At 40.9% G+C, this 72,089-nt stretch overlaps 2 protein-coding genes and 1 long non-coding RNA gene across 3 annotated transcripts; all 3 read left to right on the top strand.

Annotated features, from left to right (window-relative positions):
- Window positions 1-45,098: 45,098 nt before the first annotated feature.
- LOC308411986 lies at window positions 45,099-46,034 on the top strand. The gene is made up of 2 exons (XR_013974511.1): window positions 45,099-45,193; window positions 45,786-46,034. It is a non-coding gene; the product is annotated as an uncharacterized lncRNA (long non-coding RNA).
- Window positions 46,035-52,980: 6,946 nt separating this feature from the next.
- On the top strand, window positions 52,981-58,692 carry LOC308411386 (adhesion G protein-coupled receptor E1-like; the record flags this gene model as incomplete). The annotated part of the gene is made up of 11 exons (XM_080905265.1): window positions 52,981-53,134; window positions 53,221-53,334; window positions 53,431-53,603; window positions 54,733-54,918; window positions 55,640-55,843; window positions 55,937-56,178; window positions 56,281-56,347; window positions 56,449-56,540; window positions 57,570-57,729; window positions 58,404-58,469; window positions 58,636-58,692. 11 exons carry the CDS (start codon window positions 52,981-52,983, stop codon window positions 58,690-58,692), a joined length of 1,515 nt encoding a protein of 504 aa, XP_080761391.1.
- Window positions 58,693-60,237: 1,545 nt separating this feature from the next.
- On the top strand, window positions 60,238-69,483 carry LOC308411845 (adhesion G protein-coupled receptor E3-like; the record flags this gene model as incomplete). Its single annotated transcript, XM_080905882.1, has 23 exons — window positions 60,238-60,265; window positions 60,591-60,629; window positions 60,736-61,095; window positions 63,221-63,352; window positions 63,603-63,749; window positions 63,829-63,954; window positions 64,156-64,299; window positions 64,928-65,089; window positions 65,231-65,380; window positions 65,475-65,512; window positions 65,691-65,771; window positions 65,928-65,957; window positions 66,052-66,214; window positions 66,300-66,413; window positions 66,512-66,684; window positions 66,765-66,941; window positions 67,435-67,638; window positions 67,732-67,973; window positions 68,082-68,148; window positions 68,475-68,566; window positions 68,817-68,976; window positions 69,255-69,311; window positions 69,406-69,483. 23 exons carry the CDS (start codon window positions 60,238-60,240, stop codon window positions 69,481-69,483), a joined length of 2,964 nt encoding a protein of 987 aa, XP_080762008.1.
- Between the last annotated feature and the right edge of the window lie 2,606 nt (window positions 69,484-72,089).

The following is a 72,089-nucleotide window of genomic DNA, read 5'->3' as shown; positions in this document are numbered from 1 at the left end:
TGATAAAGGGAAACAGATACACAGTGTATATATATGTATGCACGATACAGTGCATAAGATAAGCAGTGATTAAATAATGGGCTATTTTAATTGCAATCCTTGAACATGTCTGCTACAAATGGTGCACAGTGACTGTATTTGCATTATCTCTTTGCATGTTTAAGGCAGGATTAACTTTTTTGGGAAGCAATTCAAATTTCACAGTGTGTGCTACACAGCAAATTCAAAAGTGTTAAATTTTTTGGTGTTAATAGTCTCCTTGCAAAAGTAGAGTTAATTTTACTCTAAGCAGAGTCACATTCTTTTAATGTAACTCTGAGGTGTAAAATGATAGTAGTTAAAATCGAGTGTTAAAAATGAGTGTTTCTATTTCAAATCTGGAGGTGTTACAATGGAAACATTAAAGCTGCAAGCAGCGTTATGAGGGCCCTCGCACCCCCGGCACGTCGAGCCACTGCCAACACCTCAAACCGGCACGTCCGATGTGATGTCACATTGATGGATTTCATGCTTTTAATCACCAGCTAACATTTCATCTTATTCAACCAGGATTATAGTCATGCCACTAGGTGGCGCTCTAACCATTATTGACAAATAGCATAACAAACATTTCCAAGCTCGAGTCTCATCACACCTGCGACCTTTGGGAGAGATTGGACATTGTGTTTTTTAGTGACAGCAGATTACTGCTTTTTGCGAGTGATTGAAACTCTACGTGCCGCCATGACCACCCCGTTTCCCTGAACGGAAAAAGCTTCGCAATTTAACATCACAAAGGTCTTTAGATTCTACACACTGAAGAATGCTTCAATATGATGAAATCCCTTGGAGGAGTTCGTCAAAGTATGAGGCCTGAAAAGGGGGGAAAATGTCATCAAAATTACACATTAATTTTAAAATGGCTGACTTCCTGTTGGATTTGGGATATTGCTCCAAGAGACTTTTTTGTACATCTTGATATCTCCTATAAGCTTACCAGGTTTCAGAATCATACATAGAACACAGAGCAGGGGCTGTGGTTTTGAAATATTGTAGGGGGCGCTGTGGAGCCATTTTGCGCTATTCAAGGAAAATGGTTACATAACAACAATGCCTTCATCCATTTGGAGGTGTGTGCCAAATTTCAAGCCTCTATGAACTTTCCAAGCCCCTCAAAAGCCACTTCATCTTTCATGATGAACCGCGTTGCCACCAGGGTGCGCCGTTCAGTTTAAAGTCACAATTTTTGCACTGAAGCATCACGAGGGACTGATGGTGATATTCACCGCTTTTGAGGTGGCCACGATCAACCTGTGAAAATCAGTACAACAAAGTTAAAGCCATGACATTTCCTGTTGCCACTAGGTGGCGCTGTCCGTATTTCCGACAATGGGCACATCAATCTGTTCAGGGCGGGTCTGACATCATGCCTGTAAAGTCTGGTACTGATCAGACTGGATTTCATTGAGTTATACTAATTTGTTTCTTCATGGCGTGACATCAAAGTTCGCCATGCTGCTGGGGTCACACCCTTTTGCGAAAACTCATAGTTTTCACTGTAACCCAAGACCAACTCCTTAAGGCTTTCCTGGAGAAATTTGAGGCTGCAGATGTCACCCATCACTATACTGTACCCCAAAGTGTAAAACATGACATTTCCTGTTCCCACTAGGTGGCGCTGTCCTTGATGTCAAATATGGCAGTTGAAATATGTTCAGGGGTGGAGCCTTATCATATGTGTTCACTTTGGTCAAGGTCAGAAAATGTATGACAAAATGAGAGGCAATAAGATTTTGATGGCGAGTCATCGAAATTCGCCATGGCGCCACGGCCTCATAGTATTGTGAAAACTCAAAAGCTCCGCAATTTAACATGGCACAAGGGTGTAGTTGACACTGTCCAAATTTGAAGGTTATGAAATGAAACCCCAAGGAGGAGTTCGCAAAAGTTCGAGGCATGGAAATGGCAAAATTAGAGCCAAAATGTCACCTTCAATCCAAAATGGCGGACTTCCTGTTGGGTTTAGGACATTGCCATAATAGACTTTTTTGTTCGACTCTGAACGTTATATAAGTGTACCGACTTTCAAACATGTAGGTCATACCCATATCGGGGGCTCGCGTTTTTCATTTTTCTAGGTGGCGCTACTGAGCTAATTTTCCCTGGCCATGTCTGAGAACATTAAAATACGTAAATTTTCACCAGACCTGACGCGTGTGCAAAATTTCATGAGTTTTCGAGCATGTTTAGGCCCTCAAAAGGCCAATTCATTTGCCGGAATAATAATAATAATAATAATTAAAGCTGCAAGCAGCGTTATGAGGGCCCTCGCACCCCCGGCGTGTCGAGCCATGCCCAACACCTGAAACCGGCACATCCGATCTGATGTCACATTGATGGAATTCATGCATTTAACCACCAGTTAACATTTCATTTGGTTCAACCATGAGTATAGTCGTCCCACTAGGTGGCGCTCTAACCATTATAGACAAAGGGCATAACAAACATTTCCGAGCTCGAGTCTCATCACGCCTGCGACCTTTGGGAGAGATTGGACTTTGTGTCTTTGAGTGACAGCATATTACTGCTTTTTGGCGAGTGATTGAAACTCCACGTGCCGCCATGACCACCCCGTTTCCTTGAACGTAAAAAGCTTCGCAATTTAACATCACAAAGGTCTTTAGATTCCACACACTGGAGAATGGTTCAATATGATGAAATCCCTTGGAGGAGTTCGTCAAAGTATGAAGCCTGAAAAGAGGGGAAAATGTTGCCAAAATTACACATTAATTTTAAAATGGCTGACTTCCTGTTGGATTTGGGATATTGCTCCAAGAGACTTTTTTGTACATCTTGATATTTTCCATAAGCTTACCAGGTTTCAGATTAATAGATGAAACACAGAGCTGGGGCTGATGTTTTGAAATTTTGTAGGGGGCGCTGTGGAGCAATTTCGCGCTATTCAATGAAAATGATCACATGACAACAAAGCCTACATCCATTTGGAGGTGTGTGCCAAATTTCAAGCCTCTATAAACTTTCCAAGCCCCTCAAAAGCCACTTCATCTTTCATGGTGAACCGCGTTGCCACCAGGGTGCGGCGTTCAGTTTAAAGTCACAATTTTTGCACTGAAGCATCACAAGGGACTGATGGTGATATTCACCGCTTTTGAGGTGGCCACTATGAACCTGTGAAAATCAGTACAACAAAGTGTAAGACATGACATTTCCTCTTCCCACTAGGTGGCGCTCTTCATATTCCTGACATTGGGCACATCAATCTGTTCAGGGCGGGTGTGACATCATGCCTGTAAAGTCTGGTACTAATCAGACTGGATTTCATTGAGTTATACTAATTTGTTTCTTCATGGCGTGACATCAAAGTTCGCCATGCTGCTGGTGTCACACCCTTTGGCGAAAAGTCACAGTTTTCACTGTAACCCAAGACCAACTCCTTAAGGCTTTCCTGGAGAAATTTGAGGCTGCAGATGTCACCCATCACAATACTGTACCCCAAAGTGTAAAACATGACATTTCCTGTTCCCACTAGGTGGCGCTGTCCTTGATGTCAAATATGGCAGTTGAAATATGTTCAGGGGTGGAGCCTTATCATATGTGTTCACTTTGGTCAAGGTCAGAAAATGTATGACAAAATGAGAGGCAATAAGATTTTCATGGCGAGTCATCGAAATTCGCCATGGCGCCACGGCCTCATAGTATTGTGAAAACTCAAAAGCTCCGCAATTTAACATGGCACAAGGGTGTAGTTGACACTGTCCAAATTTGAAGCTTATAGGACCAAATCCCAAGGAGGAGTTCGTTAAAGTTCGAGGCATCGAAACGGTAAAATCAGACCCAAAATGTCACATTCAATCCAAAATGGCGGACTTCCTGTTGGGTTTAGGACATTGCCATAATAGACTTTTTTGTTCGACTCTGAACGTTATATAGGTGTACCGACTTTCAAACATGTAGGTGATACCCATACCGGGGGCTCGCGTTTTTCATTTTTCTAGGTGGCGCTACTGAGCTAATTTTCCCTGGCCATGTCTGAGAACATTAAAATACGTAAATTTTCACCAGACCTGACGCGTGTGCAAAATTTCATGAGTTTTCGAGCATGTTTAGGTCCTCAAAAGGCCGATTCATTTGCCGAAATAATAATAATAATAATAATAATAAACGGAGCAATTACAATAGGGCCTTCGCACTGTCAGTGCTCGGGCCCTAATAATTAAAGCTGCAAGCAGCGTTATGAGGGCCCTCGCACCCCCGGCACGTCGAGCCACGCCCAACACCTAAAACCAGCACCTCCGATCTGATGTCACATTGATGGAATTCATGCATTTAACCACCAGCTAACATTTCAACTCATTCATTCATGATTAGTTAGTCGTTCCACTAGGTGGCACTCTAACCATCATGTACAAATGGCATAACAAACATTTCCGAGCTCGAGTCTCATCACGCCTATGAGCTTTGGGAGAGATTGGACATTGTGTCTTTGAGTGACAGCAGATTACTGCTTTTTGGCGAGTGATTGAAACTCTACGTGCCGCCATGACCACCCCGTTTCCCTGAATGTAAAAAGCTTCGCAATTTAACATCACAAAGGTCTTTAGATTCCACACACAGGAGATCGCATCAATCTGATGAAATCCCTTGCAGGAGTACGTCAAAGCACGGTGCCTGAAAAGAGGGGAAAATGTTGCCAAAATTGCACATTAATTTTAAAATGGCTGACTTCCTGTTGGATTTGGGATATTGCTCCAAGAGACTTTTTTGTACATCTTGATATCTCCTATAAGCTTACCAGGTTTCAGAATCATACATAAAACACAGAGCAGGGGCTGATATTTTGAAATATTGTAGGGGGCGCTGTGGAGCCATTTCGCGCTATTCAATGAAAATGATCACAAAACAACAAAGCCTTCATCACATTGGAGGTGTGTGCCAAATTTCAAGCCTCTATAAACTTTCCAAGCCCCTCAAAAGCCATTTCATCTTTCATGGTGGACCGCGTTGCCACCAGGGTGCGCCGTTCAGTTTAAAGTCACAATTTTTGCACTGAAGCATCATGAGGGACTAATGGTGATATTCTCCGCTTTTGAGGTGGCCACGATGAACCTGTGAAAATCAGTACAACAAAATTAAAGCCATGACATTTCCTGTTGCCACTAGGTGGCGCTGTCCGTATTCCCGACAATGGGCACATCAATCTGTTCAGGGCGGGTCTGACATCATGCCTGTAAAGTCTGGTACTGATCAGACTGGATTTCATTGAGTTATACTAATTTGTTTCTTCATGGCGTGACATTAAAGTTCGCCATGCCGCTGGTGTCACACCCTTTTGCGAAAAGTCACAGTTTTCACTGTAACCCAAGACCAACTGCTTAAGGCTTTTCTGGAGAAATTTGAGGCTGCAGATGTCACCCATCACTATACTGTACCCCAAAGTGTAAAACATGACATTTCCTGTTCCCACTAGGTGGCGCTGTCCCTTATGTCAAATATGGCAGTTGAAATATGTTCAGGGGTGGAGCCTTACCATATGTGTGCTCTTTGGTCAAGGTCAGAAAATGTATGACAAAATGAGAGGCAATAAGATTTTCATGGCGAGTCATCGAAATTCGCCATGGCGCCACGGCCTCATAGTATTGTGAAAACTCAAAAGCTCCGCAATTTAACATGGCACAAGGGTGTAGTTGACACTGTCCAAATTTGAAGCTTATAGGACCAAATCCCAAGGAGGAGTTCGTTAAAGTTCGAGGCATGGAAACGGTAAAATCAGAGCCAAAATGTCACCTTCAATCCAAAATGGCGGACTTCCTGTTGGGTTTAGGACATTGCCATAATAGACTTTTTTGTTCGACTCTGAAAGTTATATAGGTGTACCGACTTTCAAACATGTAGGTCATACCCATACCGGGGGCTCGCGTTTTTCATTTTTCTAGGTGGCGCTACTGAGCTAATTTTCCCTGGCCATGTCTGAGAACATTAAAATACGTAAATTTTCACCAGACCTGACGCGTGTGCAAAATTTCATGAGTTTTCGAGCATGTTTAGGCCCTCAAACGGCCAATTCATTTGCCGAAATAATAATAATAATTAAAGCTGCAAGCAGCGTTATGAGGGCCCGAGCACCCCCGGCGCGTCGAGCCACGCCCAACACCTAAAACCAGCACCTCCGATCTGATGTCACATTGATGGAATTCATGCATTTAACCACCACCTAACATTTCAACTCATTCATTCATGATTAGTTAGTCGTTCCACTAGGTGGCACTCTAACCATTATGTACAAATGGAATAACAAACATTTCCGAGCTCGAGTCTCATCACGCCTATGAGCTTTGGGAGAGATTGGACATTGTGTCTTTGAGTGACAGCAGATTACTGCTTTTTGGCGAGTGATTGAAACTCTACGTGCCGCCATGACCACCCCGTTTCCCTGAACGTAAAAAGCTTCGCAATTTAACATCACAAAGGTCTTTAGATTCCACACACTGGAGATTGGTTCAATATGATGAAATCCCTTGGAGGAGTTCGTCAAAGAATCATGCCTGAAAAGCGGGGAAAATGTTGCCAAAATTGCACATTAATTTTAAAATGGCTGACTTCCTGTTGGATTTGGGATATTGCTCCAAGAGACTTTTTTGTACATCTTGATATCTCCTATAAGCTTAGCAGGTTTCAGACTCATACATAAAACACAGAGCAGGGGCTGATATTTTGAAATATTGTAGGGGGCGCTGTGGAGCCATTTCGCGCTATTCAATGAAAATGATCACATGACAGCAAAGCCTTCATCACATTGGAGGTGTGTGCCAAATTTAAAGCCTCTATAAACTTTCCAAGCCCCTCAAAAGCCACTTCATCTTTCATATTGAACCGTGTTGCCACCAGGGTGCGCCGTTCAGTTTAAAGTCACAATTTTTGCACTGAAGCATCACGAGGGACTGATGGTGATATTCACCGCTTTTGAGGTGGCCACGATGAACCTGTGAAAATCAGTACAACAAAATTAAAGCCATGACATTTCCTGTTGCCACTAGGTGGCGCTGTCCGTATTTCCGACAATGGGCACATCAATCTGTTCAGGGCGGGTCTGACATCATGCCTGTAAAGTCTGGTACTGATCAGACTGGATTTCATTGAGTTATACTAATTTGTTTCTTCATGGCGTGACATCAAAGTTCGCCATGCTGCTGGGGTCACACCCTTTCGCGAAAACTCACAGTTTTCACTGTAACCCAAGACCAACTCCTTAAGGCTTTTCTGGAGAAATTTGAGGCTGCAGATATCACCCATCACTATACTGTACCCCAAAGTGTAAAACATAACATTTCCTGTTCCCACTAGGTGGCGCTGTCCTTGAGGTCAAATATGGCAGTTGAAATATGTTCAGGGGTGGAGCCTTATCATATGTGTTCACTTTGGTCAAGGTCAGAAAATGTATGACAAAATGAGAGGCAATAAGATTTTCATGGCGAGTCATCGAAATTCGCCATGGCGCCACGGCCTCATAGTATTGTGAAAACTCAAAAGCTCCGCAATTTAACATGGCACAAGGGTGTAGTTGACACTGACCAAATATGAAGGTTATGAAATCAAACCCCAAGGAGGAGTTCGCAAAAGTTCGAGGCATGGAAATGGCAAAATTAGAGCCAAAATGTCACCTTCTCTTCCAAATGGCGGACTTCCTGTTGGGTTTGCGTCAATGGGCCCACAGACTTTTTTGTTCGTCTTGGCATGATACACATGTGTGCCAAATTTCATACATGTAGCTCAAACCATGTGGTCGTAGGGCTGCATTTAACAAGGCATAGGTGGCGCTCTAGAGCCATTTCCCAGTGCTCATATGTAAAACCATTAAAATACAAAATTTTTCACCAGACCTGGCATGTGTGCAAAATTTCATGAGTTTTTGAGCATGTTTAGGCCCTCAAAAAGGCCCTTGTTTCGCCTGAATAATAATAATAATAATAATAATAATAATAATAATAATAATAATAATAATAATAATAATAATAAGAAACGGAGCAGATACAATAGGGCCTTCGCACTCTCGGTGCTCGGGCCCTAATTAAAGCTGCAAGCAGCGTTATGAGGGCCCTCGCACCCCCGGCGTGTCGAGCCATGCCCAACACCTGAAACCAGCACGTCCGATCTGATGTCACATTGATGGAATTCATGCATTTAACCACCAGTTAACATTTCATTTGGTTCAACCATGAGTATAGTCGTCCCACTAGGTGGCGCTCTAACCATTATAGACAAAGGGCATAACAAACATTTCCGAGCTCGAGTCTCATCACGCCTGCGACCTTTGGGAGAGATTGGACTTTGTGTCTTTGAGTGACAGCATATTACTGCTTTTTGGCCAGTGATTGAAACTCCACGTGCCGCCATGACCACCCCGTTTCCTTGAACGTAAAAAGCTTCGCAATTTAACATCACAAAGGTCTTTAGATTCCACACACTGGAGAATGGTTCAATATGATGAAATCCCTTGGAGGAGTTCGTCAAAGTATGAAGCCTGAAAAGAGGGGAAAATGTCGCCAAAATTACACATTAATTTTAAAATGGCTGACTTCCTGTTGGATTTGGGATATTGCTCCAAGAGACTTTTTTGTACATCTTGATATTTTCCATAAGCTTACCAGGTTTCAGACTCATAGATGAAACACAGACCTGGGGCTGATGTTTTGAAATTTTGTAGGGGGCGCTGTGGAGCAATTTCGCGCTATTCAATGAAAATGATCACATGACAACAAAGCCTACATGCATTTGGAGGTGTGTGCCAAATTTCAAGCCTCTATAAACTTTCCAAGCCCCTCAAAAGCCACTTCATCTTTCATGGTGAACCGCGTTGCCACCAGGGTGCGCCGTTCAGTTTAAAGTCACAATTTTTGCACTGAAGCATCACGAGGGACTGATGTTGATATTCACCGCTTTTGAGGTGGCCACGATGAACCTGTGAAAATCAGTACAACAAAATTAAAGCCATGACATTTCCTGTTGCCATTAGGTGGCGCTGTCCGTATTTCCGACAATGGGCACATCAATCTGTTCAGGGCGGGTCTGACATCATGCCTGTAAAGTCTGGTACTGATCAGACTGGATTTCATTGAGTTATACTAATTTGTTTATTCATGGCGTGACATCAAAGTTCGCCATGCTGCTGGGGTCACACCCTTTTGCGAAAAGTCACAGTTTTCACTGTAACCCAAGACCAACTCCTTAAGGCTTTTCTGGAGAAATTTGAGGCTGCAGATGTCACCCATCACTATACTGTACCCCAAAGTGTAAAACATGACATTTCCTGTTCCCACTAGGTGGCGCTGTCCTTGATGTCAAATATGGCAGTTGAAATATGTTCAGGGGTGGAGCCTTATCATATGTGTTCACTTTGGTCAAGGTCAGAAAATGTATGACAAAATGAGAGGCAATAAGATTTTGATGGCGAGTCATCGAAATTCGCCATGGCGCCACGGCCTCATAGTATTGTGAAAACTCAAAAGCTCCGCAATTTAACATGGCACAAGGGTGTAGTTGACACTGTCCAAATTTGAAGTTCATAGGACCAAATCCCAAGGAGGAGTTCGTTAAAGTACAAGGCATGGAAACGGTAAAATCAGAGCCAAAATGTCACCTTCAATCCAAAATGGCGGACTTCCTGTTGGGTTTAGGACATTGCCATAATAGACTTTTTTGTTCGACTCTGAACGTTATATAGGTGTACCGACTTTCAAACTTGTAGGCCATACCCATACCGGGGGCTCGCGTTTTTCATTTTTGTAGGTGGCGCTACTGAGCTAATTTTCCCTGGCCATGTCTGAGAACATTAAAATACGTAAATTTTCACCAGACCTGACGCGTGTGCAAAATTTCATGAGTTTTCGAGCATGTTTAGGCCCTCAAACGGCCAATTCATTTGCCGAAATAATAATAATAATAATAATAATAATAATAATAATAATAATAATAAACAGAGCAATTACAATAGGGCCTTCGCACTGTCAGTGCTCGGGCCCTAATAATAATTAAAGCTGCAAGCAGCGTTATGAGGGCCCTCGCACCCCGGCGTGTCGAGCCACGCCCAACACCTAAAACCAGCACGTCCGATGTGATGTCACATTGATGGAATTCATGCATTTAACCACCAGCTAACAATTCAACTCATTCATTCATGATTAGTTAGTCGTTCCACTAGGTGGCGCTCTAACCATTATGTACAAATGGCATAACAAACACTTCCAAGCTCGAGTCTCATCACACCTGAGACGTTTGGGAGAGATTGGACATTGTGTTTTTGAGTGACAGCAGATTACTGCTTTTTGGCGAGTGATTCAAACTCTAAGTGCCACCATAACCACCCCGTTTCCCTGGACGTAAAAAGCTTCGCAATTTAACATCACAAAGGTCTTTAGATTCCACAAACTGGAGAATGGTTCAATATGATGAAATCCCTTGGAGGAGTTCGTCAAAGTATGAAGCCTGAAAAGAGGGGAAAATGTCGCCAAAATTACACATTAATTTTAAAATGGCTGACTTCCTGTTGGATTTGGGATATTGCTCCAAGAGACTTTTTTGTACATCTTGATATTTTCCATAAGCTTACCAGGTTTCAGACTCATAGATGAAACACAGAGCTGGGGCTGATGTTTTGAAATTTTGTAGGGGGCGCTGTGGAGCAATTTCGCGCTATTCAATGAAAATGATCACATGACAACAAAGCCTACATCCATTTGGAGGTGTGTGCCAAATTTCAAGCCTCTATAAACTTTCCAAGCCCCTCAAAAGCCACTTCATCTTTCATGGTGAACCGCGTTGCCACCAGGGTGCGCCGTTCAGTTTAAAGTCACAATTTTTGCACTGAAGCATCACGAGGGACTGATGGTGATATTCACCGCTTTTGAGGTGGCCAAGATGAATCTGTGAAAATCAGTACAACAAAATTAAAGCCATGACATTTCCTGTTGCCACTAGGTGGCGCTATCTGTATTTCCGACAATGGGCACATCAATCTGTTCAGGGCGGGTCTGACATCATGCCTGTAAAGTCTGGTACTGATCAGACTGGATTTCATTGAGTTATACTAATTTGTTTCTTCATGGCGTGACATTAAAGTTCGCCACGCCGCTGGGGTCACACCCTTTCGCGAAAAGTCACAGTTTTCACTGTAACCCAAGACCAACTGCTTAAGGCTTTTCTGGAGAAATTTGAGGCTGCAGATGTCACCCATCACTATACTGTACCCCAAAGTGTAAAACATGACATTTCCTGTTCCCACTAGGTGGCGCTGTCCCTTATGTCAAATATGGCAGTTGAAATATGTTCAGGGGTGGAGCCTTATCATATGTGTGCTCTTTGGTCAAGGTCAGAAAATGTATGACAAAATGAGAGGCAATAAGATTTTCATGGCGAGTCATCGAAATTCGCCATGGCGCCACGGCCTCATAGTATTGTGAAAACTCAAAAGCTCCGCAATTTAACATGGCACAAGGGTGTAGTTGACACTGTCCAAATTTGAAGCTTATAGGACCAAATCCCAAGGAGGAGTTCGTTAAAGTTCGAGGCATGGAAACGGTAAAATCAGAGTCAAAATGTCACCTTCAATCCAAAATGGCGGACTTCCTGTTGGGTTTAGGACATTGCCATAATAGACTTTTTTGTTCGACTCTGAAAGTTATATAGGTGTACCGACTTTCAAACATGTAGGTCATACCCATACCGGGGGCTCGCGTTTTTCATTTTTCTAGGTGGCGCTACTGAGCTAATTTTCCCTGGCCATGTCTGAGAACATTAAAATACGTAAATTTTCACCAGACCTGACGCGTGTGCAAAATTTCATGAGTTTTCGAGCATGTTTAGGCCCTCAAACGGCCAATTCATTTGCCGAAATAATAATAATAATAATAATTAAAGCTGCAAGCAGCGTTATGAGGGCCCTCGCACCCCCGGCACGTCGAGCCACTGCCAACACCTCAAACCGGCACGTCCGATCTGATGTCACATTGATGGATTTCATGCTTTTAATCACCAGCTAACATTTCATCTTATTCAACCAGGATTATAGTCATGCCACTAGGTGGCGCTCTAACCATTATTGACAAATAGCATAACAAACATTTCCAAGCTCGAGTCTCATCACACCTGTGACCTTTGGGAGAGATTGGACATTGTGTTTTTTAGTGACAGCAGATTACTGCTTTTTGCGAGTGATTGAAACTCTACGTGCCGCCATGACCACCCCGTTTCCCTGAACGGAAAAAGCTTCGCAATTTAACATCACAAAGGTCTTTAGATTCTACACACTGAAGAATGCTTCAATATGATGAAATCCCTTGGAGGAGTTCGTCAAAGTATGAGGCCTGAAAAGGGGGGAAAATGTCATCAAAATTACACATTAATTTTAAAATGGCTGACTTCCTGTTGGATTTGGGATATTGCTCCAAGAGACTTTTTTGTACATCTTGATATCTTACACAAGCTTACCAAGTGTCAGACTCATAGATGAAACACAGAGCAGGGGCTGATGTTTTGAAATATTGTAGGGGGCGCTGTGGAGCCATTTTGCGCTATTCAAGGAAAATGGTTACATAACAACAATGCCTTCATCCATTTGGAGGTGTGTGCCAAATTTCAAGCCTCTATAAACTTTCCAAGCCCCTCAAAAGCCACTTCATCTTTCATGGTGAACCGCGTTGCCACCAGGGTGCGCCGTTCAGTTTAAAGTCACAATTTTTGCACTGAAGCATCACGAGGGACTGATGGTGATATTCACCGCTTTTGAGGTGGCCACGATGAACCTGTGAAAATCAGTACAACAAAATTAAAGCCATGACATTTCCTGTTGCCATTAGGTGGCGCTGTCCGTATTTCCGACAATGGGCACATCAATCTGTTCAGGGCGGGTCTGCCATCATGCCTGTAAAGTCTGGTACTGAACAGACTGGATTTCATTGAGTTATACTAATTTGTTTCTTCATGGCGTGACATCAAAGTTCGCCATGCTGCTGGGGTCACACCCTTTTGCGAAAAGTCACAGTTTTCACTGTAACCCAAGACCAACTGCTTAAGGCTTTCCTGGAGAAATTTGAGGCTGCAGATGTCACCCATCACTATACTGTACCCCAAAGTGTAAAACATGACATTTCCTGTTCCCACTAGGTGGCGCTGTCATTGATGTCAAATATGGCAGTTGAAATATGTTCAGGGGTGGAGCCTTATCATATGTGTGCTCTTTGGTCCAGATCGGAACATGTATGACAAAATGAGAGGCAATAAGATTTTCATGGCGAGTCATCGAAATTCGCCATGGCGCCACGGCCTCATAGTATTGTGAAAACTCAAAAGCTCCGCAATTTAACATGGCACAAGGGTGTAGTTGGCACTGACCAAATATGAAGGTTATGAAATCAAACCCCAAGGAGGAGTTCGTCAAAGTTCGAGGCATGGAAATGGTAAAATCAGAGCCAAAATGTCACCTTCAATCCAAAATGGCGGACTTCCTGTTGGGTTTAGGACATTGCCATAATAGACTTTTTTGTTCGACTCTGAACATTATATAGGTGTACCGACTTTCAAACATGTAGGTCATACCCATACCGGGGGCTCGCGTTTTTCATTTTTCTAGGTGGCGCTACTGAGCTAATTTTCCCTGGCCATGTCTGAGAACATTAAAATACGTAAATTTTCACCAGACCTGACGCGTGTGCAAAATTTCATGAGTTTTCGAGCATGTTTAGGCCCTCAAACGGCCAATTCATTTGCCGAAATAATAATAATAATAATAATAATAAACAGAGCAATTACAATAGGGCCTTCGCACTATCAGTGCTCGGGCCCTAATAATAATAAACAGAGCAATTACAATAGGGCCTTCGCACTGTCAGTGCTCGGGCCCTAATTAAAGCTGCAAGCAGCGTTATGAGGGCCCTCGCACCCCCGGCGCGTCGAGCCACGCCCAACACCTAAAACCAGCACGTCCGATCTGATGTCACATTGATGGAATTCATGCATTTAACCACCAGCTAACATTTCAACTCATTCATTCATGATTAGTTAGTCGTTCCACTAGGTGGCGCTCTAACCATCATGTACAAATGGCATAACAAACATTTCTGAGCTCAAGTCTCATCACGCCTATGAGCTTTGGGAGAGATTGGACATTGTGTCTTTCAGTGACAGCAGATTACTGCTTTTTGGCGAGTGATTGAAACTCTACGTGCCGCCATGACCACCCCGTTTCCCTGAATGTAAAAAGCTTCGCAATTTAACATCACAAAGGTCTTTAGATTCCACAAACTGCAGATCGGTCCAATCTGATGAAATCCCTTGGAGGAGTTCGTCAAAGAACGATGCCTGAAAAGAGGGGAAAATGTTGCCAAAATTGCACATTAATTTTAAAATGGCTGACTTCCTGTTGGATTTGGGATATTGCTCCAAGAGACTTTTTTGTACATCTTGATATTTTCCATAAGCTTACCAGGTTTCAGATTCATACATAAAACACAGAGCTGGGGCTGTGGTTTTGAAATCTTGTAGGGGGCGCTGTGGAGCCATTTTGTGATATTCAATGAAAATGATCACATGACAACAAAGCCTTCATCACATTGGAGGTGTGTGCCAAATTTCAAGCCTCTATAAACTTGCCAAGACCCTCAAAAGCCACTTCATCTTTCATGGTGAACAGCGTTGCCACCAGGGTGCGCCGTTCAGTTTAAAGTCACAATTTTTGCACTGAAACATCACGAGGGACTGATGTTGATATTCACCGCTTTTGAGGTGGCCACGATGAACCTGTGAAAATCAGTACAACAAAGTGTAAGACATGACATTTCCTGTTCCCACTAGGTGGCGCTCTTCATATTCCTGACAATGGGCACATCAATCTGTTCAGGGCGGGTCTGACATCACGCCTGTAAAGTCTGGTACTGATCAGACTGGATTTCATTGAGTTATACTAATTTGTTTCTTCATGGCGAGACATCAAAGTTCGCCATGCTGCTGGGGTCACACCCTTTCGCGAAAACTCACAGTTTTCACTGTACCCCAAGACCAACTCCTTAAGGCTTTCCTGGAGAAATATGAGGCTGCAGATGTCACCCATCACAATACTGTACCCCAAAGTGTAAAACATGACATTTCCTGTTCCCACTAGGTGGCGCTGGCCCTTATGTCAAATATGGCAGTTGAAATATGTTCAGGGGTGGAGCCTTATCATATGTGTTCACTTTGGTCAAGGTCAGAAAATGTATGACAAAATGAGAGGCAATAAGATTTTCATGGCGAGTCATCGAAATTCGCCATGGCGCCACGGCCTCATGGTATTGTGAAAACTCAAAAGCTCCGCAATTTAACATGGCACAAGGGTGTAGTTGACACTGTCCAAATTTGAAGTTTATAGGACCAAATCCCAAGGAGGAGTTCGTTAAAGTTCGAGGCATGGAAATGGCAAAATTAGAGCCAAAATGTCACCTTCTCTTCCAAATGGCGGACTTCCTGTTGGGTTTGCGTAAATGGGCCCACAGACTTTTTTGTTCGTCTTGGAATGATACACATGTGTGCCAAATTTCATACATGTAGCTCAAACCATGTGGTCGTAGGGCTGCATTTAACAAGGCATAGGTGGCGCTGTAGAGCCATTTCCCAGTGCTCATAAGTAAAACCATTAAAATACAAAATTTTTCACCAGACCTGGCATGTGTGCAAAATTTCATGAGTTTTTGAGCATGTTTAGGCCCTCAAAAAGGCCCTTGTTTGGGGTGAATAATAATAATAATAATAATAATAATAATAATAATAATAATAATAATAATAAGAAACGGAGCAGATACAATAGGGCCTTCGCACTCTCAGTGCTCGGGCCCTAATTAAAGCTGCAAGCAGCGTTATGAGGGCCCTCGCACCCCCGGCGCGTCGAGCCACGCCCAACACCTAAAACCAGCACGTCCGATCTGATGTCACATTGATGGAATTCATGCATTTAACCACCAGCTAACATTTCAACTCATTCATTCGTGATTAGTTAGTCATTCCACTAGGTGGCGCTCTAACCATTATGTACAAATGGCATAACAAACATTTCCGAGCTCGAGTCTCATCACGCCTATGAGCTTTGGGAGAGATTGGACATTGTGTTTTAGAGTGACAGCAGATTACTGCTTTTTGCGAGTGATTGAAACTCTACGTGCCGCCATGACCACCCCGTTTCCCTGAATGTAAAAAGCTTCGCAATTTAACATCACAAAGGTCTTTAGATTCCACACACAGGAGATTGCATCAATCTGATGAAATCCCTTGGAGGAGTACGTCAAAGCACGGTGCCTGAAAAGAGGGGAAAATGTTGCCAAAATTGCACATTAATTTTAAAATGGCTGACTTCCTGTTGGATTTGGGATATTGCTCCAAGAGACTTTTTTGTACATCTTGATATCTCCTATAAGCCTACCAGGTTTCAGATTCATATATAAAACACAGAGCTGGGGCTGTGGTTTTGAAATTTTTTAGGGGGCGCTGTGGAGCCATTTTGGGATATTCAATGAAAATGATCACATGACAACAAAGCCTTCATCACATTGGAGGTGTGTGCCAAATTTCAAGCCTCTATAAACTTGCCAAGACCCTCAAAAGCCACTTCATCTTTCATGGTGAACAGCGTTGCCACCAGGGTGCGCCGTTCAGTTTAAAGTCACAATTTTTGCACTGAAACATCACGAGGGACTGATGTTGATATTCACCGCTTTTGAGGTGGCCACGATGAACCTGTGAAAATCAGTACAACAAAGTGTAAGCCATGACATTTCCTGTTGCCACTAGGTGGCGCTGTCCGTATTTCCGACAATGGGCACATCAATCTGTTCAGGGTGGATCTGACATCATGCCTGTAAAGTCTGGTACTGATCAGACTGGATTTCATTGAGTTATACTAATTTGTTTCTTCATGGCGTGACATCAAAGTTCGCCATGCTGCTGGGGTCACACCCTTTCGCGAAAAGTCACAGTTTTCACTGTAACCCAAGACCAACTCCTTAAGGCTTTCCTGGAGAAATTTGAGGCTGCAGATGTCACCCATCACTATACTGTACCCCAAAGTGTAAAACATGACATTTCCTGTTCCCACTAGGTGGCGCTATCCCTGGTGTCAAATATGGCAGTTGAAATATGTTCAGGGGTGGAGCCTTATCATATGTGTTCACTTTGGTCAAGGACAGAAAATCTAAGACAAAAGGAGAGGCAATAAGATTTTCATGGCGAGTCATCGAAATTCGCCATGGCGCCACGGCCTCATGGTATTGTGAAAACTCAAAAGCTCCGCAATTTAACATGGCATAAGGGTGTAGTTGGCACTGACCAAATATGAAGGTTATGAAATCAAACCCCAAGGAGGAGTTCGTCAAAGTTCGAGGCATGGAAATGGTAAAATCAGAGCCAAAATGTCACCTTCAATCCAAAATGGCGGACTTCCTGTTGGGTTTAGGACATTGCCATAATAGACTTTTTTGTTCGACTCTGAACATTATATAGGTGTACCGACTTTCAAACATGTAGGTCATACCCATACCGGGGGCTCGCGTTTTTCATTTTTTTAGGTGGCGCTACTGAGCTAATTTTCCCTGGCCATGTCTGAGAACATTAAAATACGTAAATTTTCACCAGACCTGACGCGTGTGCAAAATTTCATGAGTTTTCGAGCATGTTTAGGCTCTCAAATGGCCAATTCATTTGCCGAAATAATAATAATAATAATAATAATAATAATAAACAGAGCAATTACAATAGGGCCTTCGCACTGTCAGTGCTCGGGCCCTAATTAAAGCTGCAAGCAGCGTTATGAGGGCCCTCGCACCCCCGGCGCGTCGAGCCACGCCCAACACCTAAAACCAGCACGTCCGATCGATGTCACATTGATGGAATTCATGCATTTAACCACCAGCTAACATTTCAACTCATTCATTCATGATTAGCTAGTCGTTCCACTAGGTGGCACTCTAACCATTATGTACAAATGGCATAACAAACATTTCCGAACTCGAGTCTCATTATGCCTGCGACCTTTGGGTGAGATTGGACATTGTGTTTTTGAGTAACAGCAGATTATTGCGTTTTGGCGAGTGATTGAGAGTCTACGTGCCGCCATAACCACCCCGTTTCCCTGAACGTAAAAAGCTTCGCAATTTAACAACACAAAGGTCTTTGGATTCCACACACTGAAGAATAGTGCAATATGATGAAATCCCTTGGAGGAGTTCGTCAAAGAACGATGCCTGAAAAGAGGGGAAAATGTTGCCAAAATTGCACATTAATTTTAAAATGGCTGACTTCCTGTTGGATTTGGGATATTGCTCCAAGAGACTTTTTTGTACATCTTGATATCTCCTATAAGCTTACCAGGTTTCAGACTCATACATAAAACACAGAGCAGGGGCTGTGATTTTGAAATTTTGTAGGGGGCGCTGTGGAGCCATTTTGGGATATTCAATGAAAATGATCACATAACAACAAAGCCTTAACCACATTGGAGGCGTGGGCCAAATTTCAAGACTTTTTAAACTTTCCAAGCCCCTCAAAAGCCACTTCATCTTTCATGGTGAACCGCGTTGCCACCAGGGTGCGGCGTTCAGTTTAAAGTCACAATTTTTGCACTGAAGCATCACAAGGGACTGATGGTGATATTCACCGCTTTTGAGGTGGCCACGATGAACCTGTGAAAATCAGTACAACAAAATTAAAGCCATGACATTTCCTGTTGCCACTAGGTGGCGCTGTCCGTATTTCCGACAATGGGCACATCAATCTGTTCAGGGCGGGTCTGACATCATGCCTGTAAAGTCTGGTACTGATCAGACTGGATTTCATTGAGTTATACTAATTTGTTTCTTCATGGCGTGACATCAAAGTTCGCCATGCTGCTGGGGTCACACCCTTTTGCAAAAAGTCACAGTTTTCACTGTAACCCAAGACCAACTCCTTAAGGCTTTCCTGGAGAAATTTGAGGCTGCAGATGTCACCCATCACTATACTGTACCCCAAAGTGTAAAACACAACATTTCCTGTTCCCACTAGGTGGCGCTGTCGTTGAGGTCAAATATGGCAGTTGAAATATGTTCAGGGGTGGAGCCTTATCATATGTGTTCACTTTGGTCAAGGTCAGAAAATGTATGACAAAATGAGAGGCAATAAGATTTTCATGGCGAGTCATCGAAATTCGCCATGGCGCCACGGCCTCATAGTATTGTGAAAACTCAAAAGCTCCGCAATTTAACATGGCACAAGGGTGTAGTTGACACTGACCAAATATGAAGGTTATGAATTCAAACCCCAAGGAGGAGTTCGCAAAAGTTAGAGGCATGGAAATGGCAAAATTAGAGCCAAAATGTCACATTCTCTTCCAAATGGCGGACTTCCTGTTGGGTTTGCGTCAATGGGCCCACAGACTTTTTTGTTCGTCTTGGCATGATACACATGTGTGCCAAATTTCATACATGTAGCTCAAACTATGTGGTCGTAGGGCTGCATTTAACAAGGCATAGGTGGCGCTCTAGAGCCATTTCCCAGTGCTCATATGTAAAACCATTAAAATACAAAATTTTTCACCAGACCTGGCATGTGTGCAAAATTTCATGAGTTTTTGAGCATGTTTAGGCCCTCAAAAAGGCCCTTGTTTGGGGTGAATAATAATAATAATAATTAAAGCTGCAAGCAGCGTTATGAGGGCCCTCGCACCCCCAGCACGTCGAGCCACGCCCAACACCTAAAACCAGCACCTCCGATCTGATGTCACATTGATGGAATTCATGCATTTAACCACCAGCTAACAATTCATCTCATTCAATCATGATTATAGTTGTCCCACTAGGTGGCGCTCTAACCATTACTGACAAATGGCATAACAAACATTTCCTAGCTCGAGTCTCATCACGCCTGCGACCTTTGGGAGAGATTGAACATTTTGATTTTGAGTGACAGCAGATTACTGCTTTTTGGCGAGTGATTGAAACTCCACGTGCCGCCATGACCACCCCGTTTCCCTAAATGTAAAAAGCTTCGCAATTTAACATCACAAAGGTCTTTAGATTCCACACACAGGAGATTGGTTCAATATGATGAAATCCCTTGGAGGAGTACGTCAAAGCACGGTGCCTGAAAAGAGGGGAAAATGTTGCCAAAATTGCACATTAATTTTAAAATGGCTGACTTCCTGTTGGATTTGGGATATTGCTCCAAGAGACTTTTTTGTACATCTTGATATCTCCTATAAGCCTACCAGGTTTCAGAGTCATACATAAAACACAGAGCTGGGGCTGTGGTTTTGAAATTTTGTAGGGGGCGCTGTGGAGCCATTTTGGGATATTCAATGAAAATGATCACATGACAACAAAGCCTTCGTCACATTGGAGGTGTGTGCCAAATTTCAAGCCTCTATAAACTTGCCAAGACCCTCAAAAGCCACTTCATCTTTCATGGTGAACAGCGTTGCCACCAGGGTGCGCCGTTCAGTTTAAAGTCACAATTTTTGCACTAAAGCATCATCAAGGACTGATGGTGATATTCACCGCTTTTGAGGTGGCCACTATGAACCTGTGAAAATCAGTACAACAAAGTGTAAGACATGACATTTCCTCTTCCCACTAGGTGGCGCTCTTCATATTCCTGACAATGGGCACATCAATCTGTTCAGGGCGGGTCTGACATCATGCCTGTAAAGTCTGGTACTGATCAGACTGGATTTCATTGAGTTATACTAATTTGTTTCATCATGGCGTGACATCAAAATTCGCCATGCCGCTGGGGTGACACCCTTTTGCGAAAACTCACAGTTTTCACTGTAACCCAAGACCAACTCCTTAAGGCTTTCCTGGAGAAATTTGAGGCTGCAGATGTCACCCATCACTATACTGTACCCCAAAGTGTAAAACATGACATTTCCTGTTCCCACTAGGTGGCGCTGTCCCTGATGTAAAATATGGCAGTTGAAATATGTTCATGGGTGGAGCCTTATCATATGTGTTGACTTTGGTCAAGGTCAGAAAATCTATGACAGAATGAGAGGCAATAAGATTTTCATGGCGAGTCATCGAAATTCGCCATGGCGCCACGGCCTCATAGTATTGTGAAAACTCAAAAGCTCCGCAATTTAACATGGCACAAGGGTGTAGTTGACACTGTCCAAATTTGAAGTTTATAGGACCAAATCCCAAGGAGGAGTTCGTTAAAGTACAAGGCATGGAAACGCTAAAATCAGACCCAAAATGTCACCTTCAATCCAAAATGGCGGACTTCCTGTTGGGTTTAGGACATTGCCATAATAGACTTTTTTGTTCGACTCTGAACGTTATATAGGTGTACCGACTTTCAAACTTGTAGGCAATACCCATACCGGGGGCTCGCGTTTTTCATTTTTCTAGGTGGCGCTACTGAGCTAATTTTCCCTGGCCATGTCTGAGAACATTAAAATACGTAAATTTTCACCAGACCTGACGCGTGTGCAAAATTTCATGAGTTTTCGAGCATGTTTAGGCCCTCAAATGGCCAATTCATTTGCCGAAATAATAATAATAATAATAATTAAAGCTGCAAGCAGCGTTATGAGGGCCCTCGCACCCCCGGCGCGTCGAGCCACGCCCAACACCTACAACCAGCACCTCCAATCTGATGTCACATTGATGAAATTCATGCATTTAACCACCAGCTAACATTTCAACTCATTCATTCATGATTAGCTAGTCGTTCCACTAGGTGGCACTCTAACCATTATGTACAAATGGCATAACAAACACTTCCGAACTCGAGTCTCATTATGCCTGCGACCTTTGGGTGAGATTGGACATTGTGTTTTTGAGTAACAGCAGATTATTGCGTTTTGGCGAGTGATTGAGAGTCTACGTGCCGCCATAACCACCCCGTTTCCTTGAACGTAAAAAGCTTCGCAATTTAACATCACAAAGGTCTTTAGATTCCACACACTGGAGAATGGTTCAATATGATGAAATCCCTTGGAGGAGTTCGTCAAAGTATGAAGCCTGAAAAGAGGGGAAAATGTCGCCAAAATTACACATTAATTTTAAAATGGCTGACTTCCTGTTGGATTTGGGATATTGCTCCAAGAGACTTTTTTGTACATCTTGATATTTTCCATAAGCTTACCAGGTTTCAGACTCATAGATGAAACACAGAGCTGGGGCTGACTTTTTGAAATTTTGTAGGGGGCGCTGTGGAGCAATTTCGCGCTATTCAATGAAAATGATCACATAACAACAAAGCCTACATCCATTTGGAGGTGTGTGCCAAATTTCAAGCCTCTATAAACTTTCCAAGCCCCTCAAAAGCCACTTCATCTTTCATGGTGAACCGCGTTGCCACCAGGGTGCGCCGTTCAGTTTAAAGTCACAATTTTTGCACTGAAGCATCACGAGGGACTGATGTTGATATTCACCGCTTTTGAGGTGGCCACGATGAACCTGTGAAAATCAGTACAACAAAATTAAAGCCATGACATTTCCTGTTGCCACTAGGTGGCGCTGTCCGTATTTCCGACAATGGGCACATCAATCTGTTCAGGGCGGGTCTGACATCATGCCTGTAAAGTCTGGTACTGATCAGACTGGATTTCATTGAGTTATACTAATTTGTTTCTTCATGGCATGACATCAAAGTTCGCCATGCTGCTGGGGTCACACCCTTTCGCGAAAACTCACAGTTTTCACTGTAACCCAAGACCAACTCCTTAAGGCTTTCCTGGAGAAATTTGAGGCTGCAGATGTCACCCATCACTATACTGTACCCCAAAGTGTAAAACATGACATTTCCTGTTCCCACTAGGTGGCGCTGTCCTTGATGTTAAATATGGCAGTTGAAATATGTTCAGGGGTGGAGCCTTATCATATGTGTTCACTTTGGTCAAGGTCAGAAAATGTATGACAAAATGAGAGGCAATAAGATTTTCATGGCGAGTCATCGAAATTCGCCGTGGCGCCACGGCCTCATGGTATTGTGAAAACTCAAAAGCTCCGCAATTTAACATGGCACAAGGGTGTAGTTGGCACTGACCAAATATGAAGGTTATGAAATCAAACCCCAAGGAGGAGTTCGTTAAAGTTCGAGGCATGGAAACGGTAAAATCAGAGCCAAAATGTCACATTCAATCCAAAATGGCGGACTTCCTGTTGGGTTTAGGACATTGCCATAATAGACTTTTTTGTTCGACTCTGAACGTTATATAGGTGTACCGACTTTCAAACATGTAGGTCATACCCATATCGGGGGCTCGCGTTTTTCATTTTTCTAGGTGGCGCTACTGAGCTAATTTTCCCTGGCCATGTCTGGGAACATTAAAATACGTAAATTTTCACCAGACCTGACGCGTGTGCAAAATTTCATGAGTTTTCGAGCATGTTTAGGCCCTCAAACGGCCAATTCATTTGCCGAAATAATAATAATAATAATAATAATAATAAACAGAGCAATTACAATAGGGCCTTCGCACTGTCAGTGCTCGGGCCCTAATAATAATAATAAACAGAGCAATTACAATAGGGCCTTCGCACTGTCAGTGCTCGGGCCCTAATAATTAAAGCTGCAAGCAGCGTTATGAGGGCCCTCGCACCCCCGGCGTGTCGAGCCATGCCCAACACCTGAAACCAGCACGTCCGATCTGATGTCACATTGATGGTATTCATGCATTTAACCACCAGTTAACATTTCATTTGGTTCAACCATGAGTATAGTCGTCCCACTAGGTGGTGCTCTAACCATTATAGACAAAGGGCATAACAAACATTTCCGAGCTCGAGTCTCATCACGCCTGCGACCTTTGGGAGAGATTGGACTTTGTGTCTTTGAGTGACAGCAGATTACTGCTTTTTGGCGAGTGACTGAAACTCCACATGCCGCCATGACCACCCCGTTTCCCTGAACGTAAAAAGCTTCGCAATTTAACATCACAAAGGTCTTTAGATTCCACACACTGGAGATTGGTTCAATATGATGAAATCCCTTGGAGGAGTTCGTCAAAGAACGGTGCCTGGAAAGAGGGGAAAATGTCACAAAAATTACACATTAATTTTAAAATGGCTGACTTCCTGTTGGATTTGGGATATTGCTCCAAGAGACTTTTTTGTACATCTTGATATCTCCTATAAGCTTACCAGGTTTCAGACTCATACATAAAACACAGAGCTGGGGCTGATGTTTTGAAATTTTGTAGGGGGCGCTGTGGAGCCATTTTGCGCTATTCAATGAAAATGATCACATAACAACAAAGCCTTAAGCACAATGGAGGTGTGCGCCAAATTTCAAGCCTCTATAAACTTTCCAAGCCCCTCAAAAGCCACTTCATTTTTCATGGTGAACAGCGTTGCCACCAGGGTGCGCCGTTCAGTTTAAAGTCACAATTTTTGCACTAAAGCATCATCAAGGACTGATGGTGATATTCACCGCTTTTGAGGTGGCCACTATGAACCTGTGAAAATCAGTACAACAAAGTGTAAGACATGACATTTCCTGTTCCCACTAGGTGGCGCTCTTCATATTCCTGACAATGGGCACATCAATCTGTTCAGGGCGGGTGTGACATCATGCCTGTAAAGTCTGGTACTAATCAGACTGGATTTCATGGAGTTATACTAATTTGTTTCTTCATGGCGAGATATCAAAGTTCGCCATGCTGCTGAGGTCACACCCTTTCGTGAAAAGCCACAGTTTTCACTGTACCCCAAGACCAACTCCTTAAGGCTTTCCTGGAGAAATTTGAGGCTGCAGATGTCACTCATCACTATACTGTACCCCAAAGTGTAAAACATGACATTTCCTGTTCCCACTAGGTGGCGCTGTCCTTGATGTCAAATATGGCAGTTGAAGTATGTTCAGGGGTGGAGCCTTATCATATGTGTTCACTTTGGTCAAGGTCAGAAAATGTATGACAAAATGAGAGGCAATAAGATTTTGATGGCGAGTCATCGAAATTCGCCGTGGCGCCACGGCCTCATGGTATTGTGAAAACTCAAAAGCTCCGCAATTTAACATGGCACAAGGGTGTAGTTGGCATTGACCAAATATGAAGGTTATGAAATCAAACCCCAAGGAGGAGTTCGTTAAAGTTCGAGGCATGGAAACGGTAAAATCAGAGCCAAAATGTCACCTTCAATCCAAAATGGCGGACTTCCTGTTGGGTTTAGGACATTGCCATAATAGACTTTTTTGTTCGACTCTGAACGTTATATAGGTGTACCGACTTTCAAACATGTAGGTCATACCCATATCGGGGGCTCGCGTTTTTCATTTTTCTAGGTGGCGCTACTGAGCTAATTTTCCCTGGCCATGTCTGAGAACATTAAAATACGTAAATTTTCACCAGACCTGACGCGTGTGCAAAATTTCATGAGTTTTCGAGCATGTTTAGGCCCTCAAACGGCCAATTCATTTGCCGAAATAATAATAATAATAATAATTAAAGCTGCAAGCAGCGTTATGAGGGCCCTCGCACCCCGGCGTGTCGAGCCACGCCCAACACCTAAAACCAGCACGTCCGATGTGATGTCACATTGATGGAATTCATGCATTTAACCACCAGCTAACAATTCAACTCATTCATTCATGATTAGTTAGTCGTTCCACTAGGTGGCGCTCTAACCATTATGTACAAATGGCATAACAAACACTTCCAAGCTCGAGTCTCATCACACCTGAGACGTTTGGGAGAGATTGGACATTGTGTTTTTGAGTGACAGCAGATTACTGCTTTTTGGCGAGTGATTCAAACTCTAAGTGCCACCATAACCACCCCGTTTCCCTGGACGTAAAAAGCTTCGCAATTTAACATCACAAAGGTCTTTAGATTCCACACACTGGAGAATGGTTCAATATGATGAAATCCCTTGGAGGAGTTCGTCAAAGTATGAAGCCTGAAAAGAGGGGAAAATGTCGCCAAAATTACACATTAATTTTAAAATGGCTGACTTCCTGTTGGATTTGGGATATTGCTCCAAGAGACTTTTTTGTACATCTTGATATTTTCCATAAGCTTACCAGGTTTCAGACTCATAGATGAAACACAGAGCTGGGGCTGATATTTTGAAATTTTGTAGGGGGCGCTGTGGAGCAATTTCGCGCTATTCAATGAAAATGATCACATGACAACAAAGCCTACATCCATTTGGAGGTGTGTGCCAAATTTCAAGCCTCTATAAACTTTCCAAGCCCCTCAAAAGCCACTTCATCTTTCATGGTGAACCGCGTTGCCACCAGGGTGCGCCGTTCAGTTTAAAGTCACAATTTTTGCACTGAAGCATCACGAGGGACTGATGGTGATATTCACCGCTTTTGAGGTGGCCAAGATGAATCTGTGAAAATCAGTACAACAAAATTAAAGCCATGACATTTCCTGTTGCCACTAGGTGGCGCTATCTGTATTTCCGACAATGGGCACATCAATCTGTTCAGGGCGGGTCTGACATCATGCCTGTAAAGTCTGGTACTGATCAGACTGGATTTCATTGAGTTATACTAATTTGTTTCTTCATGGCGTGACATTAAAGTTCGCCACGCCGCTGGGGTCACACCCTTTTGCGAAAAGTCACAGTTTTCACTGTAACCCAAGACCAACTGCTTAAGGCTTTTCTGGAGAAATTTGAGGCTGCAGATGTCACCCATCACTATACTGTACCCCAAAGTGTAAAACATGACATTTCCTGTTCCCACTAGGTGGCGCTGTCCCTTATGTCAAATATGGCAGTTGAAATATGTTCAGGGGTGGAGCCTTATCATATGTGTGCTCTTTGGTCAAGGTCAGAAAATGTATGACAAAATGAGAGGCAATAAGATTTTCATGGCGAGTCATCGAAATTCGCCATGGCGCCACGGCCTCATAGTATTGTGAAAACTCAAAAGCTCCGCAATTTAACATGGCACAAGGGTGTAGTTGACACTGTCCAAATTTGAAGCTTATAGGACCAAATCCCAAGGAGGAGTTCGTTAAAGTTCGAGGCATGGAAACGGTAAAATCAGAGCCAAAATGTCACCTTCAATCCAAAATGGCGGACTTCCTGTTGGGTTTAGGACATTGCCATAATAGACTTTTTTGTTCGACTCTGAAAGTTATACAGGTGTACCGACTTTCAAACATGTAGGTCATACCCATACCGGGGGCTCGCGTTTTTCATTTTTCTAGGTGGCGCTACTGAGCTAATTTTCCCTGGCCATGTCTGAGAACATTAAAATACGTAAATTTTCACCAGACCTGACGCGTGTGCAAAATTTCATGAGTTTTCGAGCATGTTTAGGCCCTCAAACGGCCAATTCATTTGCCGAAATAATAATAATAATAATAATTAAAGCTGCAAGCAGCGTTATGAGGGCCCTCGCACCCCCGGCGCGTCGAGCCACGCCCAACACCTAAAACCAGCACGTCCGATCTGATGTCACATTGATGGAATTCATGCATTTAACCACCAGCTAACATTTCATTTGGTTCAACCATGAGTATAGTCGTCCCACTAGGTGGCGCTCTAACCATTATAGACAAAGGGCATAACAAACATTTCCGAGCTCGAGTCTCATCACGCCTGCGACCTTTGGGAGAGATTAGACTTTGTGTCTTTGAGTGACAGCATATTACTGCTTTTTGGCCAGTGATTGAAACTCCACGTGCCGCCATGACCACCCCGTTTCCTTGAACGTAAAAAGCTTCGCAATTTAACATCACAAAGGTCTTTAGATTCCACACACTGGAGAATGGTTCAATATGATGAAATCCCTTGGAGGAGTTCGTCAAAGAATGAAGCCTGAAAAGAGGGGAAAATGTCGCCAAAATTACACATTAATTTTAAAATGGCTGACTTCCTGTTGGATTTGGGATATTGCTCCAAGAGACTTTTTTGTACATCTTGATATTTTCCATAAGCTTACCAGGTTTCAGACTCATAGATGAAACACAGAGCAGGGGCTGTTGTTTTGAAATTTTGTAGGGGGCGCTGTGGAGCCATTTTGGGATATTCAATGAAAATGATCACATAACAACAAAGCCTTGGTCACATTGGAGGTGTGTGCCAAATTTCAAGCCTCTATAAACTTTCCAAGCCCCTCAAAAGCCACTTCATCTTTCATCGTGAACAGCGTTGCCACCAGGGTGCGCCGTTCAGTTTAAAGTCACAATTTTTGCACTGAAGCATCACGAGGGACTGATGGTGATATTCACCGCTTTTGAGGTGGCCACGATGAACCTGTGAAAATCAGTACAACAAAATGAAAGCCATGACATTTCCTGTTGCCACTAGGTGGCGCTGTCCGTATTTCCGACAATGGGCACATCAATCTGTTCAGGGCGGGTCTGACATCATGCCTGTAAAGTCTGGTACTGATCAGACTGGATTTCATTGAGTTATACTAATTTGTTTCTTCATGGCGTGACATCAAAGTTCGCCATACTGCTGGGGTCACACCCTTTGGCGAAAAGTCACAGTTTTCACTGTAACCCAAGACCAACTCCTTAAGGCTTTCCTGGAGAAATTTGAGGCTGCAGATGTCACCCATCACTATACTGTACCCCAAAGTGTAAAACATGACATTTCCTGTTCCCACTAGGTGGCGCTGTCCTTGATGTCAAATATGGCAGTTGAAATATGTTCAGGGGTGGAGCCTTATCATATGTGTGCTCTTTGGTCCAGATCGGAACATGTATGACAGAATGAGAGGCAATAAGATTTTCATGGCGAGTCATCGAAATTCGCCATGGCGCCACGGCCTCATAGTATTGTGAAAACTCAAAAGCTCCGCAATTTAACATGGCACAAGGGTGTAGTTGACACTGTCCAAATTTGAAGCTTATACGACCAAATCCCAAGGAGGAGTTCGTTAAAGTACAAGGCATGGAAACGGTAAAATCAGAGCCAAAATGTCACCTTCAATCCAAAATGGCGGACTTCCTGTTGGGTTTAGGACATTGCCATAATAGACTTTTTTGTTCGACTCTGAACGTTATATAGGTGTACCGACTTTCAAACATGTAAGTCATACCCATACCGGGGGCTCGCGTTTTTCATTTTTCTAGGTGGCGCTACTGAGCTAATTTTCCCTGGCCATGTCTGAGAACATTAAAATACGTAAATTTTCACCAGACCTGACGCGTGTGCAAAATTTCATGAGTTTTCGAGCATGTTTAGGCCCTCAAAAGGCCGATTCATTTGCCGGAATAATAATAATAATAATAATAATAATAATAATAATAATAATAAACAGAGCAATTACAATAGGGCCTTCGCACTGTCAGTGCTCGGGCCCTAATAATAATAAACAGAGCAATTACAATAGGGCCTTCGCACTGTCAGTGCTCGGGCCCTAATAAGAAACGGAGCAGATACAATAGGGCCTTCGCACTCTCGGTGCTCGGGCCCTAATTAAAGCTGCAAGCAGCGTTATGAGGGCCCTCGCACCCCCGGCGCGTCGAGCCACGCCCAACACCTAAAACCAGCACGTCCGATCTGATGTCACATTGATGGAATTCATGCATTTAACCACCAGCTAACATTTCAACTCATTCATTCATGATTAGTTAGTCGTTCCACTAGGTGGCGCTCTAACCATTATGTACAAATGGCATAACAAACACTTCCAAGCTCGAGTCTCATCACACCTGAGACGTTTGGGAGAGATTGGACATGGTGTTTTTGAGTGACAGCAGATTACTGCGTTTTGGCGAGTGATTCAAACTCTAAGTGCCGCCATAACCACCCCGTTTCCCTGGACGTAAAAAGCTTCGCAATTTAACATCACAAAGGTCTTTAGATTCCACAAGCTGAAGAATAGTGCAATCTGATGAAATCCCTTGGAGGAGTTCGTCAAAGAACGATGCCTGAAAAGAGGGGAAAATGTTGCCAAAATTGCACATTAATTTTAAAATGGCTGACTTCCTGTTGGATTTGGGATATTGCTCCAAGAGACTTTTTTGTACATCTTGATATCTCCTATAAGCTTACCAGGTTTCAGACTCATACATAAAACACAGAGCAGGGGCTGTGATTTTGAAATTTTGTAGGGGGCGCTGTGGAGTCATTTCTCGCAATTCAATGAAAATGATCACATGACAACAAAGCCTTCGTCACATTGGAGGTGTGTGCCAAATTTCAAGCCTCTATAAACTTGCCAAGACCCTCAAAAGCCACTTCATCTTTCATGGTGAACAGCGTTGCCACCAGGGTGCGCCGTTCAGTTTAAAGTCACAATTTTTGCACTGAAGCATCACGAGGGACTGATGGTGATATTCACCGCTTTTGAGGTGGCCACGATGAACCTGTGAAAATCAGTACAACAAAATTAAAGCCATGACATTTCCTGTTGCCACTAGGTGGCGCTGTCCGTATTTCCGACAATGGGCACATCAATCTGTTCAGGGCGGGTCTGACATCATGCCTGTAAAGTCTGGTACTGATCAGACTGGATTTCATTGAGTTATACTAATTTGTTTCATCATGGCGTGACATCAAAGTTCGCCATGCTGCTGGGGTCACACCCTTTTGCGAAAAGTCACAGTTTTCACTGTAACCCAAGACCAACTCCTTAAGGCTTTCCTTGAGAAATTTGAGTCTGCAGATGTCACCCATCACTATACTGTACCCCAAAGTGTAAAACATGACATTTCCTGTTCCCACTAGGTGGCGCTGTCCTTGATGTCAAATATGGCAGTTGAAATATGTTCAGGGCTGGAGCCTTATCATATGTGTTCACTTTGGTCAAGGTCAGAAAATGTATGACAAAATGAGAGGCAATAAGATTTTCATGGCGAGTCATCGAAATTCGCCATAGCGCCACGGCCTCATAGTATTGTGAAAACTCAAAAGCTCCGCAATTTAACATGGCCCAGGTGTGTAGTTGACACTGACCAAAGATGAAGCTTATACAACCAAATCCCAAGGAGGAGTTCGCAAAAGTTCGAGGCATGGAAATGGCAAAATTAGAGCCAAAATGTCACCTTCTCTTCCAAATGGCGAACTTCCTGTTGGGTTTGCATCAATGGGCCCACAGACTTTTTTGTTCGACTCGGCATGATACACATGTGTGCCAAATTTCATACATGTAGCTGAAACGATGTGGTCGTAGGGCTGCATTTAACAAGGCATAGGTGGCGCTCTAGAGCCATTTCCCAGTGCTCATATGTAAAACCATTAAAATACAAAATTTTTCACCAGACCTGGCATGTGTGCAAAATTTCATGAGTTTTTGAGCATGTTTAGGCCCTCAAAAAGGCCCTTGTTTCGCCTGAATAATAATAATAATAATAATTAAAGCTGCAAGCAGCGTTATGAGGGCCCTCGCACCCCCGGCACGTCGAGCCACGCCCAACACCTAAAACCAGCACCTCCGATCTGATGTCACATTGATGGAATTCATGCATTTAACCACCAGCTAACAATTCATCTCATTCAATCATGATTATAGTTGTCCCACTAGGTGGCGCTCTAACCATTACTGACAAATGGCATAACAAACATTTCCTAGCTCGAGTCTCATCACGCCTGTGACCTTTGGGAGAGATTGAACATTTTGATTTTGAGTGACAGCAGATTACTGCTTTTTGGCGAGTGATTGAAACTCCACGTGCCGCCATAACCACCCCATTTCCCTTAATGTAAAAAGCTTCGCAATTTAACATCACAAAGGTCTTTAGATTCCACACACTGGAGATTGCATCAATCTGATGAAATCCCTTGGAGGAGTACGTCAAAGAACGGTGCCTGAAAAGAGGGGAAAATGTTGCCAAAATTGCACATTAATTTTAAAATGGCTGACTTCCTGTTGGATTTGGGATATTGCTCCAAGAGACTTTTTTGTACATCTTGATATCTCCTATAAGCTTACCAGGTTTCAGAATCATACATAAAACACAGAGCAGGGGCTGTGGTTTTGAAATTTTGTAGGGGGCGCTGTGGAGCAATTTCGCGCTATTCAATGAAAATGATCACATGCCAACAAAGCCTTCATCCATTTGGAGGTGTGTGCCAAATTTCAAGCCTCTATAAACTTGCCAAGACCCTCAAAAGCCACTTCATCTTTCATGTTGAACAGCGTTGCCACCAGGGTGCGCCGTTCAGTTTAAAGTCACAATTTTTGCACTGAAGCATCACGAGGGACTGATGGTGATATTCACCGCTTTTGAGGTGGCCACGATGAACCTGGAAAAATCAGTACAACAAAATTAAAGCCATGACATTTCCTGTTGCCACTAGGTGGCGCTGTCCGTATTTCCGACAATGGGCACATCAATCTGTTCAGGGCGGGTCTGACATCATGCCTGTAAAGTCTGGTACTGATCAGACTGGATTTCATTGAGTTATACTAATTTGTTTCTTCATGGCGTGACATCAAAGTTCGCCACGCCGCTGGGGTCACACCCTTTTGCGAAAAGTCACAGTTTTCACTGTAACCCAAGACCAACTCCTTAAGGCTTTCCTGGAGAAATTTGAGGCTGCAGATGTCACCCATCACTATACTGTACCCCAAAGTGTAAAACATGACATTTCCTGTTCCCACTAGGTGGCGCTGTCCTTGATGTCAAATATGGCAGTTGAAATATGTTCAGGGGTGGAGCCTTATCATATGTGTGCTCTTTGGTCCAGATCGGAACATGTATGACAGAATGAGAGGCAATAAGATTTTCATGGCGAGTCATCAAAATTCGCCATGGCGCCACGGCCTCATACTATTGTGAAAACTCAAAAGCTCCGCAATTTAACATGGCACAAGGGTGTAGTTGACACTGACCAAATTTGAAGTTTATAGGACCAAATCCCAAGGAGGAGTTCGTTAAAGTACAAGGCATGGAAACGGTAAAATCAGACCCAAAATGTCACCTTCAATCCAAAATGGCGGACTTCCTGTTGGGTTTAGGACATTGCCATAATAGACTTTTTTGTTCGACTCTGAACGTTATATAGGTGTACCGACTTTCAAACATGTAGGTCATACCCATACCGGGGGCTCGCGTTTTTCATTTTTCTAGGTGGCGCTACTGAGCTAATTTTCCCTGGCCATGTCTGAGAACATTAAAATACGTAAATTTTCACCAGACCTGACGCGTGTGCAAAATTTCATGAGTTTTCGAGCATGTTTAGGCCCTCAAAAGGCCAATTCATTTGCCGGAATAATAATAATAATAATAATAATTAAAGCTGCAAGCAGCGTTATGAGGGCCCTCGCACCCCCGGCGCGTCGAGCCACGGCCAACACCTAAAACCAGCACCTCCGATCTGATGTCACATTGATGGAATTCATGCATTTAACCACCAGCTAACATTTCATCTCATTCAATCATCATTATAGTCGTCCCACTAGGTGGCGCTCTAACCATTGCTGACAAATGGCATAACAAACATTTCCGAGCTCGAGTCTCATCACGCCTGCGACCTTTGGGAGAGTTTGGACATTTTGATTTTGAGTGACAGCAGATTACTGCTTTTTGGCAAGTGATTGAAACTCCACGTGCCGCCATGACAACCCCGTTTCCCTGAACGTAAAAACCTTCGCAATTTAACATCACAAAGGTCTTTAGATTCCACACACTGGAGATTGGTTCAATCTGATGAAATCCCTTGGAGGAGTTCGTCAAAGAACGGTGCCTGGAAAGAGGGGAAAATGTTGCCAAAATTGCACATTAATTTTAAAATGGCTGACTTCCTGTTGGATTTGGGATATTGCTCCAAGAGACTTTTTTGTACATCTTGATATCTCCTATAAGCTTACCAGGTTTCAGACTCATACATAAAACACAGAGCTGGGGCTGTGGTTTTGAAATTTTGTAGGGGGCGCTGTGGAGCCATTTCGCGCTATTCAATAAAAATGATCACATGACAACAAAGCCTTCATCCATTTGGAGGGGTGTGCTAAATTTAAAGCCTCTATATACTATCCAAGCCCCTCAAAAGCCACTTCATCTTTCATGGTGGACCGCGTTGCCACCAGGGTGCGCCGTTCAGTTTAAAGTCACAATTTTTGCACTGAAGCATCACGAGGGACTGATGTTGATATTCACCGCTTTTGAGGTGGCCACGATGAACCTGTGAAAATCAGTACAACAAAATTAAAGCCATGACATTTCCTGTTGCCACTAGGTGGCGCTGTACGTATTCCCGACAATGGGCACATCAATCTGTTCAGGGCGGGTCTGACATCATGCCTGTAAAGTCTGGTACTGATCAGACTGGATTTCATTGAGTTATACTAATTTGTTTCTTCATGGCGTGACATCAAAGTTCGCCATGCTGCTGGGGTCACACCCTTTTGCGAAAAGTCACAGTTTTCACTGTAACCCAAGACCAACTCCTTAAGGCTTTCCTGGAGAAATTTGAGGCTGCAGGTGTCACCCATCACTATACTGTACCCCAAAGTGTAAAACATGACATTTCCTGTTCCCACTAGGTGGCGCTGTCCCTGGTGTCAAATATGGCAGTTGAAATATGTTCAGGGGTGGAGCCTTATCATATGTGTGCTCTTTGGTCCAGATCGGAACATGTATGACAAAATGAGAGGCAATAAGATTTTCATGGCGAGTCATCGAAATTCGCCATGGCGCCACGGCCTCATAGTATTGTGAAAACTCAAAAGCTCCGCAATTTAACATGGCACAAGGGTGTAGTTGGCACTGACCAAATATGAAGGTTATGAAATCAAACCCCAAGGAGGAGTTCGTCAAAGTTCGAGGCATGGAAATGGTAAAATCAGAGCCAAAATGTCACCTTCAATCCAAAATGGCGGACTTCCTGTTGGGTTTAGGACATTGCCATAATAGACTTTTTTGTTCGACTCTGAACATTATATAGGTGTACCGACTTTCAAACATGTAGGTCATACCCATACCGGGGGCTCGCGTTTTTCATTTTTCTAGGTGGCGCTACTGAGCTAATTTTCCCTGGCCATGTCTGAGAACATTAAAATACGTAAATTTTCACCAGACCTGACGCGTGTGCAAAATTTCATGAGTTTTCGAGCATGTTTAGGCCCTCAAACGGCCAATTCATTTGCCGAAATAATAATAATAATAATAATAATAATAATAATAATAATAATAATAAACAGAGCAATTACAATAGGGCCTTCGCACTATCAGTGCTCGGGCCCTAATAATAATAATAATAATAATAATAATAATAATAATAATAATAATAATAAACAGAGCAATTACAATAGGGCCTTCGCACTGTCAGTGCTCGGGCCCTAATTAAAGCTGCAAGCAGCGTTATGAGGGCCCTCGCACCCCCGGCGCGTCGAGCCACGCCCAACACCTAAAACCAGCACGTCCGATCTCATGTCACATTGATGGAATTCATGCATTTAACCACCAGCTAACATTTCAACTCATTCATTCATGATTTGTTAGCCGTTCCACTAGGTGGCGCTCTAACCCTTATGCACAAATGGCATAACAAACATTTCCGAGCTCGAGTCTCATCACGCCTATGAGCTTTGGGAGAGATTGGACATTGTGTTTTTGAGTGACAGCAGATTACTGCTTTTTGGCGAGTGATTGAAACTCCACGTGCCGCCATGACCACCCCGTTTCCCTGAATGTAAAAAGCTTCGCAATTTAACATCACAAAGGTCTTTAGATTCCACACACAGGAGATCGCATCAATCTGATGAAATCCCTTGGAGGAGTTCGCCAAAGAACGGTGCCTGGAAAGAGGGGAAAATGTTGCCAAAATTGCACATTAATTTTAAAATGGCTGACTTCCTGTTGGATTTTGGATATTGCTCCAAGAGACTTTTTTGTACATCTTGATATCTCCTATAAGCTTACCAGGTTTCAGACTGATACATAAAACACAGAGCTGGGGCTGTGGTTTTGAAATTTTGTAGGGGGCGCTGTGGAGCCATTTCGCGCTATTCAATAAAAATGATCACATGACAACAAAGCCTTATGCACATTTGGAGGGGTGTGCTAAATTTAAAGCCTCTATATACTTTCCAAGCCCCTCAAAAGCCACTTCATCTTTCATGGTGGACCGCGTTGCCACCAGGGTGCGCCGTTCAGTTTAAAGTCACAATTTTTGCACTGAAGCATCACGAGGGACTGATGTTGATATTCACCGCTTTTGAGGTGGCCACGATGAACCTGTGAAAATCAGTACAACAAAATTAAAGCCATGACATTTCCTGTTGCCACTAGGTGGCGCTGTACGTATTCCCGACAATGGGCACATCAATCTGTTCAGGGCGGGTCTGACATCATGCCTGTAAAGTCTGGTACTGAACAGACTGGATTTCATTGAGTTATACTAATTTGTTTCTTCATGGCGTGACATCAAAGTTCGCCATGCTGCTGGGGTCACACCCTTTTGCGAAAAGTCACAGTTTTCACTGTAACCCAAGACCAACTCCTTAAGGCTTTCCTGGAGAAATTTGAGGCTGCAGGTGTCACCCATCACTATACTGTACCCCAAAGTGTAAAACATGACATTTCCTGTTCCCACTAGGTGGCGCTGTCCTTGATGTCAAATATGGCAGTTGAAATATGTTCAGGGGTGGAGCCTTATCATATGTGTTCACTTTGGTCAAGGTCAGAAAATGTATGACAAAATGAGAGGCAATAAGATTTTCATGGCGAGTCATCGAAATTCGCCATGGCGCCACGGCCTCATAGTATTGTGAAAACTCAAAAGCTCCGCAATTTAACATGGCCCAGGTGTGTAGTTGACACTGACCAAAGATGAAGCTTATACAACCAAATCCCAAGGAGGAGTTCGCAAAAGTTCGAGGCATGGAAATGGCAAAATTAGAGCCAAAATGTCACCTTCTCTTCCAAATGGCGGACTTCCTGTTGGGTTTGCATCAATGGGCCCACAGACTTTTTTGTTCGACTCGGCATGATACACATGTGTGCCAAATTTCATACATGTAGCTCAAACGATGTGGTCGTAGGGCTGCATTTAACAAGGCATAGGTGGCGCTGTAGAGCCATTTCCCAGTGCTCATATGTAAAACCATTAAAATACAAAATTTTTCACCAGACCTGGCATGTGTGCAAAATTTCATGAGTTTTTGAGCATGTTTAGGCCCTCAAAAAGGCCCTTGTTTCGCCTGAATAATAATAATAATAATAATTAAAGCTGCAAGCAGCGTTACGAGGGCCCTCGCACCCCCGGCGCGTCGGGCCAAGCCCAACACCTAAAACCAGCACGTCCGATCTGATGTCACATTGATGGAATTCATGCATTTAACCACCAGCTAACATTTCAACTCATTCATTCATGATTAGTTAGTCGTTCCACTAGGTGGCGCTCTAACCATTATGTACAAATGGCATAACAAACACTTCCGAGCTCGAGTCTTATCACACCTGAGACGTTTGGGAGAGATTGGACATTGTGTTTTTTAGTGACAACAGATTACTGCTTTTTGGCGAGTGATTCAAACTCTAAGTGCCGCCATAACCACCCCGTTTCCCTGGACGTAAAAAGCTTCGCAATTTAACATCACAAAGGTCTTTAGATTCCACACACTGGAGAATGGTTCAATATGATGAAATCCCTTGGAGGAGTTCGTCAAAGAACGGTGCCTGGAAAGAGGGGAAAATGTTGCCAAAATTACACATTAATTTTAAAATGGCTGACTTCCTGTTGGATTTGGGATATTGCACCAAGAGACTTTTTTGTACATCTTGATATCTCCTATAAGCTTACCAGGTTTCAGAATCATACATAGAACACAGAGCAGGGGCTGTGGTTTTGAAATTTTGTAGGGGGCGCTGTGGAGCAATTTCGCGCTATTCAATGAAAATGATCACATGCCAACAAAGCCTTCATCCATTTGGAGGTGTGTGCCAAATTTCAAGCCTCTATAAACTTGCCAAGACCCTCAAAAGCCACTTCATCTTTCATGTTGAACAGCGTTGCCACCAGGGTGCGCCGTTCAGTTTAAACTCACAATTTTTGCACTGAAGCATCACGAGGGACTGATGGTGATATTCACCGCTTTTGAGGTGGCCAAGATGAACCTGTGAAAATCAGTACAACAAAATTAAAGCCATGACATTTCCTGTTGCCACTAGGTGGCGCTGTCCGTATTTCCGACAATGGGCACATCAATCTGTTCAGGGCGGGTCTGACATCATGCCTGTAAAGTCTGGTACTGATCAGACTGGATTTCATTGAGTTATACTAATTTGTTTCTTCATGGCGTGACATCAAAGTTCGCCACGCCGCTGGGGTCACACCCTTTTGCGAAAAGTCACAGTTTTCACTGTAACCCAAGACCAACTCCTTAAGGCTTTCCTGGAGAAATTTGAGGCTGCAGATGTCACCCATCACTATACTGTACCCCAAAGTGTAAAACATGACATTTCCTGTTCCCACTAGGTGGCGCTGTCCTTGATGTCAAATATGGCAGTTGAAATATGTTCAGGGGTGGAGCCTTATCATATGTGTGCTCTTTGGTCCAGATCGGAACATGTATGACAGAATGAGAGCCAATAAGATTTTCATGGCGAGTCATCAAAATTCGCCATGGCGCCACGGCCTCATACTATTGTGAAAACTCAAAAGCTCCGCAATTTAACATGGCACAAGGGTGTAGTTGACACTGTCCAAATTTGAAGTTTATAGGACCAAATCCCAAGGAGGAGTTCGTTAAAGTACAAGGCATGGAAACGGTAAAATCAGACCCAAAATGTCACCTTCAATCCAAAATGGCGGACTTCCTGTTGGGTTTAGGACATTGCCATAATAGACTTTTTTGTTCGACTCTCAACGTTATATAGGTGTACCGACTTTCAAATATGTAGGTCATACCCATACCGGGGGCTCGCATTTTTCATTTTTCTAGGTGGCGCTACTGAGCTAATTTTCCCTGGCCATGTCTGAGAACATTAAAATACGTAAATTTTCACCAGACCTGACGCGTGTGCAAAATTTCATGAGTTTTCGAGCATGTTTAGGCCCTCAAAAGGCCAATTCATTTGCCGGAATAATAATAATAATAATAATTAAAGCTGCAAGCAGCGTTACGAGGGCCCTCGCACCCCCGGCACGTCGAGCCAAGCCCAACACCTAAAACCAGCACCTCCGATCTGATGTCACATTGATGGAATTCATGCATTTAACCACCAGCTAACATTTCAACTCATTCATTCATGATTAGTTAGTCGTTCCACTAGGTGGCGCTCTAACCATTATGTACAAATGGCATAACAAACATTTCCGAGCTCGAGTCTCATCACGCCTATGAGCTTTGGGAGAGATTGGACATTGTGTTTTTGAGTGACAGCAGATTACTGCTTTTTGGCGAGTGATTCAAACTCTAAGTGCCACCATAACCACCCCGTTTCACTGAACGTAAAAAGCTTCGCAATTTAACATCACAAAGGTCTTTAGATTCCACACACTGGAGATTGGTTCAATATGATGAAATCCCTTGGAGGAGTTCGTCAAAGAACGGTGCCTGGAAAGAGGGGAAAATGTTGCCAAAATTACACATTAATTTTAAAATGGCTGACTTCCTGTTGGATTTGGGATATTGCACCAAGAGACTTTTTTGTACATCTTGATATCTCCTATAAGCTTACCAGGTTTCAGAATCATACATAGAACACAGAGCAGGGGCTGTGGTTTTGAAATTTTGTAGGGGGCGCTGTGGAGCAATTTCGCGCTATTCAATGAAAATGATCACATGCCAACAAAGCCTTCATCCATTTGGAGGTGTGTGCCAAATTTCAAGCCTCTATAAACTTGCCAAGACCCTCAAAAGCCACTTCATCTTTCATGTTGAACAGCGTTGCCACCAGGGTGCGCCGTTCAGTTTAAACTCACAATTTTTGCACTGAAGCATCACGAGGGACTGATGGTGATATTCACCGCTTTTGAGGTGGCCACGATGAACCTGTGAAAATCAGTACAACAAAATTAAAGCCATGACATTTCCTGTTGCCACTAGGTGGCGCTGTCCGTATTTCCGACAATGGGCACATCAATCTGTTCAGGGCGGGTCTGACATCATGCCTGTAAAGTCTGGTACTGATCAGACTGGATTTCATTGAGTTATACTAATTTGTTTCTTCATGGCGTGACATCAAAGTTCGCCACGCCGCTGGGGTCACACCCTTTCGCGAAAAGTCACAGTTTTCACTGTAACCCAAGACCAACTCCTTAAGGCTTTCCTGGAGAAATTTGAGGCTGCAGATGTCACCCATCACTATACTGTACCCCAAAGTGTAAAACATGACATTTCCTGTTCCCACTAGGTGGCGCTGTCCTTGATGTCAAATATGGCAGTTGAAATATGTTCAGGGGTGGAGCCTTATCATATGTGTGCTCTTTGGTCCAGATCAGAACATGTATGACAGAATGAGAGGCAATAAGATTTTCATGGCGAGTCATCAAAATTCGCCATGGCGCCACGGCCTCATACTATTGTGAAAACTCAAAAGCTCCGCAATTTAACATGGCACAAGGGTGTAGTTGACACTGTCCAAATTTGAAGTTTATAGGACCAAATCCCAAGGAGGAGTTCGTTAAAGTACAAGGCATGGAAACGGTAAAATCAGAGCCAAAATGTCACCTTCAATCCAAAATGGCGGACTTCCTGTTGGGTTTAGGACATTGCCATAATAGACTTTTTTGTTCGACTCTGAACGTTATATAGGTGTACCGACTTTCAAACATGTAGGTCATACCCATACCGGGGGCTCGCGTTTTTCATTTTTCTAGGTGGCGCTACTGAGCTAATTTTCCCTGGCCATGTCTGAGAACATTAAAATACGTAAATTTTCACCAGACCTGACGCGTGTGCAAAATTTCATGAGTTTTCGAGCATGTTTAGGCCCTCAAACGGCCAATTCATTTGCCGAAATAATAATAATAATAATAATAATAATTAAAGCTGCAAGCAGCGTTATGAGGGCCCTCGCACCCCCGGCACGTCGAGCCACTGCCAACACCTCAAACCGGCACGTCCGATGTGATGTCACATTGATGGATTTCATGCTTTTAATCACCAGCTAACATTTCATCTTATTCAACCAGGATTATAGTCATGCCACTAGGTGGCGCTCTAACCATTATTGACAAATAGCATAACAAACATTTCCAAGCTCGAGTCTCATCACACCTGCGACCTTTGGGAGAGATTGGACATTGTGTTTTTTAGTGACAGCAGATTACTGCTTTTTGCGAGTGATTGAAACTCTACGTGCCGCCATGACCACCCCGTTTCCCTGAACGGAAAAAGCTTCGCAATTTAACATCACAAAGGTCTTTAGATTCTACACACTGAAGAATGCTTCAATATGATGAAATCCCTTGGAGGAGTTCGTCAAAGTATGAGGCCTGAAAAGGGGGGAAAATGTCATCAAAATTACACATTAATTTTAAAATGGCTGACTTCCTGTTGGATTTGGGATATTGCTCCAAGAGACTTTTTTGTACATCTTGATATCTTACACAAGCTTACCAAGTGTCAGACTCATAGATGAAACACAGAGCAGGGGCTGATGTTTTGAAATATTGTAGGGGGCGCTGTGGAGCCATTTTGCGCTATTCAAGGAAAATGGTTACATAACAACAATGCGTTCATCCATTTGGAGGTGTGTGCCAAATTTCAAGCCTCTATAAACTTTCCAAGCCCCTCAAAAGCCACTTCATCTTTCATGATGAACCGCGTTGCCACCAGGGTGCGCCGTTCAGTTTAAAGTCACAATTTTTGCACTGAAGCATCACGAGGGACTGATGGTGATATTCACCGCTTTTGAGGTGGCCACGATCAACCTGTGAAAATCAGTACAACAAAGTTAAAGCCATGACATTTCCTGTTGCCACTAGGTGGCGCTGTCCGTATTTCCGACAATGGGCACATCAATCTGTTCAGGGCGGGTCTGACATCATGCCTGTAAAGTCTGGTACTGATCAGACTGGATTTCATTGAGTTATACTAATTTGTTTCTTCATGGCGTGACATCAAAGTTCGCCATGCTGTTGGGGTCACACCCTTTTGCGAAAACTCACAGTTTTCACTGTAACCCAAGACCAACTCCTTAAGGCTTTCCTGGAGAAATTTGAGGCTGCAGATGTCACCCATCACTATACTGTACCCCAAAGTGTAAAACATGACATTTCCTGTTCCCACTAGGTGGCGCTGTCCTTGATGTCAAATATGGCAGTTGAAATATGTTCAGGGGTGGAGCCTTATCATATGTGTGCTCTTTGGTCCAGATCGGAACATGTATGACAAAATGAGAGGCAATAAGATTTTCATGGCGAGTCATCGAAATTCGCCATGGCGCCACGGCCTCATAGTATTGTGAAAACTCAAAAGCTCCGCAATTTAACATGGCACAAGGGTGTAGTTGGCACTGACCAAATATGAAGGTTATGAAATCAAACCCCAAGGAGGAGTTCGTCAAAGTTCGAGGCATGGAAATGGTAAAATCAGAGCCAAAATGTCACCTTCAATCCAAAATGGCGGACTTCCTGTTGGGTTTAGGACATTGCCATAATAGACTTTTTTGTTCGACTCTGAACATTATATAGGTGTACCGACTTTCAAACATGTAGGTCATACCCATACCGGGGGCTCGCGTTTTTCATTTTTCTAGGTGGCGCTACTGAGCTAATTTTCCCTGGCCATGTCTGAGAACATTAAAATACGTAAATTTTCACCAGACCTGACGCGTGTGCAAAATTTCATGAGTTTTCGAGCATGTTTAGGCCCTCAAACGGCCAATTCATTTGCCGAAATAATAATAATAATAATAATAATAATAATAATAAACAGAGCAATTACAATAGGGCCTTCGCACTATCAGTGCTCGGGCCCTAATAATAATAATTAAAGCTGCAAGCAGCGTTATGAGGGCCCTCGCACCCCCGGCGCGTCGAGCCACGCCCAACACCTAAAACCAGCACGTCCGATCTGATGTCACATTGATGGAATTCATGCATTTAACCACCAGCTAACATTTCAACTCATTCATTCATGATTAGTTAGTCGTTCCACTAGGTGGCGCTCTAACCATTATGTACAAATGGCATAACAAACATTTCCGAGCTCGAGTCTCATCACACCTGAGACGTTTGGGAGAGATTGGACATTGTGTTTTTGAGTGACAGCAGATTACTGCTTTTTGGCGAGTGATTCAAACTCTAAGTGCCGCCATAACCACCCCGTTTCCCTGGACGTAAAAAGCTTCGCAATTTAACATCACAAAGGTCTTTAGATTCCACACACTGGAGATTGGTTCAATATGATGAAATCCCTTGGAGGAGTTCGTCAAAGAACGGTGCCTGGAAAGAGGGGAAAATGTCACAAAAATTACACATTAATTTTAAAATGGCTGACTTCCTGTTAGATTTGGGATATTGCTCCAAGAGACTTTTTTGTACATCTTGATATCTCCTATAAGCTTACCAGGTTTCAGACTCATACATAAAACACAGAGCTGGGGCTGATGTTTTGAAATTTTGTAGGGGGCGCTGTGGAGCCATTTTGCGCTATTCAATGAAAATGATCACATAACAACAAAGCCTTAAGCACAATGGAGGTGTGCGCCAAATTTCAAGCCTCTATAAACTTTCCAAGCCCCTCAAAAGCCACTTCATTTTTCACGGTGAACAGCGTTGCCACCAGGGTGCGCCGTTCAGTTTAAAGTCACAATTTTTGCACTAAAGCATCATCAAGGACTGATGGTGATATTCACCGCTTTTGAGGTGGCCACTATGAACCTGTGAAAATCAGTACAACAAAGTGTAAGACATGACATTTCCTGTTCCCACTAGGTGGCGCTCTTCATATTCCTGACAATGGGCACATCAATCTGTTCAGGGCGGGTGTGACATCATGCCTGTAAAGTCTGGTACTAATCAGACTGGATTTCATGGAGTTATACTAATTTGTTTCTTCATGGCAAGATATCAAAGTTCGCCATGCTGCTGAGGTCACACCCTTTCGTGAAAAGCCACAGTTTTCACTGTACCCCAAGACCAACTCCTTAAGGCTTTCCTGGAGAAATTTGAGGCTGCAGATGTCACCCATCACTATACTGTACCCCAAAGTGTAAAACATGACATTTCCTGTTCCCACTAGGTGGCGCTGTCCTTGATGTCAAATATGGCAGTTGAAATATGTTCAGGGGTGGAGCCTTATCATATGTGTTCACTTTGGTCAAGGTCAGAAAATGTATGACAAAATGAGAGGCAATAAGATTTTCATGGCGAGTCATCGAAATTCGCCGTGGCGCCACGGCCTCATGGTATTGTGAAAACTCAAAAGCTCCGCAATTTAACATGGCACAAGGGTGTAGTTGGCACTGACCAAATATGAAGGTTATGAAATCAAACCCCAAGGAGGAGTTCGTTAAAGTTCGAGGCATGGAAACGGTAAAATCAGAGCCAAAATGTCACCTTCAATCCAAAATGGCGGACTTCCTGTTGGGTTTAGGACATTGCCATAATAGACTTTTTTGTTCGACTCTGAACGTTATATAGGTGTACCGACTTTCAAATGTGTAGGTCATACCCATACCGGGGGCTCGCGTTTTTCATTTTTCTAGGTGGCGCTACTGAGCTAATTTTCCCTGGCCATGTCTGGGAACATTAAAATACGTAAATTTTCACCAGACCTGACGCGTGTGCAAAATTTCATGAGTTTTCGAGCATGTTTAGGCCCTCAAACGGCCAATTCATTTGCCGAAATAATAATAATAATAATAATAATAAACAGAGCAATTACAATAGGGCCTTCGCACTGTCAGTGCTCGGGCCCTAATAATAATAATAAGAAACGGAGCAGATACAATAGGGCCTTCGCACTCTCGGTGCTCGGGCCCTAATAATAATAATAATAATAATAATAATAATAATAAGAAGAAACGGAGCAGATACAATAGGGCCTTCGCACTCTCGGTGCTCGGGCCCTAATAATAATAAACAGAGCAATTACAATAGGGCCTTCGCACTGTCAGTGCTCGGGCCCTAATAATAATAATAATAATAATAATAATAATAATAATAATAATAATAATAATAATAAACAGAGCAATTACAATAGGGCCTTCGCACTGTCAGTGCTCGGGCCCTAATTAACTCTTGACCTCTTAACTCTGAACTCCTAGAGGGGCTATGACACCAACAGAGTAAATTCACAGACTCCGCCCCCAGCACGGCTCCAATCGAAGCTGAAGTGAAGCCGTTTCAGAACAGTTTGCTCTACATATTTGAGTTGTTTGCCATGCTTGGTAAGTCATTTTTTCAAAGATTGTTTCAATTATTATTATGAGCTTTTACTTCTGTGGCTCTTTGGAGTTGAGACAAAGCTGTGTGAAAGGCATTAGCCATGTTGCTCGGTGATAGCATAATATTCTGTTTTAGCTAGCTGAAAGGTATTGTTTGCGGGCAAATACCACAGCCTTGAAAAAAAGCTTGCATGTGAATTTTCAGTCAAACTTTTGGTCAAATACACCTAAAACAATGTCTAGAATGTGAAATGTTGGTATAATGGTGCTACTTGAAGCCTGAAAACGATCGCCCATAAAAAAAAAATAAAAAAACGAGCAAACAGCAGTAGCAGACGTCCTGACTGGATTCTACGGTAGCATTTAGATCCCTCCAGAGTTTTGTGCACACGGTTTAGGTAAAAATGAAAAAAGTTGAGGTTTTACATTTAGTTCAGTATTACCTGTTGCCTGTGTCCTTGTCTTTTGGGAAAATACTTTACACAAGTAATGGCTCAAAGAGGATTCCTTTTTTTTTTTACTGTGCTGCAATTGTTTACTGGATTATTTGTGCCGTTAATTAGTGTCAACTAATTTTTATTCAATCTCCACACAGGATATGCTTGTGAAGATGGAATATGGGGGAGAGCAGAAGTGCGTTGAAGTTCCACAAAGGGATGAATGAAGGACATGCATATTGTATTGAAGAAATAAGTGATGAGAATGCTGTTATTTGCATTTACCATGTCAGACCTTTTGATAAACAAAATTCTAATGAAAGTGAGAACATGTACACTGTTACATCTTTCAGAAAATGTTTTGAAATTGTGGTGCACAGTTCAGAATAAATGTTTTTCAAAAACCATTGCATCTTTTTAGTAAATGTTTATTTCCAAAAGAAATTTCTAGAAGTTCAGAACAGTAAAATTCCCGCTTTTTAGAATGAATTAGAAAATAACTCTTACGTAGTTAAACTAAAATACTCTTTGAGAGTTAATATATAAACTCTTAACACCAAGTGTTAAATTATCAACTCCAGACAGATTTGGTGTTTAACACTAAATCAGAGTTAACGTACCAACTCTCCAAAAAGAGTTAAATTAACACTCTCTGGTGTGGACCCATATAGACACTTTAATAGTGTTGAAATCAAATCCGACAGTGTTAATTTGGACATGCTGGATTTGCTGTGTACAAGTATTCAGGACTGACGAGCAGATGTCATTGACACACGATGTTTCGTATGATGATGAATTACTTTGCTTTGTCACTTCTACTTGGTATGTAATTTTCTGTTTTCATTCAATTCAAAATAGAACCTGAAAGCAGAAAAAAATCTAGATTTTTTTAATGAAAAAAGCTCTTTTTGATTGAAATTGTATTTTGCCTTTGATAAATGTTCTGTTGGCAGTCCTAAAGAAAAATACATCTGAACATACGCTTTTGGTAACCCTCAAAAAAATTATTATAGCAAATATTTGACCACTCTTTTGCATTTGCATGGACCCGGCTTTAAAGCGTAGTCCACATATTTTTAGTAGACTTGAGGTCAGGGCTTTGGGAAGCTCATTCCAGAAGCTTTATGGATCATTTCTCAACAACTGCAGATTCCAAGATCAAACAATTTTATGGAAGTACAAGTTATTGTGCTGTGTCATTACTTTGCCAAGTTTTGAAAGAAGACACACTGTGAACCCAAGATGAGGGGACATTGATTAGGATGTGTAGAAACAAGTGAGGAACCACCATGTATTCATGTGTGTGTATGTTACATATAAAGCAATAACACATCAACAGAATGCTTGTTTTTTTATAAATAGGTGTGAATGTGGAAATGAGGCAAGTTGTATAAAGTGCTTTAAGTTGTCAGGTAGAGTAGAAAAGCACTATATAAGACTCAGTCCATGTAGGTGGATGAGGATTGTTGTAGTTATTTTTATGACTATTTTGATTAGCATTTATTTTGTCACCTGGAGAGCATACTTAAACTTGCAAACACAGCACATCTTTCCATGCCATGTGCACTACATTAATATATCCTTTGTCATGTTCCTTAATGTATTCTACTAAAAAAGAAAAATTATACAGTCTTGGAGGCATTCCTCAGTTTGATTCAAGTGTAAAAATGAAGTTGGTATGTGACATTATAGAGATGGTAACGTGAATGATTACTTTTCAATAGTATAACAATTTAACAGTAATTTTTAAGATTAATTAAACATTTCTATAACTTTTTATCTTCTTTGTTTCAGGTTTGCTTGTGATACCTGTTATTACTGTGTTTCCTCCTGGTATGAACAAATAAATAGCCAATATATGTGATTTAAAATCACCATAAAGTAATAAATTATGTGTGATAATTATTGTACATATTTGATTTGCATTGTGCAGGTTCTTGTGATGGATACACCAATATAACTCAGTCGTGGCGCAATCGGGGATTTGACGCTACTTATTTTGGTGCCACTCTTGTCAATGACCAGCAGCTTCTTAACAAATGGTGGCGCTTTACAGGGATTGGTGGAGACAGAGTTATTATTAATTGTGTACCCCCTTATCGTGGTGGCACATGGGGTGCTCTTTTTATTTCATCACCTTATCCAACCACTGAGTCTCTGACACCAACAACAGTGACTGCATATGGCTTCTATTCTTGGTGTACTGACATGTCCGCTGTAGTGAATATAGCTCTCTGTCCTGGAGGATTCTACGTGTATCAACCAATGAGTTACCCATATTACCAGCAAGGATATGCGACCTGTGAGTAGTAACTAATTCTTGTCACCATGCTTCTGTTCATTTTTACTTCTAAAATAGAAATCTTAGCTTGAATCCCTTTTTCAAATATTCAGAAATCATTCATTCATTCATTCACTCATTCATTCTTCTCTTGGTAGAGGTGGATGCATCTTTCCCCCTCTCCCTCCCTTATCTTTCCCTGCTTGGTTTCTGTTCTTTTCTAGTCTTGTCTAACTCTAACCCTCAGAGAGTCTCTCAGTCTTGTTCTGGATTTGATCAATTAGTCCCTTAATGAAATTGACACTGCTTGATGGTCAGTTGTGTCGTGTGCCTGGCGACACTCTCAATGGGGGGCATTGAACAAGATGTGGAACAATGATAACAGAGTTCCCGCTGTTTGGAGCTGGCTCGGACCTGGCTTATCGAAGAACAAAGAAAGCGATTACAGCTGTTCAAAACCCCACAAGGCTAGCCAACATTACTGACGATGGGCAAGCTGTGAGTACTCAGACTGTGTTTATTGAACACAATATTGATAAGATCTTGGAGAAGCTGATGGCTCCTCGATGGGAATTGAGAGACTTGATGACCAGTGATGGACATTTAGACCAACTGTGAAACTGGAATGCAGTTGTTCGTTCGAACCCAAACAACCATGTCCTTCATGCAGCTATCCAAGGCCAAGACTGGCCAGAACAACAATTCTCCCTGATAAGAGGACTGTATTATGACTGTCTGCTCCTATCCCTTAAGGTCACCTATGTCAGGTGGAGGAATGTTGACTTTTGCTTGACCGGGAGAAAGGACTCTCGCTCTCAAGTTGAACACTCCCTCCCCCCTCCCAATGCCTCCGAACGCTTACTCCCACTCGAAGTAGACAGGCGGACCTGTCCAACACCGTACCAGGACCAGGCTGCTGTTCATATGGGCTAACTCTTGACTTTTTTCGTACCTCTCTGATCTTTCTTCCCAATGTTTTGCTTGTGTATTCTATGTATGGTCAGAAGGGGTGCTCATGATGGCGCCGGATCATCTGGCAGCCTGCGAAACAATTTCCCTCAGGATAAATAAAGTACTATCAATCAATCAATATAAATTCTAAATTGCTGAAGTTAGTTATCTGCAGTGCTGAAAGTACTTTAACTGGCATGGTCTCCAGGCCTAGGATCAGTTGGCTGGTCACATGACATGCAGACTAGGAGAGAGGAGTGCACATTGCACATTACGACTGTAAAACTATGTCACTAAATATCTAAACCCTAATTTCAAAGGGCAAAACTCGCTAAATTGAAATGTTTTTTTGTTGATAGTCATTTATGTTATGATTGTGTTTCACAATTGTATATGTATTTAGATCATTATGACTGTAAGCCAGACTCTTGTGGACCATTGACCAAGTGTATGCCAGATGGAGGCTGCAATTGTGAGGATGGTTATGAAATCCCCCAAAACCACCTTCCTACTCCGGCTTCATTTGGTTGTGTTGGTAAGTACGTGAAATTAAAAATAAGTAACTATTCTATATTTCTTGTTTATTCTTATGAAAATAATGTATAAAACAAAGTACATCATCTTTTGATCCTGATGTCTTATGCCTAAAAAAATGATCTGGGCCTTACCAGGTTAAAAAAAATCATTTGATCTTTCAAAGGGACAATGCAAAAACTGCTACTCATAAATCAGAGTCCCTTTATAGATAAAACTTTCTACCCTAAGTTGGGAAAAAAGGGTTAACATTTTAAATTATGAGGGAAAAAAAGAGAATATTACGTAATAAAGATTTATTCCTTTACTCATTCCTTTTAAGACTTTAAGTGTGATCACAGGTAGGAATATTTGAAATTCTCAAAAATGTGTGGAATGTGCTGGTCAGTTTACCAGCATGCCATGCGATGAAGCAAACTAACTTCTTTAGTAACAAAGTTGACAGTGTGAGATTGCATTTGCAAACAGCAAAGACTAATCTTTCTTGTAACATCATCCCCTGGATTAGGGTCAATAAAATATGTCCTATAGTATTTGGAAAGGTTAATGAGGATTCGGCTGAGGATATGTTGTCATATCCTTATCTTCATCTTTTATAGATGAGACATCCATAGGCATAGACTTGGATGGAAAACATATTTAAATCCTTGACTTTGCTGTTCTCCCAAACGTCCTTCAAACAGCCTTCAAATTGTTTGCAAATGGTCTTATAATTCAATGCTCACATGGGCAATGACAGTGAGACCTGGAAGGGTGTAATTGGGCAGAACCGCATGCCTGATCTAAACCTGAGTGGTGTTTTGTTATTGGACTTTTGTGCCTTCCACTGTTTGTCCATAACGAACACCATGTTAGAACATAAGGATGTCCATAAGTGCACATGGCACAAAGAACACCTCAGGTCACAGGTCGATGGTCGATTTTGTAATTGTATCATTGGATCTGCAGCCGTATGTTCTGAGCACTCGGATAAAGAGACCGAGCCTTTCACTGATCACCACCTGGTCTTGAGTTGGGTTAGATGGTCGAGGAGAATACTGGACAGACCTGGTACGCGTAAATGCATATTTAGGGTGCTCTGGGAAAGTCTAAGAGAGGCCACTATCAAAGAGATCTTCAACTCCCACCTCTGGCAGAACTTTCACAGCATTACCAGGACACTGTAGGTAAGGGGGGCCATCAAGCTGATCAAAGAGCTCTGGATAGAGACCACAAAATTGAGAATGTGGATACAAGTGGCAGAAATGAGCCTTCTCCAAAGGATGGCTGGCCTCTCTCTTGGAGATAGGGACCATGCTGAATGATAATAATACAAAGATTTACACTAATGTTTGTTATAAATAAACTTCACAAACAAACTAAAGTAACAATAAATAACTAAAAACAAAAGAAAATAAACTTCACTAAATGTCAATACTGTTAAAGTTTGCAGCTGGTTTGTTATTATTCTTTTTGTCAGATATTGATGAGTGCCAGAGGACTACAGGGATTTGTGGTCCTAACTCAAATTGTAAGAACACCGTTGGGTCATATATATGCACCTGTTTGAATGGTTTCAGTGTAGCAGATCCAACACTGCCACCTGGAACGTCCAATGGATGCACAGGTACCAATAAAAACACAAAATAACAAAATCTATTTTTAATGCAGATTTTAACTTGGTAACTGTGGTATGTTTAGATATTGATGAATGTCTTGCCAATATCTGCGGGCAATATGGGTCCTGCACCAATACAATTGGAAGCTATGTGTGCAACTGCAATGAAGGCTTTCACATTCAATCAGATGCAACCCCGGTTTGCCAAGGTCTGTATTATTATTTATGTCATGTGTTTGGTAGGAAAATCCTTTTTTGTGTTTGAGCGAATATAGCTTGTAGCATAAAGTTCTTTGAGTGATTAACACAATTAGAAAAGCATATTAAGTGTAATTTTCAGTACACAAAGAATATAAATTGAATTTGTTTACATTAACTGTCTTCTTTTCAGATAATGATGAGTGTCTAACCTCATCTATCTGTGGCCCTGATTCTATCTGCACAAACACACCTGGAGCTTATACCTGTGGGTGTATACCAGGTTACGCACCAACTGATCAATCCAAAGAACCCAGCATGACCAACATATGTACTGGTATTTACAACATATTTACAAAGGCATTAACTGAAAACTGTAGATATAGGCAAAGAGACTGCAGTTTAATATGAAAAAATGCAGAATATATACAAAAGAAACAGGTTCAGTCTCACAACCTGCCATAGTATTTTTTGACCTGCAGCTTGAATTTGATTAAATGAGGTCATTTCCCATTTGTGTATGCAGGTAAGGAAAAATTACAAGCACAGTTTCATTGTTTTTTGGGGTGGTTGTTAACCGTTTGGATCACTGTGAGTCTCTCTCTCTCTCTCTCTCTCTCTCTCTCTCTCTCTCTCTCTCTCTCTCTCTCTCTCTGTCTCGGTGTGTGTGTGTGTGTGTTTTACAGATATTGATGAGTGTGCTGACCATGTGTTGAACATCTGTGGAGCAAACTGTAACTGCACAAATTCAATTGGATCTTACAACTGTACCTGCCTTACTGGTTATCGAGTGGACAATCCAAATGTTATAGCCAGCATTGCTAACCCATGCAATGGCATGTGCTATTCCTATGCTCTTTTGTTTCCAAAAGCAAATAAAAAAATTAATATATAATTTCCAAAAAACAAACACCAAGACAAACAGCCCCTTTTGTTTCTCTCACCGCTTTAGATATAGATGAGTGCAGTGAAACTCCTGGACTGTGTGGTAACCAAACTGTGTGTACTAATGCACCAGGCACCTTCTATTGTTCCTGCCCTGATGGATTCTACCCATCAACTGGTGTAATTTGGAAGGCGGGCATCACTTTTTGTAAAAGTGAGCAAAGCTGACTTCAAAGACATTTTAGATTTTCAAAAGTGTTTAGAATTTAAAAGTATTTTTTTAATTTACTGACAGGCCTTGAAGACATTCTAGATGAAATCAAACCCCATAAGGTAAGACTCGTGGTGATTTATGTTTTAGAGGCTAACTGGCTAACTTTTTAATGCATAACAAAGTTCATTAATAACCCGTTATGTTTCATGATTTTGATTGTAAGTAAGTTAGTTCTTTGATAAAGATCACGTTTTCACAGTAAAACATTCGACTGTAATTAGACAGTTATACAAAACTTAAATCCCCGTTTTTTAAAGATGCCATCGTGTAGCAAACATAAACTAAACCCAAACATTAATTTCAGGATAAGACAAAAGAGAGAGCTTTCCTTGAAAACTTGGGTGAAGACCTGAAGAACAATACAGGTGTCCTTTTACCGGATGTGGTACGTAGTTAAAAACGTTAACTTGTAAATGCTACACAACAAATAGGATGTAACGTGATGCACAGAAAACCCGGCAGTTATTTTTTATCTAACGCAATTTTCTCCATTCTTGACATCTTTGCAGACAGTTGCAAACTGCTTTTCTACATCTATGGTACTAAAAAGCAGAGTCATAGCTTTATATTTCCAGTTTATTCATTTCATTTGCTTGTTTATTTGTTCATTACAATAACTCAAGTCTTCTGTAGATGGTTTCAGGTGTTGGAACACTTACCAGCACAAGCAGTGAAGGAGACGGGGAGACTGGTAGTGTTATTCTTGGCCTCTCAGAGCAGCTCGTTGTTGCAATGACTCCGTCGACTGAGACGAAAATAAAAAAGGAAGTGCACACTTCAACAGTGGGTAAGACCAAGCTCAACTTTACGCTAATAGGTCAAATTTGAGTTCTTAGTAAATACAAACATAATGAATGCATATCTGTGTTCAAGATTTGAGTCTAGTGGCCATTGGTTCATTGAGCTATGATAGCAAGAGTTCATCCCTCTCTGCCAAGGAATATGAAATGAAAATCAACTTGGAGGATCTAGCTAGGGCCAACAATGGTAAGAGCTTTTTTTTTAAAATGTTGACTGACACAGGTGCATCAAGATGAATGTGGTTGTTGTTGTTGGGTTTTTTTGTGATGTGACCACTTCCAGGTTCTGTATCAGCCGCCTTTCTGACGCTAGATGGGATGGAGAGCATTCTCAGTCATCAATACTTCAAAACCAAGAATGTGACAGAGATGTACTCAGATGTTTTAACTGCCATAATACCAGGAATAAACACCACCAACCTGACAGAGCCTGTCAACTTTACAATTCAACACAAGGTGTAGCATCAAGATTGTACATATAGAGTGTTGTGAAAGTGTTTGCCCCCTTCCTGTTTTCCTGGATTTTTAGTATGTTTGTCACTTAAATGTTTCAGATCATCAAACAAATATAAATAATAGACAAAGATAATGCAAGTAAACTCAAAATGCAGTGTCTAAGTGTAGGTATTTGTCATTAAGGGAAAAAAAAGTAATTGCCCCCTAACCCTAATAACTGGCTGGGTCACCCTTAACAGCAACAACTGTAGTCAAGTGTTGCAATACGTGGCAATGAGTCTTTTACAGCTCCGTGGAGGAATTTTGGCCCACTCGTCTTTGCAGAATTGTTTTCATTCAGCCACATTGGAGGGTTTTTGATCGACAGCGTCTCAATCAGATTAAGGTCAGGAATTGGACTTGGCCACTCCAAAGTCTTAATTTAGTTTTTCTTAAGCTGGAGGTGGACTTGCTGATGTGTTTTGGATAATTTTGAATCATCATCAGCGTGCCTCAGAGTGAGGTCTTGAACAGATGGACGATATTCTCCTTCAGGATATTTTGGTAAACAGCAGAATTCATGGTTTTTCAGATCCTAAGGCACCACAACAACCCCAGATGTAATGGAACTCAAATCTCATTAGTACACAAAATATTTTCCAAAAAGTCTTCAAGATCATCAAAATGGGCTTTTGGCAAAGGTGAGATGAGCCTTTTGGTCAGAACTGTTTTATTTCTTGAACTCCTCTGTGGATGACATTTTTGCCGAGTCTCTTTCTTATTCTTGAAGCATGAACTCTGACCTTAACTGAGACATGAAGCTTGCAGTTCTTTAATGTTGTTCTGGGTTCTTTTGTGACATCCTGGATGAGTTGTGAATGTGCTCTTGGAGTAATTTTGGTAGCCCAGTCACTCCAGGAGGAAGCCAGGAAGCTTTCCAGACTCATAGCTATCAGTGACTTTGTTTCTCCGTTGTTTCTTTAGATCGTGGTATGATGTCTTTCTCTCTTTGTCCAATATTAACATTTGTGTTTAATATGCAAGACACCAGGAAATCAGGAAGGGGGCAAACACTTTTCACACCACTGCATGTATTGAAAAAGAATCAGACTTTTTATTCTTGCCTTTGCCTATTTTTTTTTTTTTTTAGGAAGTACCAGATAATGGAATGGTCACTTGTGTGTACTGGGAAGCCGGAGAAGCCGAAGGTGGACAAAATGGAGAGACGATGCGTTGGTCAGAAGAGGGTTGCTGGGTTGCATACTCTCACAAAAACTACACTGTTTGTAGCTGCTCACACCTTTCTACCTTTGCTCTCATAATGCAGATTGGGGAGGTATGTCAGTTACATGTTGGTAAGGTTGAAGTCTTATTACTTACAGGACTTAACATACTTGTACATTTTTCAGATTTGATTAAAACTCCACAATTTGACAAATGGAAACATGCAGTGTATATAAGCGGTTAAATCCCTTTTTACATTTTAAGTGGAAGAAATTTTTTTTTGTAATCAGTCAAAATTTCTGTAGAACTTTAATTTGGTATTCTGTCAAACTGCTTTGTCAACAAGTATAGTACACTTTACACACCCAGTTTTAGACAGTTTATCCCACACTTCTTGGCATATGCAGAATTAGAAAGAGACACAACATTTCACTAGCAGGGACCACTCCCTTGGTAACGATGAGCAATGAGGGATGAAGGAGTGTGATTAGTGCTGCGGTTTGGGGAAGGCCTTGAAGGCCCCTGTACTAACGAGAAATAAAGGGAGGAAAGGAAGAGAGGAGAGGACAGGAGAAGAGAGGAAAGAAAAAAGGAAGGGGGGGGGGCATGAAAATGAGAACAGCAGGTATTGGAGAAGGGGGGCTTTTATAGCCTGAGGCCAGAGGGGGCGCTCCTGAAATTCAGATGATATCTCAACAAAAATTGCTCTTAAAAAATCTCCTGGATCTTAGACATTTGTCAGCTTTAAAGCATTTCAATAAGCCAATAAGTCAAGCACAGTTATAGCCAAATTTACATCCATTTTCATCAGTATCCATGTATCTCATTTTCAGCCTGTGCCACAGAATGACTTCTTAGAGTGGCTGAACCGGATATGTGTGATTATTGGACTATTCTTCTTGGCTTTGGCCATCTTTACCTTCCTTCTGTGCAGCTGGAATCCCAAAATTAACAACACAGCCCGTCTCCACCTCTGCCTCAACCTGTTTTTTTCACAACTGCTCTTGTTGTGGAATCACAAATACACTGATAATAAGGTACAATGTGGCTAAACTCCAAGAATTATCAAAAGATTATCTATTGTGTTCCAATTGTCCATAAAGCTTAAACATATTTATCTGTCTCTACAGCTGGCCTGCACTGTCATGGCAGGGCTTCTCCACTTCTTTATTGTTGCCAGTTTTGTGTGGATGTTGCTGGAGGCACTACAGCTCCACTTGTTGGTACGGAAGCTCTCCCAGGTGAAAGTCATTCAAAGAGATGGCCTCCCCAGGCCTCTTCTCTATCTGATTGGCTATGGTGTTCCATTTGTGATTGTGGGTGTTTCGGCACTGATGTATTCTGGTGGATATGGACGTACTGAGGCTAATGTGTAAGTCAGACACAGTGCAATGCACCGATTTATGCATTAAATCCTTTTATTACTAAATGTACAAGACTGGATAATGGTCTCTGATGTGCGTTTGAATTGCAGATGCTGGCTGTCAGAAAAACGAAACTTCAAATGGGCTTTAACAGGGCCAGTGATAGCGATCCTTGCTGTGTGTCTATTTTTGTGTTAGAACCGTATTACACATTACATTTTTTTCTTATAATGATAATTTGTCTCAAAGTTAAATTATAAATCTGATTATTTTATCAGATGAATTGCTACCTGTTTGGTGCAACTTTATGGAGTCTGCGGCCCACCTTGGCTAACATAAAAAGTGATATCTCTCAGTCCAAAGATACAAAGTAAGTTTGAGGTTTGTTTAAAAAGCAAGTTCAAATTCTGAGTAATCATTAAGATTTTTGTGCAGCTTTTTAAAAAAAATGTCACTCAGTAGAGACTCCAGACTAAGTGCGATTTCCATTCTGATTCTGATTATTTGCTAAATGACAACACAGATTTTTCCCTATTTCAACTACAACTGACATTATATAGAAAGAATAATCAACTTTTTTCAATGCAAAATATTATTTGCATAATAAAAAATAAATAAATAGATAAATAAACTTTTGCTCCAAACTCAGTAAGTTACAGGATTTTCTCTTTCAAGCATGCTAATAATTGAATAGAAATTAGCTGTTGTATACCCACCTTTATATCAGACACTTGCATCATTTTCCCGTATACTTATGAATTCCCCGGATGAGAGGACATCAACCCTTTCCCCTTTTTTCTCACCTGTCTGTAATTTTCCTTTCACAGCTCTTGCCTGACTCTCTTACTTGTGGTTGGTTCTGAGCTCTGAATAGTTTAGCTTGACTCACTTTTCATTTGTTGGCTAATTTTTAAAAAGTACAGAGTTAAGTGTTTGATCAGGTTTGTCATAACAAACATTTTCTGTGGTCGTTTACTTTGGCGAACTTTGTGTCTTCACTCGTGGTGGGGAGTTTCCATGCTGACAACTTGTTGGCATGCGCCTGTGAGTGTGCGCACAACTATTTGCATGCGTTTCCATGTGCAAGTAAATCATTTTTTATTTGTGCACTGTGAGTGTGTAGAAGTAGTAGTTTGTAACAATTTGCTCATGAAATGTATGCGCAAGACGCCGACCAGCCAGTCCCCCTTCTGGACCAGAGAAAACTGGAAATCGGGAGATACCTTTCCCTTGCCAGACAATCAGTTCATCTCTAGAGACTAAACATGTCTTCCTGTTTGACTATAAGTGCAGTTACAGTAGAGAAATGAATTCATTTAGCATACTGACTTTTTTATTTAACATCCTGCTCCAATGTTTTGTAAAGAACTGTAAAAACCTTCTGTTGTTCTGTTTGCAGGTTGATTTTGTTCAAGATACTGGCCCAGTTTGTTATACTTGGCTGTACCTGGATTCTTGGCCTGTACCAGACGAACCTCTTCTTTCAGGTTGCTTTTATAGTTCTGAACTCCCAGCAGGGTACTTTTCTCTACATTGTCCACTGTGTCCTCAACAAGGAGGTAGACTCGTTATACCAGTGTTTCTTAACACTTTTCTTACATACTGTATGTCAAACTTTTTATAATTCATTCTTTATATTATTCCTGAGTTCAATTCTACCATCAGGCCGGGGTCTTTCTGTGTGGAGTTTGCATGTTCTCCCCCTGTTTGTGTGGGTTCTCTCCGGGTACTCCGGCTTCCTCCCACCATCCAAAGACATGCACTTAGTGGGAATAGGTTAATTGAGTAATCTAAATTGCCCATAGGTGTGAATGCGGGAGTGAATGTGAGTGTGAATGGTTGTCTGTCTCTTTGTGTTAGCCCTGCGACAGCCTGCGACCTGTCCAGGGTATACCCCTGCCTCTGGCCCTACGACAGCTGGGATAGTCTCCAGCGCACCCCGCGACCCTGAAAAGGATAAGCGGAAGCGAATAGATGTATTCTTTATAAGAGAAAAAAAATTAAGTTAAAATGTAGTTAAATAAAAGCTAATCTCTGCCCCACTAGCAATGGCTCTGTGGCTTTATGGATCTATCTATAGGGAATGCACCACATTAAACACCTGTTTAATAATGACCAGCTCTGTGATTTAACATCATCTCTAGTTAAAACATATTGGTAGTATTTTTTATGAGTTTTATAGTGAGAGTTATTTCATTTATTTTTCAAAATGTGCATTTATTTCATATTCTAGATTAGAGATGAGTATGTCAAATGGCTGACCTGTTCTTTCAACAAGACCAGAGAAGGCGGCTCAGTGGTAAGTTTCGCATAGCAGTCACTTGACCAATAAGACTTTTTAAATTTAAAAGCTAACCTGTGTTGCAAATGTGACCGCATAAAGCGTTGCTTTGCTTGTAATAAATTTAAACCTTTTGTAACAATTTTTTTAGTTTTTCTAAAGTATCTGCACTACTTTTTGACAGAGAAATGCACCATCAGTGTCCGAGGACTTGGACATCCCTCAAGAGCACAGAGGGTGATGTTGATAAATAAGTGAAGGAAAAGATGGAAATGGAAGATTTATATACTTTTCTGCTGGCAACTGTTTACTTTCTTGTCAAATATTTGAATTTGTACTGTGAATCAACCTTATAAGTTCTTTCTGTCATGAAAAATTAGTGCATTTTATGTAATACTTGTTTAAACTTATTTAGAAAGTGTTTTAAACTACTACTTGCTGATTAAATGTCCCAAGTGTTTCTCCCAAATGTTCAACTTTACTTTGAAAAGGTTATGGCCAGATATAGGTGCGCCCAAATCATACATCAGATCTTGGGTTTCACAACCAGTTATTAGGGCTAGAGGACAATAACTTTTTCCACACAGGGTCAGGAGGGTTTGGACAGCATTTTTTTCTTTAATAAATCTAGTTGTTAAGCAAACATTTGCTTACTTAAGTTTTAGTTTTGCTTATTTAAAGTTGCTTAATGATGACTGATCAGCAATTGACCAATGATTGATTCAGTGGTTGGAGTCAACTATTGTACAAGTGGCTTGTAATGCCCAGTTTTACAAGACACAGTAAACTGCTGTTAATGCTTTAAAGTGGTTGGTTGTGGGATTTACATACTGCTTAATTTGACTCAATAAAGTCGCCTGACACCCAAAGTTCTGTTTTTTGTCACCATTTAAACGACTTTAAAGTAAATACATTATTTACTTTAATTTAGAATTTAGGAGGAAGAAAGTTGGTCATTAATTATCAATGTCCCATAAAAAGGTTTACTCATGGGTGCCTTTTTGGCATGAGGAAAGGAAGGAGTCTTGCCCTTTTTACAGGCCTGAAATACAGCCCCCCTGAAGCACAGTATGGCTACATTTTTCATGTAGGTGCCATGATTACTGCAGCTTGATGAGAGCAGACAGTAGGGCACTGGTGGAGGGCAGCCTGAAGGAGGAGTAGTTGGTAATGTAAAGCAAATGCAGGCACTGATCGTGTACATATGAATTAGCATACACAAAACACTGAAACGGTTCGTTTCGAAGTAGGAGTGAGCTCTGATGCAGGTTTTGACTGAAAGCTTGAAATGTTTTTTTTTGTGTGAAAGGACAAATATTCAATAGATCAGAAATACGAGATGGCCTACAGAAAAAAAAGTAGGACAAGCAGGACAGCCCCTATTTTTTTAATTTCACAAATAAAATAGCTATTTGATCAATTTTGAAGTGTGCTTTAAAAGTCCTTAGTCTCTAAATTGATTTGGTGCAGATTTTACAGGATTAGTTTTGGGAATTTTAAGTATAACTGTGTTCATTGTCTTTGAGATCTGAGAAAGGAACTAAAGAAAAGAATAAATGCTTCACAAACCTGAAAACACTTTTTCACAAACATGAAAAAGACAACATAAAAATCCTGCAGTCAACAGTGTATGTTTCTTTCCTAGGTCCTTAACATAGTCTACACAAGTTGGTGAATTTGCATTGGTTTTTGCATTCACATAATGCTTTTAAAAGCAATATTTGGGTGTTGCTCATGTTTTACAATGTGAACATTCAGAACAGATCTGGAGACTTGACTTGTCACTATGGACTGTGTCTTGTCACTTTTTCTGGGTAAGTGAATTTGACAGAGAAAATAATTTTAAAGGTATTAAATTGATGTCAGTGCTAATTTTAATGAGAAAACTAGATTATTAAGATGGAACAAATTTTTAGTTTAGATTCTGGATTCAAAGACACATATTTCTAATCAAATAATGGTAAATTATAAACAGTTACTATGACTTTAGGTAGCATTTCACAAAGATATGTGTAAATTTCAGTCAATGTTTACAATACTTTAATCGCAAAAGTTTTAGTTTTTGGTTTTAGCTGTTGAAAAATCACCTTTTAAAGCAATGAAAACTAGTTCATTCACCAGTATTTTTCCCTTTGGTAGGTTTGTTTATCATACCTGTCTCTTGTGATTTTCCTCCTGGTATGTAAGATTTTCTGCTACAGCAAATACTAAAAAACCCACAGCAAATCCTCCAAAAACGTGTAAAATAACTACTATGATACCAATGCTTGCTTGTTATTTGCAGGTTCTTGTGATGGATACATTGAGATAAATGAACCATGGCGGAACCGAGCCTTTGCATCTACCCCTTTTACTGGTTATTCCCAAAATGATACCGATTTTCTTGGCAAATGGTTGCGCTTTACGGGGATCGGTGGAGACACAGTTATTACATCCTGTCTAACAGTCCAAACTGGTGCTACACTTGTCCCCATTTTTATACCATTTCCCTTACCAACTAATTTGTCTCTGTATCCGACAAATGGGACTGCAAAAGGGTGTAATGAAAAAAGTTTTTTAGTGAGTGTGGCCCTCTGTCCAGGAGAATTCTATGTGTATAAACCAGAGGATCCCCTCCCAGCTCCCGACATGGTATATGTAACTTGTGAGTATAAACATTTTTTGTGTGTAGAATTTTAATTTGAAGTTTTATTGGTTTAAAGAATTGTGTGAAATGTACATGATGTGTTTAAATTTGTATTTTACAGGCAACATCTTACGAGCAAACGTTACTTACAAAATACACAAAATACGAAATAAAAGTTTCGAAACATCAATTCTCATTTGGACAATTAAGAAACATTTTCAAACTTTATGTAACGCCAGAACTGCCATTAGTGATATTTGATAGGCAAATAATGCAAAACGTCTTTATAATAATAATAATAATAATAATAATAATAATAATAATAATAATAATAATAATGATAATATAAGCCCAAAATGCATCTGAAAATGATGATGATGATTTAAATTACAAAAAAATGCTGTCAAAACCAGCATGGCCGTGTGTAAAAAAGCCAATGCCTCCTAAATGTAATAACTGGTTTTGCCCCCTTTGGCATCAAGAACTGCAAGTTTTAATTCAGCTACACTGTAGATGGTTTTCAGCTAAAACCTGTTTAGGTCACCAAAAGCATCTCAGTCTGATTCTGGACTTTGATTCACCCATTCCATTGGTTTTGGTATGTTTTGAGCCATTCAGAGGTGATTTTGGTGGTGTTTTTTGGATTATTGTCCTGCTGCAACTCCCGGACCACCACACTACCACCACTGTATTTGACTCAAACTAGGATCACATTTTCTGAATTCTGTGTTAGTTTTATGCTAGAATAAGCCTCAAACCTTACAAAACGTTCAACATTTGTCTCATCAGTCAACAGAATATTTCCTCAAAGACTTCGAGGGTTAATCAAAAATGTTTTTAACAAATGTAAGACGAACCTTTCTGTTTTGCTCAGTAGTGGTTTTCTCCTTGAAACTCTCACATTTTTGCTCAGTCTCTTTCTTATTGTTGGATCATGACTGGGACCTTAACTGAAATTAAGTGTGTAGTGCAGGTCTTTAGATGTTGTTGTGTTTTCACTTGTGAACCCCACGATGAGCTGTTGATGCTCTCTTGGAGTAATTTTGGCACCCTGGATTTTTCCAGGGAAGGTTTCTAGATAATGGCTGTCACTTAAGTTCCAAAGTCTTAGAAATGTCTTTGTAAACCTTTCCAGGCTGATACATGTCAATTACATTGTTTCTTAGCTGCATGATATGTAGCTTTTAGAGAGTTTTTAGCCTATTTCACTTTGTAAGACAAGTGATTTTATGGTTCAAGAGTTCTGGCAGTAATTGGATCCAGGCATAGCTAATGGAACTGAACTTAGCTTTTACAAAAGATCCGGTTAACTGTTAATACCTGTGAATTCATGACTTAATAAAGGGAGGAAATGCTTCAAATAGGGCCAGGAAGGTTTGGATTACTTTTTTTTCTCTTAATAAATTAACTGATTATTTCAGAATTTTATATTTTATTAATCTGTGTTAAAATAAGTTTTTACTTTTATTAACTTGTTTGATGCTCCAAAAAGATTTAAGCATTTTCAAAGACTTATTCAATTACTTATTATCTTTGTCTTGTGAGTGTATGCCTTGTGTTGATGAATTTCTTCACTCACAAAAAATATTTTGTGATGGATACAACCTAAAAGAGTCTGGGAGTAAACTACATTGACAAAGTAATAGGCATCTTTCCACTGAGATGCAGTTACACAATATTTTTTAAGCAAATATAATACTGAAATAACAATAAAAAAAAAAACAAGTTACACAGAATAGAACAGAAAAATCAAATATTAGATTAAAACAGACGTATTCTTTGATGTAGGTGTTTGTATTGGTGCTGTATGGGAAAAAACATCATTTGCATTCTTAAAAAGATGGCTACACTAAACTTCATTTGATTAGGCCGCAGTATTTTGAAAACTAGTAAAGATGTGAAACAACTTGCCAGCTATGAACTGTTTTGTGCTTCGCACAAGCAAGTAACATGTCTGTTACAATATCATACTCATTCATTTTTATGAGCAATGCATGCTGCATTCATGATTTTTTTCTTAATATAAATAATATATATAATATTATTATTTATCCTAATATATAAAATAAAAAATATATTATTTATTGGGAATATTATGTTATTCATAATATTGAACATGTACCATGATTTTATATCTATTTAGATCATAGTACGTGTACTGAAAAGTCTTGTGGACCATTGGGTAATTGCACAGCAGGTGGGGGGTGCATTTGCAATGATGGATATGAAATGCCTCCAGACGACCCGCCTACTTCAACATCATATGGCTGTATTGGTAAGAAATTATAGTACATTAAAAACAAGATGTTATTTTCAAAACAGCAATATTTATATATATTTTTTATATTACGATCAATATGAAAATACATAATTTTCAAGATCGTTACAGAAATCTAGACCTATAATGTTTACACCAGTAATTGTAAAAGCTGTTATTTATAAACAGACACTCAGAAGCAAGTGCATCATCTGGACTAATATGTTTTTAAAGTTTGCAATTTGCTAATTGTATATCATCTTACCAGATATCAATGAGTGCACAAGGACTAAAGGAATTTGTGGTTATAATACCAACTGTTACAATACAGTTGGGTCATACAGTTGTAACTGTTGGGAAGGATTTCAACTACCAAAGCCAATACCAAAACTTAAACTGACCCCTGGCTGTGAAGGTACAAATCAAACAAACAAACACAGAAATAATCCTGTTTAGTTTGTTTTATATTCACTTTTTAATTGTTCTTTGTGTAGATATTGATGAATGTCTTAGTGGTGTCTGTGGGCCATACGGGACCTGCTACAACACCATAGGAAGTTTTGTGTGCAACTGCTCTAAAGGATTTAGGGCTGATTATAAGATGTCCCCTATTTGCCAAGGTCTGTATTGCACGTTACAATATTCTATCAAGTGAACTTCATTGGACTGTTCATATTACTGTTAATTACTGAGTGTGACAACAGAATATTTGTATGCATAATATATTAAGAGTTGTATGAGTTTCTGTGAAAGGGTGGTTTGTACTTTTACAACTTTAAAATGCAGTGTGATAAGAACTAGCTGTAACTTTCTAACTTCAGATGTTGATGAGTGTTACAACTCAACGATATGTGGTCCATATTCTATCTGCGAAAACCTGCCTGGAAATTACTCCTGTAGCTGTAAGGTGGGTTTTGAACCAATGGATAAAACTAAGCAACCCAATGAGACCAACGTCTGTATTGGTATGTGAAAATTGATTTATTTATATTTGAAGTCACTTGTGTTTGCTCTCTCTCTCTGTCTCTGTGTCTCCCTGCTATTTCAAAAGTATTTATGTGACCACTACAATGTCACAAGATTGTTATACTGAGTAAAGAAAGGCCTAGGCTGACAAAATACATTAAATCACAGGGTCATTGCTGTTTTAGTGTCAGAAGGATGAATTAATGATGAATTATCAAAGTGTTCAATGAAGCACTGGCAATGTCATGGCTTGGCTAAAATCATACAGACTTTTTTTTTTTTTAAAAAAAAGGAAAGACGGAACACATTGTCACAAAATGTGGAAACTATGCAAAGATTAAATTTAATCTATTATAAATAAAACATGAAAACATACTATCCAGATTTGGCATTGCTAGCACAATTTAACTGCACAACCTGTCCTTGTTAGATTTGAAACTAACAGAATAGCCTCTTTTCCATTATTACCTAATCGGACAGACTAGCCAAGATTCCTCCAAATATGCGTTTATTGTTGTCATAGAAACATGTCCAGGCATCCGCTGATGTAATTTTTGTTTCTCAGAAAAGAATATATGGCTTCTTTTGTTGATAACATATATTTTTTTAATTCATGTACTTCAACAGATATTAATGAGTGTATCCTACCAGTGTGTAGTACATGTATAGACATCTGCGGACCAGATTGTAACTGCTCAAATTCAATTGGATCTTACTTGTGCACCTGTATCCCTGGTTATCGGATTAACAACCCAGACTTTATAGCCAGCTATGATAACCCATGCAGAGGTTTGTGCTCTTGTTTGGTGTTTTGACATATAGCAGCTCAAATATGATTAAATGCAGCAGTTTGATCAAATGATCAATTAAAAACAGATTGCCTTGCATGTGTGTGTGTGTGTGTGTGTGTGTGTGCTCTCTATACTGCAGATATTGACGAATGCACTGAGACACCCGGTATATGTGGTAAAATGACTGTGTGCACTAATGTACCGGGTACCTTTTACTGTTCCTGCCCCGATGGATTGTTCCCCACAACTGGAATCGTTGCCTGGATATTGAATGTCACATATTGTCAAAGTGAGTCAGTTTCAACCATAATTTTGAATTGTTTTAAGGTTATTTATTTGGTTTGAGGGAGCATTTGATGTTCACATTTTTAATTTACTGACAGGCATTGAAGATGCTCTAAATAAAGTTCCAGTCAAAGAGGTGAGACCCATCAAAATATTTACCTTTTAAAGGTGCCTTATTTTTTTGTCACCAATGCATAACAATGTTTAAACCAATGTTTAGCTCCATTCAAATAAAGCAACAGGAAATTAAACCATGACAATTACCAGACAGTGCTTTGTAATAAATGAATACTAATACTGCACATTCAATGCAGGGTCTGACAAAAGAAATATCGTTCATCAGCAATATGCAAGATGACCTGAAAAACAATACAGGTGCCTTCATACCAGAAGCGGTATGTAGTTCAAAAGTAATGCTTGTAAGCCAGAGTGTGCTTTGTTATATATTCAGATATTTGTAACTAAAAATAATATGTTATGTGATGTACTGAGTAAACCACAGTACATTTTATCTAACGCCTTTCTCTCTTTTCTTCATAATGTGTTTGCAGACGGTAGCCAACAGCTTTGCTGCATCTATGGTACTTAATGTCCAGCCAAAGAAAACATACCATATTCCATGTCTGTATTTACATTTATGTGTTTCACTGATTAAAATGATTTACATTTTTGCAGGCCGTGTCCGGTGTTGGACCACGAGCCACACAAAGCAAGGTGAGTAGTGAAGGAGATCGGGGGACGGGCAACGCAATTCTTGACCTTTCAGAGTATATCGTTGTTGCAATGACTCCACATACCGAAAACCAAACCAAAAAGGAAGTGCACTCTTCGACAGTGGGTAAGTTAAATTCTAATATTTTGTAGCTTGACTATATTTAAAATTACTGTTGGTATGAATTGACTGATTGTTATCTATTTGTAAGATCTGAGCCTGCTGGCCATTGGTCCAGGGAGTAAGGATAACTGGAATACCTCCCTCTCTGCTAATGGAAATACCATGGACTTCAACTTGCAGGCTATAGCTCGTGCTAACAATGGTGAGAGAGTATTTTAAAAATTAAATATATTGACAAATCCAAACTGTTTTTATTTAACAAATGGTTTTCAATTTCTTTTGTGATGCGAAAACTCCCAGGATCTGCAACAGCTGCTTTTATGACACTGAATGGGATGGAGAGTCTTCTCAGTCATCAGTATTTCCAAACAGAGAAAAAGACAGATATGTGTTCGGATGTTATCACAGCCATAATACCAGTTAATAACACTAACCTCACAGAGCCTGTCAACTTTACTATCTACCATAGGAAGGTACAGCTGCAGAATCTCAACTCTACATCTATTAATGCAGAGGGATACAGACTTTTAATGTTTCTTCTTTGCTTTTTCAGGAAGTACCAGAAACAGGAACAGTCAGTTGTGTTTACTGGAAAACCACAGAAACTGTAGAAGGAAAGTCTATGAGCTGGTCAGAGGAAGGCTGCTGGGTTGCATTCTCTAATGAAAACTATACAATCTGCAGCTGTTCTCACCTTTCTACATTCGCCCTGATCATGCAGATTGGGGAGGTATATATTTTTTTCTTCTTCTTTTTTGATGAACTTATTATTAATTTGATTTTGAGTGGTGGATGCACAGACTTTGTCTTTTCTTCACTTCATTGTGTTGTAGAAGTAATTTAATTTGATAAAATAACTCTTTTTTTCTATTAGCAAACACTGAGTGACTCAGAATGGCAATACGTAGGGAAAAATTCTTGTAAACCCAAAAACTGTTATAAAAATTTTAGAAATTGAATACGGTACTTTGTGGAAACTCCCTTGGCCACAAACAATCTCCTTAGCTAGTGTATAAAAACTTGGTACAGGTTGATTTAGCCAGTTTATAACATTCTTTCCAGAAGTAATTGTGGTCTAGTAAATCTGTGTGTCTGGGAGCTAAAGGGTTGTCAGCGGTTTGTCCCAAAGCCAACTGTGAAGGGACCTGAATAGTTACTTGCATACTAAGAAAAATATGCAGTAAGGTCATTTTAATCACAATCTTCATATGTCTCATTTTCAGCCTACACCATCAAATCCTTTTTTAGAGTGGCTGAACCGGGTATGTGTGATTATTGGACTATTCTTCTTGGCTTTGGCCATCTTTACCTTCCTTCTGTGCAGCTGGAATCCCAAAATTAACAACACAGCCCGTCTCCACCTCTGCCTCAACCTGTTTTTTTCACAACTGCTCTTGTTGTGGAATGACAAATACACTGATAATAAGGTACAATGTGGCTAAACTCCAAGAATTATCAAAAGATTATCTATTGTGTTCCAATTGTCCATAAAGCTTAAATGTATTTATCTGTCTCTACAGCTGGCCTGCACTGTCATGGCAGGGCTTCTCCACTTCTTAATTGTTGCCAGTTTTGTGTGGATGTTGCTGGAGGCACTACAGCTCCACTTGTTAGTACGGAAGCTCTCCCAGGTGCAAGTCATCCGACGAGATGGCCTCCCCAGGCCAATTCTCTACCTTGTTGGCTATGGTATTCCATTTGTAATAGTGGGTGTTTCTGCACTAATTTACTCTGATGGATATGGTGTTACCTCCTCAAATGTGTGCGTAACACATAATTATTTTCACATTTTCCCATGTGATCAATGTTTTTCTAGAACAGGTTTGCTTGATTGATTATTTATTTACTTGTTTACATGATTCTTTTGCAGATGCTTTCTCTCTACAAAGCGGAATTTCAACTGGGCTTTAACGGGACCTATTATTGCTGTCCTAGCAGTGAGTACATTGAGTATTTGCAGCTGCGTATTGAGTGTTTAACATCCTCATGTGTATATGTATAACTACATGACTGTAGTTAGCTGTCATGTTAGGCCTTGGACATTTAACTTCTGTTGGACAAATGGTTTGTATTTGGCCCATGAAATGTAGGATTGGGTATAGGATTATATTTAAAGCACTGCCGTGCCAAATTGGATCGACAACTTATTGTAATGGAACTGAAGCAATAATCTATAATTAAAAGTCTGTGTTATCTAGTCTGTGGCAGGCTTCTTTTTACTTTGTACACCTAGCAAATATTGCTGTTTGTTTATTTTTCAAAGATCAACTGGTTATTGTTCCTTGCTACTCTCTGGAGTCTGAGACCCACTTTGGCCAACATGAAGAGTGATGTTTCTCAATCCAAAGACACCAGGTTTGAACATTCATGTACTGTTTTCACTGAGGTGACAATGAAAGTGGCACCTGCATGTAAGTGCTAATGCACAATTTGTGACTTACGTACATGTCTTTATAGTGGAACTCATTGTAATGTTAAGGTGAAGGATGGCTTTGGATAAATGAGCTGAAATAAGATGAAACACAGAAAATAAGGACATGTTTTCTGTGTATGAATGTAAACACAAATAATGGTAAAAAAATATATTGTGCTCTTTGTTTTTCAGGTTGATTATTTTCAAAATCGTGGCACAGTTTGTCATACTGGGCTGTACATGGATTCTGGGCCTGTACCAGTCAAACCTTTTCTTCCAGGTCCTCTTCATCATCCTCAACTCCCAGCAGGGCACATTCCTGTACATCGTACACTGTCTGCTAAACAAGGAGGTAGACCTTATCTTGAGCTATGCTCTTATTACATTTTGCTCTTTCACAACCTCTCATTTAAATGTTCACACTAGGCCAATAGTAACACAATGAAGGGAGCATAAAGTAAGTTTGTGGTTATTCGCTAAAAAAAAATGATCTGCTGGTTTCTCCTTTACTGTGTTTTACAAATTTTAAGAAGTACAATGTTCACAGTGTAACAATGATTATGGTTGTAAAGCTTTACATGGACTCTTCAGTATGGAGCTATTATACTGTACTGAAACTGTCTTTACCAGGTGCGAGAGGAATACATTAAATGGCTGACATGCTCTATTGGAAAAGAGGCAGCTGAGGTAAGTCTTGTGAAAAACATCGAGTCCTGTCACTTTTAATCTCAGTCAGATCAGCTCTTAGCCCAGCTGTTTCTAACAAATGAATGTATTTCAGGAAAAAGATGTGGGTTCGGTCACCGAAGATTTCGACAAGCCTGAGAACCAAAACAATGAAGGGAAGAAGGACCACTGATCCAATGAAGTGAGCAACGCTAAAACAGACAACGCTATATGTATCGAGTTATTATCCGTGCTTTTTCTTAATTCCATTTTATTGTGTCTAGAAAGTTAACGGTAGCATAGCATATTAGCTTATTAGCTTAGCATATTGATCTGTATCATTGTGTCTTTTAGGGCCCTAGCTTGCTATTTTAACTGCTAAAGAAAAATATATTTTTAATTAAACCTGAATGCAGTGACTGCTAAAGTAATGCTCTTTCACAAGCAATTATTTCTAGGTGTGTTTAAGTTTTATTAGTTGTATGTTACTGTACTAGCTGTGCTATATTACAACAGTACATGTCATGTTAACACCATCAGTTAGGCCTGTTATTATTATTATGCTGTATAAATTTGAAATGTAGCTAATGTAGCTAACGTAGCTAACGTAGCGGTAGAATACCATAAGTCTGACAGCCATACTGATTTTCTCACTCACTGACTAAACAGACCATCTCTGTATCTAATTTGCTTGGGTCTGGGAGCTTTCGCAAACATCTTGCTACTCACACCCTCAGAGAGTCAGGCTTGAAAAAACAAAACCTCCTACAAATAAAAACATGTGCTTCTCAGTTTATTCTTTCTTGTGTTATTTGCATTTTATTTACGTGGCATATGAGACACTTTGACGTAGCTTAAACTTTACAAGACAAATTCGAGGGATGTACAAAGCCAAGCATACTTTGTGATTTACATCAGCATTTAGCTTGCACACTATTTCAGAAAAAATCCCTTACAGGACAGAAACAAACTATTAAACTTGAATTAAGAAATTAAAAAAAAAAGAAATAAAAGGAGTGCAGGGATAAATCGTGTTTAATATGGTTTGCTGTAATGTCTGTCATTTATCAGAACATGCATGTAACCCTGAAAGAAAGTAACTTTTACTACCCTTCAGTTTCCTTAGGATAGATAAGGTATCACATCCTTGGTTCATCATTAGTGCTTCCTTTCTTTAGGGAGAATAACCATTAATTTGTAACATTAGGGCCATGTTACCCAGATCGTCAGTTATTTATTTGGGATTCACATTTATTGTAGATGATTGCATTTGTTGCTGTTTGCCTCTTATCATAATTGGGAAAAAATAAAGTGCTGATGATAATCCTTGCATTGGAGATTTACAACAACATACCTTACTTTTTGTGGTAAATTACAACACTCAGGATTCACTCTTGGATAATTTGGGTTCCCAGGAAATCTAATATCTGATTATACCTGCACTTGTAGACTAAAACTTTTACAGTACACAGATATCATCAAGTTTACTGTAATGCATATGCAATACAAATGTCTTCCTGAAGGCTGCAGTGTTCAACCACATTATGAGATTGCAGCTTTTGTGCTTCCTGACTCCGACCAAGAAGACATTGTTTAATTTAAATCATATGTGTAACATGAAATCCAACATTTCATTCTGAAGCGTCTAATTAAAATGGTATAAAAATTAAATGATGATATGTCTAGGAGTCCATGTTAAATGATAATGATATTATTAATATAAATAAAGATAAAGCAGAAAAAAAACAAGTATCTGTGCCATTCTGACACCATCTGTTAGTCAAAGCAAAGTAGTGGTGATGATATTTTGAAAGTCTACCTTACATAGCTTAATTCTCTTAAATAAAGTAATGGCTGCTAACTAACCCTATACTAACCATAAACAGATTGGTGGTGTTTGATATGAAGGGGTTAACAGTTAATAACACTGCTGCTACCAGTGTTTTCTGTAAAGTCTTCAATGGACTGTATCAGTTACTGAAAGCTACATACTGAGCATGTGACACACTGAGTGATGCAGTTTTGTCAACTGCCACTAGATGTTACCATCTGTTACCAAGTTACTATGTATCTGTTTGTGTGTGTGCACGTGCAGATATGTTTGCTGGTATTGAGTATTAACCTGCATTGTACTAATACTAGAAAATAAACAGTGCAGTAGTAGGGAAACGGAAGGTGAGATGTGCTAGCTGTAGGTGAGCTAGGTGCTAGCTAACCTACAGCTTTCAGGCCTTTTGTGTATGATTTATCAATTTAAACTATCCACATATATTACACAGACATACAAGGTGGTTGAATGAGCATCATATTTGGGGCACAACGTAAATATACGTAGAGAAAAAAATATTTATTTTGCCTGCTGATATTCAAAATTGTTGGCGTGATGTTGTTTGCATGCTCGTTTGACTATATCATTGAAAATTTATGCATTCAAATGCCTGTTTCTGATTCCTGTTTAATGATGCATAGTGTCAGTCAGGATCAGCTGGAACTCTGCGTTCTGTCTGCTTGACTGCTGATTGGATCCCATTTGAATCTAGTGATGCTGCCCTCATCTCTGTCCAGGCACGAGGCCACTGATGACACGGCCTGCATTCACACTCTAAACCCCTCTTCCCTCTGCATAAACATTTCTATGTGATAAACACTGAATTAATGTAATATTAAATATGACAGTTTTTCCACAAGCCTGCAGCACAACTGAGAAATACAAATAGGGTTTTTTTTCTCTTTATGTTACTAAAAATATTGCAGCTCAGAGATCATCCTAGGAGAATTCAGATTCAATCACTGCGAATT

This window comes from Rhamphochromis sp. 'chilingali' (assembly GCF_963969265.1).
Source record: "Rhamphochromis sp. 'chilingali' genome assembly, chromosome: 15".
NCBI classification, from domain to species: Eukaryota; Metazoa; Chordata; class Actinopteri; order Cichliformes; family Cichlidae; genus Rhamphochromis; species Rhamphochromis sp. 'chilingali'.
This window is presented reverse-complemented; position numbering and strand designations above follow the sequence as displayed.